This window comes from Bombyx mandarina, chromosome 07, assembly GCF_030267445.1.
Source record: "Bombyx mandarina strain Sakado chromosome 07, ASM3026744v2".
In the NCBI taxonomy this organism is placed as follows: domain Eukaryota; kingdom Metazoa; phylum Arthropoda; class Insecta; order Lepidoptera; family Bombycidae; genus Bombyx; species Bombyx mandarina.
This window is the reverse complement of record NC_143214.1, coordinates 2801106-2873194: the sequence shown is the minus strand read 5'-3', so window position 1 is coordinate 2873194 and position 72089 is coordinate 2801106. Positions and strand designations below refer to the sequence as shown.

At 38.2% G+C, this 72089-nt stretch overlaps 1 long non-coding RNA gene and 4 other non-coding genes across 5 annotated transcripts; 4 read left to right on the top strand and 1 right to left on the bottom strand.

Annotated features, from left to right (window-relative positions):
• The first annotated feature begins 38070 nt into the window (after nt 1-38070).
• Nucleotides 38071-38177, top strand: LOC114241273 (U6 spliceosomal RNA). The gene has a single exon (XR_003624575.1). It is a non-coding gene; the product is annotated as a U6 spliceosomal RNA (small nuclear RNA).
• An 8893-nt stretch (nt 38178-47070) lies between these two features.
• On the top strand, nt 47071-48117 carry LOC149502602 (uncharacterized). Its single transcript, XR_016323295.1, has 2 exons — nt 47071-47297; nt 47396-48117. It is a non-coding gene; the product is annotated as an uncharacterized LOC149502602 (long non-coding RNA).
• Nucleotides 48118-52645: 4528 nt separating this feature from the next.
• On the top strand, nt 52646-52764 carry LOC114241269 (5S ribosomal RNA). Its single transcript, XR_003624572.2, has one exon. It is a non-coding gene; the product is annotated as a 5S ribosomal RNA (ribosomal RNA).
• A 9356-nt stretch (nt 52765-62120) lies between these two features.
• LOC149502601 (5S ribosomal RNA) lies at nt 62121-62239 on the top strand. Its single transcript, XR_016323361.1, has one exon. It is a non-coding gene; the product is annotated as a 5S ribosomal RNA (ribosomal RNA).
• A 7241-nt stretch (nt 62240-69480) lies between these two features.
• Nucleotides 69481-69575, bottom strand: TRNAY-GUA (transfer RNA tyrosine (anticodon GUA)). Its single transcript has 2 exons — nt 69539-69575; nt 69481-69516 (listed from the first exon to the last, which is right to left on the bottom strand). It is a non-coding gene; the product is annotated as a tRNA-Tyr (tRNA).
• Nucleotides 69576-72089: the final 2514 nt, after the last annotated feature.

The following is a 72089-nucleotide window of genomic DNA, read 5'->3' as shown; positions in this document are numbered from 1 at the left end:
GCTTTATTCATATTTAATTATTTATACAGTAATTTGTGTTTTTAAACATGAATATAAACATTAAACATATTCTGAACATCTTAAGATCAAAACAGTGTCTGCTAATTATTAAATATGGTAGAATAACAATTTCATCTTGCTAATAATAAATAAACAATAACATAGAACTAGAGGTCCCGCAGTAGTCGAAATTCGACTATAATTAATTAGCATTGTAAGTTTGTACACTATTATGATTGTATTTTATACTTCTATAATCACAAATTTCGCCAAGACTACACTATAAAAAATATTAACAAAGGCAAACAATATTTAATTTATTCTCAATTTGACAACAGACGTCAAGAACAAAAGTTTGACGATAAATAGTTTGCATGCGTGTGTGCGTCAAATACATGGTATGTAGTGTGTGTAATGCTTTCTTTATTAATTTAATGTAACTTTTATGCATTATTTTAAAAAAATATTTGCATTTTGCACTTCTTCTCTATATTCTCTATAAGTGTGGAAAATTTCATACTCCTCCGTCCACGCAATTTTCGTAAAAAGGGATACAAAGTTTTTGCTTCACGTATTAATATATAGATAAACTAAACTATATATGATTATGTTAATTATTGCCAATAGTGGCGTTTGCGCCCATATATACGAAGTAAGATAAGATTGATCTTCGAGAAACCAATAAACCGAAAATAAATTGCGTCAACTTTCATAATCCGAAATTGGCTTCGAAATGTCAAATTTTTAAAAGGGAATCTATGATTGAATCAACACGCGATAAATCGCAATATACCAGGGGTCGCCATTGTGTGAGCGCTGTTACAAAGATAAATATATTCTAGAAACGATTTAACTTGTAATTCGCGTGTCCTGAGTAGGTGCTATGTGTCAATTTCTGCCTGGAATCGATCCTGCGTTTCAGTTTTCAAGGTATGATAGCTGTTGCATCTATTACGAACTTGAGGTTCCAATTTTACGTGCCTCGGTAACCTAACCACAAAATTAACGTCACATTCGCGCTGTCGTGAATAGGTACCACAAGCACCGGTCACCATCCTCGTCGAACCCGTCGAGACACAGCCCACTGAGTTTCTCGCCGGATCGTCTCAGTGGGTCGCGTTTCCGATCCGGTGGTAGATTCTGCGAAGCACTGCTCTTGCTAGGACCAGTGTTAGCAACACTCCGGTTTGAGCCCCGTGAGCTCACCTACACGTTAGGGCGAAGCTGATATAGCCTCTCAAGGCTATCAGCATAGGTAGGAAAAAAAAGACAGAAAGTCTAAAATTAACTGAGAAGTTAGAGACTTATTCTAAAGTTTATAATATAGACGAACTTATCAATTGTTGTACTCTATATTGTATTCTAAGGTTTTCCAATCATCGATATCTATACGATCCAATTTATAATTTAAAAACACGATTTAATAGCAAGTCTTTGAAGTGTATTATGTATGTAACATGAAGTGCGTTCATTAATGCTCTTCAAAATCTCTCTCTAATCTATTAAGTTGTTTGTCGTTTGTGAGTTCCTTTAACAAAATAAAACAAATTTCTGTAATTGAATTATAAGAGAAAAAAAAATCAATATGAAATTTTAAATTTTATTTAAATCACATCTAGAAACTCTATGTCTCATTCTGATCAAAGTATTATGGAGTGTGAATGCAAGGGCGACTGTAAAGATGTCGGCCCTACAACGTCTAAGGGACAGTGATACATCAGTGTCGTTCCACATCCGTTTCTTAGTTGAATGATGTAGGATGTGTTTCTAATCGTTAATGCGTTTTTAAGAGAATATTTTCGGTTATAAATGGCTATTTGTTATATATTTGACGCAATTCAAAGGTCTTAATAATTAATTTGTACTTTCCGTTTGAGGTATAAAGTCAACAAAAGCAGCGGTGGCTTCATAAGTACGTTGTCATTACTCGATTAGATATATTTACTAGTCCACGTATATACAAGCTTCTTTACATTATTACCGCTACCGGAGCAAATTTCATCCATACTATCTGGAAACGCTGCGTTCATACGCAACAGTGCGATCCCAGATGTATTTTTGCCACCAACCATTTAGCTTTGCTTCCCGAGAGCTCTTCAAGCGGGGCCTGGGGGGCTGTGACCCCGCGCGGAGATCAGAGGTCGGGTGAGAGAGTACAAGGGGAAGATGTTTTTAGGATCCTACCCTCCAAAAGCCGTTTGACCCGTTCTTTGGGTTCGCAGTCAACTCCCAACATCTGCGGACCGTCAATACACTCCTACCACATAAGTGTGGAAACCTCGAATTAATATAAACCTAATATCCGAAAAAAAAATCTACAAAAAACAAGATTTTTCTTTCGATGAATGTATTTAGTTAACTGGCTCTACGTAAACAAAACTAGTTTTGTTTAAATCATAAATAAATTTGCTAATAGCAAATTTTCAATCAAAAGGCTAACCAGTAAACAACTTAATTACAATTTCTAGACGTCGAGACGAATGGTTTGTCGCTTTGAACTCCTTCGGATCCCGGAATACAATTTTGTTATTGTTCACGGGAAACAGTGGGTCTCCGTCGACCGCGGTCCGTGATTCGAACTTAATTCATTCCGCTGTATTGTTTGCGGCAGACAGACGGATTCGAGGTACTTAAGAATTCAGTCAGTATCCCAAACCAAAGACTAATTACTGATAGATGGGCACTACGAATAACAGAATATGCCTTTGCATATTCGAGGAGGAGGTTTTATTGATTGTAAATTTGAAATATCGAATCAGAAAAACAAATTCTGGACCATCTCGAATTCTTTTTACGAATATGTAGGCTGATGGTAAGTAGTTGCCATCTCTCATGGAGAGCAGCGTTGACAGGGGTATAGCCAAGCCACCGTCTACTGCAAAATCTGATGTGACATCTTTAGTGGACTACTAGGTATGTTTCTATTAAATAAATGAAAAAGATTCGGTACCTAACCTTGGTTCCTTAGGAATGTGGATCTCCACGACGACCTGGAGCTCGACTCTTTTAGTAAGTATCTACAGTCGGCATCGCTGCGCCATTTTGAGAAGGCGGCACGACATGAGAACCCTCTCATCGTAGCCGCTGGAAATTACATACCCGACCCAGTAGACCGAATGGTAAACCGTCGACGTCGCCCAAAGCACGTCATTACGGATCCTCCTGATCCATTAACGGTGCTTTTAGGCACCACAAGCACCGGTCACCGTCCTCGTCGAACCCGTCGCTTGCGACGAAGGGCTCGACGAGCGAACTAACCCATAGACGCAGCCCACTGAGTTTCTCGCCGGATCTTCAGTGGGTCGCGTTTCCGATCCGGTGGTAGATTCTGCGAAGCACTGCTCTTGCTAGGGTCAGTGTTAGCAACTCTCCGGTTGAGCCCCGCGAGCTCACCTACTAACGTTAGGGTGAAGCTGAAATAGCCTCTCAAGGATATCAGCATAGGTGGGGAGAAAAAAAAAAAAAAAAAAAAAAAAAAAAAAAAAAAAAAAAAAAAAAAAAAAAAAAAAAAAACAGTACCTAAGATTGCAAAATCAGATGTGAAAGAGCAAAAGAGCATTCTGAGTACTTATTATACATTATACTGTTATCGCTCACAGATAGAGTACATTGTAAACCAATACTTAAAGTAATAATGTTATGACCAATTTGTAAAAAATCTTTATGTATGAGCAGCATAATTTTTCATACCACACTTTATTTGGCGCATCTGTTTCATTGTGCAAAAGGAATCATCAAATTTAGATCAAGACGCAAACAATTACTTAACAAACATTACCCTGTACTTCAAGAGACGAACTATTCAACATTAGTAGCAGTAATCTAAGGACATTAACATTTCCGCAACGCAGTTGAACAACAAGACGAACTGACAAACTCGAATCCTATAGTATTAATAGCATCGACAACTTGGCTTTTACTAAAGCGTACCCCTGTCGAGGACCCGGCAGCGGGATGGTTAATAATTAATTTCACTAATGGGATAGTTTGTAGCGTTTTGATATTTGTCACGGAGGTCTGGATTTGGTTATTCGTTTTGGCTGTTCGGAACTTGACTTTGTGGTTGAGCACAATTTCCTTTAAGGACGTTTCTTTAAAAATAAAATGTGTGGTGTCGTAGGACACCGGATAGGAACGAAGTTCCTTATTATAAAAATATTAATTTTAAGTTCAATTCGAGGTATAAAGGAAATAAAACTGGAGGTTTCGCAACAACCCACGGTCATTCGGTAACGTGCGAACTTATTGTGGTACACTTCATTCACGGTTGTTTGCATAAGAGTTAGTGTACAGCGCAAACGAACGCTCTGAGATCGTGGTCAATGAATGATAAAAAAATATGTTATTTTTGTATGTTATTACAATGTTAAGTCGTACACTGTGTGCATTACCAATAAAAATCTTAAGTTACGGACGTTTTTTCCCGGTTAGGGTACCACTCCGCATCGTCCCATAAGAAACTTCGTTCCATAATCTCAATATTCTTTAACAACGCGATACATTTGGTTGGTTGTAAAGCGTAATAACAACGTCGTGTTTAGCGACAAATAAAATCGACGGCTCGTTCTAAAATCGCTTCAATAAATCGACCCGACACTCATTGACGTACAAACGGCCTGTTTTGAATCTTACATTTGCAATCGAGATCCGAAGCACTTAGACATGGTTCGCTACTCTTGAAATATACCGTAATGAAAACGTCACAACAAGTTCAATGATCATATTCGCCGTTTGGATTAACAAAAATGGGATCACATTTGGAACGTTATTCATTAACAGTAGGTACTTTGATACGGTAAATTTTAATATCTATCGATCTAACACTTAGTGTGACCCGACTTTACCAATTAGTCTTCCATTTAAACTCCAAACTGATTACACAAAAGCATGCTTAGTTTTACACTAGTATCATGTAGGAATAACTTCGTGTAATAAAAATGAAAACCGCAAAATTATAATTTGCGTAATTACTGGTGGTAGGACCTCTTGTGAGTCCACGCGGGTAGGTACCACCGCCCTGCCTATTTCTGCCGTGAAGCAGTAATGCGTTTCGGTTTGAAGGGTAGGGCAGCCGTTGTAACTATACTGAGAACTTAGAACTTATATCTCAAGGTGTGTGGCGCATTTACGTTGTAGATGTCTATGGGCTCCAGTAACCACTTAACACCAGGTGGGCTGTGAGCTCGTCCACCCATCTAAGCAACAAAAAAAAATTCACAACTCCGTAATTACTATACTTTTAATAAGTAAAGTCGCGCTTGACGTGATTACCTCCCGTATATACGCTAAATCTTAAACTATTGCCAAACATCTTTGGCCGTTCCACCATAACAATAAACTGGAGCGGGCTTTCACTACATTTACATACACATTGCCAGTTGGCAGACATCTTAAATGTTTGACAGTTACAAAATAGATGTCGCATTGTTAAGTAGGGTGTTCATAGTTTCGACGGCTTTGTCTTATTGATAAAATCAAACTGTATATTGTGATGCTTAAGCAAATACCGTTCTATGTTAATGGTAACTGTTAAGGATGTTTTAATAACAACTGTTGCGTGCCTTTTTTTTGGCTTATAGCTTGGCTTTTGGCTTTTTTTTTATTGCTTAGATGGGTGGACGAGCTCACAGCCCACCTGGTGTTAAGTGGTTACTGGAGCCCATAGACATCCACAACGTAAATGCGCCACCCACCTTGAGAATAAGTTCTAAGGTCTCAAGTATAGTTATAGGTTATATCTTTTTGGCTTATATACAATTCGGTAGGACACCGGATAGGAACGAAGTTCCATATAAAAATATTAATTTTAAGTTCTATTCGAGGTCTAAAGAAAATAAAACTGGAAGTTTCACAACAACCCACGGTCATTCGGTAACGTGTGAACTTATTATGGTACACTTCATTCACGTTTGTTTGCATATGAATTAGTGTATTGCACAAACGAACGCTCTGAGATCGTGGTCAATGAATGATAAAAAAAATATATACATATATTTATTTTTTTTTGCTTATAGGTGTAGATGAACTCACAGCCACAGAACAATTATGACGTATTTTATTGAAGATAATTATTTCTCGAAGCCGCTAAATCGTAGTTCTATGAGTTTTGACCACATTCATGCATCTTTAGAAAAATAGAATTCATCTCACATTCATCACGAGCATCATACGGAGACGATCGCTCACATCAAGACACGTGCCCGTCATTGTAAAATGCATTGTCGAATTATAATTTAATATTATGTAAGCTTATGGAAGATATAGTTATTGAAGACATTTTTCTTTTTTCTTTTGTTACAGGGGAAAATCATCGCGGTTGAGGTATGTGGGAGTTGAATTTCACCAAAAATCCTGTCAATCACAGCCGTCATCCGACCCCAGACCGAGCTGGAGCCCAGTCGGGCCATTGAGACAGCGAAAACGGGTCGACGCAGAGCATATTACATCCATGCGGCCACCGCTGACTCGATTACCTGTTCTATCCGGGATCCCGCCTTGATGGCGCCGCGTTGCAACTTCCCCCGGAGCGGTCGGGGGAACGCGACCTACCATCACCTGATTTCCTATTTCAGTCGAACGTGCCGATCACGCCGCCCCACGCCTGGGTCCCGCCCCGCACAAAGCGGGTGAAGCTCTAAGCTCTTAGGTGGCCGGTTCACGGATGCTAGGCGGCGGCGGATTTCTGCGTAGTGAAGAGAGCTTTGCCTCACTCGCCCCGCCACTTCATGTTTAGACGTCACTCATACGTCTCAAGATGAGCAGCGCAATTCGCTTGTGTCTATGGGCTACTGTAGCATGTTAACATGAAGAAGCTACTGATGAGCTATGGGAATAGCGACAAACTGCATTAATATTTAAAAAAAACTACCTTAATTATCATTAATTAATACTTCACCGTAGTATACTCATGTATTGAATATGTGCTTAAGCTTAATCTCGTCAACGTGTCGTAAGGAAGCTTAGTAAATTTGAATCGTTAAAGAGTAATTTTTCTGTTGTCATTGTGGGCACACGAGTATAAAGACAACCCGATGCAGAGAAATCACTGTTACACACGGACATCAGCATGTCAGACGCAGAGCCCAGCTCTGTTTACCACTGGGCACACTCCTCAACCACCGCGAGGGGAAGTTCATTCCAGAGCCGCATTGTAAGTGGCAAAAAGATCTCTGAAAACGCACTGTGGATAAACGCATCGGTTCTAAGTAGTATTTTTTTTTGGTCATGAGGGAATCGCCGGACTTCCGCCCTCCACTAGGGATAAAGGGCGGGGCATGTCGGAATCGAACTGACTAAAACCTCCTGTCGCACAACAACCCACGTCCAAACCTCGCATGACACAGAAGTCATGAAAAGGCAAAGGGGGGAAAGGGAAGTGTTTATTGTGAAGCACATCTCTCCCATCACCCTCCCCCTTTCTAAGTAGTATAGATGAACTCTGCGCCAGTGGCGGGAGTTACAAAGAAAACGCTTCCGAATGCGTAGCTTAAAAAAATGTCACTCGCCCCAATAGACTCACAATACTACCAACCACCAAATTAATATTGGAATTACGAGACGGCGTAGAAGAAATTGGGCAGGAAAAATAAATTAATCGTCCTACTTCGACGTTGAGGGAGTTGACAATTCGAACTTTGAAACGCTGATTGCCTCAAGAGACCTTCAAAGATGAAGAACAGGACTAAAACTATTAATAATAAGCTGACACGTATAACCTACATTCAATCGATACAGTTAAGCTACATAAAACCTCTATAACAACGAAATTGGTTTGTCCTCAACCCTTATCTCGACACCCTTCGCGAGCGCTTACATCCTAAACTATTTGTCCACTCAGAAACAATTCGCCGGATAAAAGGAAAAACAGCCGATTCACTTCGACGTCACGTACTCTGTGTCCGGTTTTAAGTACAACAAGGGACCGTATTTGGAAATTAAATAGGGGGGATTTTGGTATTTAGAGATGGCAGTCATTTTCATGTTTTTTTCTCTGTTTTTTGTATTGCTTAGATGGGTGGACGAGCTCACAGCCAACCTGGTGCCAAATGGTTACTGGAGCCCATAGACATCTACAACGTAAATGCGCCACCCACCTTGAGATATAAGTTCTAAGGTCTCAGTATACTTACAACGCCTGCCTTACCCTTCAAACCGAAACGCATTACTGCTTCACGGCAGAAATAGGCAGGGCGGAGGTACCTACCCGTGCGGACTCACAAGAGGTCCTACCACCAGTAAGTCATGTCGTAATTTTTTGCCACAGCTTTTTTACTACTTATATTTCTTACCGTTTATCATAGAGAAATTTTCGTATGGTTTGTCAAAAAACTACCACTACTGTTTGTTTGGACATGCGATGGGTGGACCAGCTCATGGCCCACCTCGTGTTAAGTAGTTACCGGAGCCCATAGACATCTACAACGCAAATGCCGCCACCCACGTTGAAACATGAGTTCTAAGGTAATTTTTAATGTTAATGCTAAAGAATATAATAATATATATTATCACAAGTGTAAGTCTGAGTACTTCTCAGTCCAATTTGACTTACCGTTAGTCGAAGAATTAGTGGCGACGTTGATCGATGCGCGATTCGTTCAGAATGTCCGCCTAATAGTGCACGTCTTGAGATAAAGTTTTTGTACACAATTTATTTGGCTTTCAGGAAATTGGTTTTACTCGGTCACTTGTTAATAAATAATACAAATTAGTTCGGTTGTGTTTGCTCTTAAAAAAAACGATCTCTTTATCTGTTTGAATGTAGCTGAGCTTAATAGAAGTCCATGGAGTACCTATACCACGTTGTATACCACAGAGTACCGACAAAGCAATGTTAAAAGATCACTCATATGTAGGAGAGTCGTTGGAAATCAAACAGCTTCATGGGTCAAAGGCATTTGCTTTTTTTTCTTCCTTCCTATTCTAGTAACGAGGGGTTATACTAGATTCGCCGGACAAGTAGGTGAGCTCACGGGGCTCAAACCGGATGACATTGCTAACACTAATCCTAACAAGAGCAATGCTTCGCAGAATCTAGCACCGGATCGGAAACGCGGCCCAGTGAGAAGATCCGGCGAGAAACTCAGTGGGCTGTGTCGGTCTATGTGAAAAAGAAATTATAATGATGATGATGTAATTCTCTTACATTATTTTTAAACACTTACGATTTGACAAATTCGTTGTAAATAAAATATTAAATATTAAAATAATATTATTTTCATCGAAAATTTCTACAATTCGTTTCTACAAAATCCATACGTTTTCAGGGTAGGGTTGCTACAATGTGCTACAAATATTATTAATATAATAATTAATTCTCTATTATTGCACACAAACATTTTTCCGCAGATATGGCGTACAGGGCGCAAGCGACCATTGTAATAGCTACCGCTATGCCATTCAACTTATATGACGAAAAAAATACACGTCCCCATTTACGCGCAATCGTCAATATAAACTGTAATTGTATCTATAAAACAAAAACGACTATCTCTTATCGACCGTAATTACGTAATCAAGACTAATCACAACCCTTTCTATGCGAAATGTAATGACAGCAATCAACCTTATCTCCGTAATCCTCGTTCGACGTGTAGCGCGCGATCGCACCGAATCGTATCGCAATTAGTGTAAACGCGTCGAGTTACAGTCGGTACAAAGCTAGCTTGATCCGCGTTTCGGCTTTGCGACAGCCAAATCTGATGGAATTACCCCGACTTAAAGTTGCTGGATGTGATTTAGAGGCTAAGACTGCTTTGGTAGCATAATAAAGTAGGGTACGGTAAGTCACAATTTTGAAGGTCGAAAATTATCATTTTGGTCATTAATGAAGTAAGGTAAAACATTATTAATATAAATTTTACACAATTTACTGGTGGTAGGACCTCTTGTGAGTCCGCACCGGTAGGTGCCACCACCCCGCCTATTTATGCTGTGAAGTAGTGGTGCGTTTCGGTTTGAAGGGTGGGGTAGCTGTTGTAACTATACTGACACCTCAGAAGTTATCTCACAAGATGGGTGGCGCATTTAAAAAAAAAAAACGCCTTACCGATAGTAAGATGTGTTGTGAGTCCGTACGGTTAGGTACGACTACACTGCCTATTTCTGCTGTAAAGCAGTAATGCGTTCCGGTATGAAGGGTGGGGCAGCTGTTGTACTGTAAAAAATACTGAGACATTAAAACTCATGTCTCGAAGTGGGTGGCGACATTTACGTTATAGATGTCTATGGGCTCCGGTAACCACTAAACATCAGGTGGGCCGTGACTTCGTTCACCCAACTAAGCAATAAAAACATAAAATAACACTATGAATTTTTCAAATATTTAAAACTGATTCGCTTTTCTCTCTTCACTTGATGTTTTTTTTTGTGAAAGACTTACATGCCACATCCAGCTAACGAATGCTCCGTGACAGTTATTTTGTAATTGCACTGTGTTCTCTCGTGCATCTATCAAAATTAAATTTCATAGGATTCTAGGTTTTAAATCGGCAACGTAAAGGATTGTTTTGTTTGTTCATATGTCAGGACGGTTTAAATTTAACGTCATTTATCCGAATGGACAGTCCAGTTTTTGTGAGTCACCGGTTATAAATGAAATACTGAATAGTTTTGGGCGGATCGTGATTGTAAATTCAAATCTGGCGTTCATATTGTACGAGTAAATATATTATTGCATTTGTTCACGTATTAACAATCGAAAGTTTACGTAAAATATCACGTAATAACTTGATGTACATTGTGAATATTTACATCACTACATAGTATAAAACAAAGTCGCTTTCTCTGTCCCTATATCTGTCCCTATGTATGATTAAATCTTTAAAACTACGCAACGGATTTTGATGCGGTTTTTTTTAATAGATAGAGTTATTGAAGAGGAAGGTTAATATGTATAATAACATCCATTAAGTAGTGGAGAAATCAATAATAAATTACAGTTTCCGAAGCGAAGTGAGGGTGGGTCGCTAGTTATGAAATATATCGACAGTTGAAAGGCTAACTAGCCTGCTTTAAGCGATATTTTTGCATCTTTACAGGAGAGCCATATGAAGCTTAAAATTTGGAACAGAAATCACAACAAAAAAACTTCTTCAGCTATTCGCTATGAGTAAATTTAATTGAAGTTCAATTAGTAACATAAAACTGTTGATGTTAATACCAAATAAAACGCACCTTTAATTAAAAAGATAAATGTCGCGTATTAAGCCTTTCACCTTTCGATAAGGTATCTCATTATGTGATATTGGAAAACTAATCACATAACAACATAACACATTCGTTTTCTTTAGCGATTTTTTTTATTAACCTTTTTCGTTCCAGTGGGTAGCTATAGATACACCCACCCTTTTTTTATGCATGAAGGTTTACTGGTGGCCCGGAGGCCTTTCCAGTTTCACCAGGACAGGTGGGCGAGCAAAGGCTCAGCCAGACGGGATGAGATTTGCTAACAGCTGCCCGAGCGCCTCCGTAGGAGACCTAACAACTCAAGAGCAACTGCTTCGCGAATGAATCTACTACCGGATCGGAATCGCAACCTGCTGAAAAGATCCGGCGAAAAACTCAGCGGGCTGATGCATGGGTTAGGTTGCACGTCGACCTATTTGTCGAGTTCGACGAGTACGGTTACCGGGGTTCCTCAGCCTGCTCCTAGTGTTAGAGCTGAAGGTATCTAATGCAAGAGTTATTGGATCTGATAGAACCATAAGGACGTGTACACCCACCCGTTGAACGGTGTATGGACTGTGGAAGCGCGAGCCTCAAATATCTTTGGTCCGGATCTTTAACATCTTCGGCCACTTGATAATATACTAGCGACCCGCCCTCGCTTCGCTTCGGAAACATTAAAATACACATGAAACCAAAAAAAAAAAACACAATGTCGGCTTCTAATGGAAAAAGAATTTTTCAAATCGGTCCAGTAGTTTCGGAGCCTATTCGAAACAAACAAACAAACAAATCTTTCCTCTTTATAATATTAGTATAGATAGTAATCTGTATAAATAATGTATGAATATAATATATTTATACTTACTATACTACTATTATACTAAGTACTACTCAATACTCAATAATGTACAATGTATAATAAATATATCCAGAGTTGCGATCGGCTCGAAAAAAAAAAAAAGTGGTAATAGGAAATTGAAAAAAATCTAAGACGATCTTTTAATTTTTCATCAAGCGCTTTTTTTATTTTATTCTTAGGTGGGTGGACGAGCTCACGGCCCACCTGATGTGAAGTGGTTACCGGTGCCCATAGACATCTGCAACTTAAATGCCGCCAACCACCTTGAGACGAAAGTTGTAAGAGTCTTTGACCTTTAACAGTAAAATAACTGCCCCGCCCTTCAAACCTGCTTCACGGCAGAGAAAGGCAGGATGATGGTACCTACCCGCCTAGACTCACAAGTCGTCCTACCACCACTACAAGACGTCCTACCACAATTTACAGTTTGAAACGATTGTAACGTTGTAATTAAATAAAGGACATTTCACACGCCTCTTAAATAAAATAAATTGAACTTTAACTAGCGCACACGAGTGCGAACATAATTTTTATGTTTATCGTTCAGTTGAACGAGTACTCAATAGTGTGTTAAGGAAATAATTGTGTACTTAACAGACCAGTTGACTTATGAGCAAAGTTATGGATTTTTTTTGTGTCGATCGATAGCTGAGCTTACGGTCAAGCCGGTTATAAGTGATCGTAAATATACATTTAACCTCTCAATTGTTTTAACGCATCGACACGCGTAGTATTTTTTAGCTAGTAACAAAATGCTACTTGCTTAAGAGGAATTTTTTATTTATTTATTTATGTACACACAGAAAACAAGACATAGTACAGAGTAATAGGAAAAATATGTACAAAGGCACTGCTTATTTCTTTAAGAAATCTCTTCCAGCAGACCTGCGAGAGGATTATGAGAATAATAATAAAAAGTGATGAGTGTGTGTAGAACAAATAACACATAACTAAAATAACAAATACAACATGAGAATTATAGTAATGCGCATACACATAGCAAATATTATAAGTAACACAGTAACACTCGTATATACGAAGAGTATAGAACCATTATCATTCGGTTGGTGAGAGATAAAATTGTTTGACCTTGTATTTAAAAACAGAAACAGACTTGCAAACTCGGATGTCAGGAATGTGTATATGGAGAAAATATTTTAACAATAAAACATAATTAAATACAAGTGTCATCAATATGGTCTAAGTCAATCATTCATTATTATGGATAATTCAAAAACTACTGATAACAGAAATCGATGATATTTAAATGGAAACCCGTAAGAAGCACCATTTTTGTAATAAATAAAAAATCATCAAAATCAGTTCACCTAGAAAAAGTTCTAAGGTTCACACACATAAAAAATCGCCGGAATTGAGAGCTTCGCCTTTTTATCCATTCGGTAAAAACTATTATATAAAAATGACAGTGATGCGATGAAGATTGCGCTAATTATTGCTCCCATGGCCATGGCTCCATAAACACAAAAAAAACATTTAATGATTAAAATTACTCAGTCCCGATTTTTTGTACCCGTCACAAAACATGTACCTACATTAAAGATTTGAAAGATGAAATTTTTCAATCAAAATTTACAATGTTACGCCATTTTAATATTTGGATTTGTTATTAAGCGCAGCGAGAGCTTCTATGTCAAATTTCCTTGCCAAACAAATTAAAACTCTAAATGCCACACATGACAGTTTAAAAACCAACAATATACATACGTTTGATTCAATTTTAACTGCCAGTTATACACGCGTCTTCACACATGACTGGATTATGAACGTTTATCTTATTTAAAAATATTTTTAAACATGTAATTATCGGCTAATGTAAGGGGCGTGATTCTCGTGAGAAAATCTCGTGATGATTTTGGCCGCTGGCCTCGTGATTTATGGCTTTTAAAATAATCACTACACAGTAATATGATGCAAACAAAAACTTTAACTTATTTTAGCAACTACACAGAATTATACTTACTAGAGGTCCCGCAGTAGTCGAAATTCGATTATAATGAATTGGAATTGTAAGTTTGAACACTATTACGATTGTATATTATACTTCTATAATCACAAATTTCGCCAAGACTTAAATATTAACAAAGACAAACAATATTTAATCTATTCTCAATTTAACGCCAAGAACAAAAGTTTGACAATAAATAGTATGCATGCGTGTGTGCGTCAAATACATGGTATGTAGTGTGTGTAATGTTTTCTTTATTGATTTAATGTATATTTTATGTATTATTTAAAAAAAATATTAGCATTGTGCACTTCTTCTCTATATTTTCTATAAGTGTGGAAAATTTCATACTCCTCCGTCCGCGCAATTTTCGTAAAAAGGGATACAAAGTTTTTGCTTCACGTATTAATATATAGATAGTTAGTATAGATAACGTGAAATGAATGAAAAAAGTTTTTTTTAAATACGGACTTACCGCCTACGGCTGACGAATGTACCTACATCTGTCTTTTTCTTAATTTTTGGAATACTTTGCACAAAAAGCGGCAACGTTTGGTGCTAGTGTCGCGGTTACCAGGTAATTTGGCGGGAGATTTCAAAATTCAAAGCCTAAAATCGATGAGGCCGGTTGTTCGTCTGTTTTCGTTTTATAATTTCGCGTAATCACTCGTGTTAGGACGTATTATATTCCCGTACGTATCTTTGCCACGAAGCGGTCATGCGTTCCCGTTATAAAAATAACACTGTTGCTATAGAATCCAAATAAACTCCAACCACATGGTGGTTTAAAAACTATAAAAATTGGACGCCTACGATGGGCAGGACATGTAGTTCCAATGGAGGAGACCAGAATGCCAAGATAACTACTATATGGCAAATTAGAGGGCCGCAGAAGTCGTGGCAGGACCAAACTCCGATGGTTAGTTGGCGTAGAGCATGACCTCAAAGTTATCGGTGTCAGGAACTGGAAGGAGAAAGCCCTGAACAGAGCAGTCTGTAGAGACATACTGGACCAGGCTAAGGCCTACTCTGGGCTGTAAGATGATGATGATAACATGGTGGACTCAAAGTGGATGGCTGCATTGACTATTTGATGATTTTTAGGGCCTTTGTCGTTGTGATTTTGTTACTTATGGACGACAGCAATTCCAGGGTCACAGCCAACTCGATACCTATTTTTTTTTAAATTTTATTCAAAAAGAGGCAATAAAACAATTATTATGTAATTAAAAAATTTCGAAAATTTCTGTCTAATTCAGCCTACTCGATAATTTTCAGTTTGCTCAATTACACTCTGTACTCCTGTACAAAATCAATTTATACTATTCATACCATATCCCTGGGCGTAGACATTTCGCCCGGGGCGCTACAGGATTGTCCACGGCGTGCTAGGGTCAATGTACTTTGTCACTCACAGGACTAATACCAATTGTCGTCTAATTAATTCGCCGGGAGGTCTTGCCTTTGATGTTAAAGGTATCTCTTTGACGCATTCAGCTTCTGTTATGCATAATGCCAAGTAAATTACGTATACTAATTATATTATACATAATGATAATTATATTCAATATCTGCTATTGCCTATTTTTTGATTCCCGTCAAAAGTCTGAATGTGTCCAATTGATGTTTTTTTTTTATTGCCCTTGTAGGCAGACGAGCATACGGCCCACCTGATGGTGAGTGGTTACCGTCGCCCATTGACTTCAGCAATGCCAGGGGCATAGCCAAGCCGCTGCCTACCGCTAAATACTCTCCACAAGCCTCTTTTGAAGAGGGACATGTCATAGCGCTCGGGAAACACCCACTTTAGAACTCACACACCAACTTTAGAACTTTAAACAGCAACTTTAGAATCAAATGGGATAAATAAAATTTCGAACAACAGAAGTAGTGCTTTTACTGTTCACTGATCCAGGAGTTCTTTTTAAAAACTAAATCATAATTAGCACTCAGTTTATTGAAATAAAAAAGTTTAATAGAACCGATACATATTATACGTGTTTTCACTACTAAAACCAAATCGGCACAAAATCTAAATAATAAATTGCTATAGTCTGCATTTTTATTTATAATTTCGTTAATATTAAAAAGCACGCCTAAGAGTACGCTGTTCCTTATTAGTGCAGAGATAGGCATTTGATACAACAATTTCTGTATATTTTTATTCAGTGAAGACGAGCTCACTATATAGGTATAGCCGGTGTTCGATCATAGTGTGGCAGTAAGACCTGAAGTTTTAGTGGACATCTAAATTTTCACGACATTGCTACTACGTATTCTGAGATGCGTAGCTAAAGTCGCAAATATTACGCTGCAATAAGACTGCCCACATTTCAAATTCAAACATAACTATAGCGTAACAGAAATAGTGGGTCGAAAAACTCTCGAGTTGCGACCGCATACCGGACGAAAGACGTAGCGTGGGTAGGCCTCCCATAAAGTGGACTAATAACCTATTGAGATTCACGGGAATCTGCTGGCAGCTGCAAGCAGCGCTGGACCGGTCGTTGTGGCGAGGCTTGGGGGAGGTCTATGTCCAGCAGTGGACGTCTGTGGGCTGATAGATAGATAACAGAAAATAGATAGGATTGTGATACCCCAATACTTGTACTAGTAAATGCGATCACAGTTAGCTGATACAGCAGTTGGAGATCACTGATTCTTCAGCTAATATCTTAGACGCCTTTCACGACACTCAAGGGAATATATTATAGATACTAATTTAATGATTTTAAGGCTAACATATTATATGAAAGCACATTGAGCTAAGTGTACTGAATGAATTGAAAAAGGTTATTAACGATTAATCTCACTATGCTTTTTTTTTCAAAGCGAAAACTCGTAAAGCACACAAACAAAATTCAAATTTAATTTTCAGACAACACAACAACAGATGACCCCACCGAAATAATGGACACACAGAATCCTTGACCAACGATTTATCAGAGCTAAATTTACATACATCTACAGAGATTAATGATACACGAATCTGCCCACAGCTATGAATGCTGAATAAATTTTTTAACAGAGCAGAGGTGCAAGCGTTGCGTTTGGTTAAAAAAAGTTTCAGAAACGAAAAAAAGGAAATTATTGAAAAGGAAAAATGTATTATTTTTTCATTACGTTATTAACTAAAAATCAGTTGAAATTGTTATCAGTTGTTGTTTATCAGTTGTTTCATATTCTTAAAAATTTAATAGGAAAAATCGATTTGCTGTCCAACAATTCCAAAAGCAGACAGTGCTTTTGAACTGAGTTGGATAGCTTATTGAAGTTTTAGTTTAGAAGTAAAGTTCAAGTCATTTGATGTTAACAAGTGGTCATGAACCGCATTTGCAAACTGAATATGCTAACGCCCGCCCTGTACAACTATCTCTTATAATTTGGCATTGTATTTTAATTATACTACTTTACACAACAAATATTTTTTGAAGTGAATACTTCTTTAGAATCGTTGTGATTTCAAACCGGATGCAACGGAAAAAACGACAGGTAAGAGACACAAATACAAAAATGTGTAGGATGAAGCCAGCAAAGAATGAGACAGAAATATACATACTATTTAATACAGCACCATCTGTGAGATTTTTTAATACTAACGTGTGTATGAAAGCTCTTGTAGTGAATTTTAATTTAGGATTATACGTGAAATTAAAATATCAATTCAAAGAGGGCGCTACCTTACAATTATTTACTAATGACAAAATTTTACATATACTTAAGACGTTTAGGATAATTGTATTTTAATTTTGGAAGGTTTCACTTCTACCACGTGTGAATTGCACAAATTTTGTTTTTTGTTAACGTTTTCCGAGTTTATAGAGCCCTCGATGGAAGGACCTGTTTCACCGAACAGATTCAATGTTGCATGACTCGAATGTTGTTAATAGCTTTTAAGACAGTTATGCAAGCTAACATGAAAATTTCGAAGTTTCGAATTAGATTTTTGTCAAGTACCTTTTGTTCTATGGCAATTATCACTACAACAGATCTCTATATAGATCCACGCAATGCAATATTCAGCAGATCATCATTAAAGTTTTCCGTCTAAGCCATACATGTTCGTGTAAAGTTGGTCTCTGTTAAAGTTCGTCACTCACGTGTCTAAGCTGGTAGTGGACAAGCAGGACAAGTACAGACGAGAAGGGTTTTTTGAATAAACTTCTGTATATCATCAATCAACATGTCAATGTTTCGAGTTTTATTTGCGAAAGGTTTTGATAGATTATTATTGTACTCTTTTATGTAATGCCCGTTTCTAAATGGTTACAGTATCTACATTACATGAAATAATCAATGATGAAGGTGGAATTTAGCTTCGACTAAGTTTAATTTATTACGTCTATTAATATATCAATATCGGATGAATCGGGTTGACTTCGGGTGAGATATTCCAAGGGCGGGTGATTGGTGGGTAGGCTGCTATTAACATATGCAGACTTGGAACATCTCGAACTTGATGTTTCACATACCCCGCTTACCCCCTACGCGCGAACACCTCATAGAAGGCTCGAACCCAGTCCAAATAAAACAAAGTCTGTCCGATTGTTTCTTCAACTATTTACCAGCCTAACTCGTAACTCATTAATCTCTAGCTCTCACCTTCAATAGTCGACAGGCTCTGTTTCAGTCGCAAGTACTTACCTGCATATTTCTGCTCCGTGGCAGCCCTTTCTATACAATTGATACTTTCATCGGGCGGCTCATGATATGCATACGGAACTCATTTACTACATAGCATTAGTCTCCTGAGCACGCAGGTCGCTGGGGCCAAGAGCACCGGCAGTAGCAATACCATTCAGGTGCTCAACACAAAATACTTTATCAAGACTCATTTGATGGAAGCCGTGTATGTCGTAGGCTGGAACCGCGCTGAACCATACTTCAGTAGCGATTAGATTGATAGTAAAAATAAAATGAATGTACCATTACCATTAGCTCTTCGTAGCTATCAGTTACTGTAAATTGCTATTTATTGATGCTGTGTTGTATGAAGAAGTGTATTTAGAGAGAAAAAAAATTAACAATAAATTTCAAATTGAAGAAGAAGTTTTGATTATTTTAATAATTACCAAATAATAAAAGTGCTTAATCAACTTTGGCCATCGAATGAATACGCATATTTCCTTCAGTTTAACGCGAGATATTTTCTCATGCCTCAAACAACCCCAACACAAAAAAGTCTCGAAAACCGCGTCTAGATCACGCCGATAAAACTCGTTCCAACAGATTGCTCCAACGCTATTATTTTGCCGTAAATCGTACGATTTAAAAGGATCTGACCAAAGTCCGATTCGCAATTCCGCAAAACGCTCGGCGGCGCTGATAGATGCAGCGCAAGCTTGATGAAAATTTTAACACTGAATTCCAATCTCTATCGTCCTTGGATTTAGATTCTGTTTTATGTGTACATGTTTAGTATCTCGGTGTTTTCAGACACGGCTATGTCAAAATGTAATCGGAAAGAAAAGTTAAAAAACGAGTGCAATTACGTCAGCCTTATCAGGATTTGTTGGAGTGACGTTTTTCCTGTTTAGAATTGCTAAAAACATCGCGTCAGATGTCAGGCTAATCTGCCAATTAAAATGAAATCCCATGCTCATTAAAATTCAAAGCCTTATTGGCTTCCAAAAACATGATCGTTAATTTGTTGGATATTACAAAATGGGTGTTTTGTTTTGTTTTTTACTGTGATTTTTGTTTCAAATGTAGTATATTGCTTTTGTCTTTGTACGCATTGATTGCAATGGCTTTCAAAATACTTTACATCTATTATCTTACAAACGTTGGGTTACTTTGAAACATAAGTGTTGCAGTGAGAGATTTTCACGGGATATTCTGAATTCAATACTTTTTACTTTTTACTTTTTTTTATCGCTTAGATTGGTGGACGAGCTCACAGCCCATCTGGTGTTAAGTGATTACTGGAGCCCATAGACAGCCACCCACCTTGAGATATAAGTTCTAAGGTCTCAAATATAGTTACAACGGCTGCCCCGCCCTTCAAATCGAAACGCATTACTGCTTCACGGCCCTTTTTACTTCACAATAAAATTCGATAAATTCTTTTTTTTTTAAACTTCTACCAAAATATCATTTCGTACCAATAACAGTCGACAAGTAGACTCCTGAGTAGTAAATAACGATAATTAAAACCATCGACCCATAAAATATTTAGGATGATCCACATGTATCAGAACATAATTCAGTGTAAATTATGTACGTTAGCACTTTCGAAGCAATTACCAGGTTTCCATTACATAACTCAACGATGACTGCTCAATCGGGATACGCTAAGTTAACGTGGAGAAGGATAATGCTACAAACATTTAATGTTACTAAAAAAGATTTATTAAAATAACAGGAAGCCGTGATCAGCGCCGTATTATGGGATAAACTTTATTCATTCATGTAATCTCTAACATCGCTACGTATTATGTGTAGGTACGTTTAGTTTTTTAGGATATTTTTGCATTTAATGAATAGTCACCATTTTTGATAATTTTTTTACTAATTGATTTGACTTCAATATAAAATAGACAAAAGCCGTAAAAAATAAATTAAATTAATATTTTTATACTTTTTTAGGTTAACGGGCGCATTGTAAACCAACATTAGCGAGTACCATAGATTGGTCTGTCACAGTCCGGATTGGAGATTTGAACAGCCGTTCCAAAAATTCCTTATTATTATGTGGAAACTAAAACCAAGTGTAGTCCCATTCCACAGTAAGCAAACACCCCAGTAGTCTCTTGTCCACTCTCTAATAGCGGTCTACTGAATAATAATCAGACTCACATAAAATTTCAATAATGGCTCCGTTAACTGCCTTCGAATGCAAATATTGGGATCCTACGGGAGATGTTCAGCCTCAATGCTAGTTTAATTGTTATGCTTAAATTCTATAATACATTCCGAACAAATAGTATTATTTCGTTCATGAATATACTTTTCTTTATTTCAAAAGCTATCTACCTTTATATTAATGTTATCTATATATTAATACGTGAAGTAAAAACTTTGTACCCCTTTTTAGGAAAATTGCGCGGACCGAGGAGTATGAAATTTCCCACACTTATAGAGAATATAGAGAAGGAGGGCAAAATGCTAATTTTTTTAACAAATTATACATTAATAATACATTAAATAAATAAAAAAGCATTACACACACTACCATGACGTGTTTGACACACACACTTAGATATACTCTTTGTTTACTGTCAAACTTTTGTTATTGCATAAAGTCTGTGGTCAAATTGACAATAGGTTATTATTGGACTTTTTGGCGGGAACGCGAGGAGTGAAGTTGTATGATTTATTTTATTTTGTCTATTTAGTGTTTCTTCAGGTTTAAATGTGTAGTAACGGTGATTTATTAACTGTTTATATCTGTGAAAGTGCACAAATGTGGAAAAATGAAACAAACGCTGGACGTAACTTCTCGGGATCCTCTAAAAAGTCCACTGAAAAATCTCAGTAAATGACCACCATTTTACTGAGATTATATTTCATCCCATATCATCTCATCTCATTTCATTTAATTTCATCCCAGTTTATCAATGTCTCAAATTAATCATCTTCATTTCATTTCACTCCATAATAACATTTTTCATAAAATTAAGAATATACATTAAAATAAGACATGACCTAAAGGTCTTAGTTACCAGGTCATAAAATCCCTTCAATAGGTTATTATTGTTTATCTTTAATATTATTTGTCTTTAACGTAGTCTTGGCGAAATCTGTGATTTTACAAGTATAATTAGTCTTTGACAACAGAAGCAATATAATATTCAAACTTATAATTTCAATTAATTAAAGTCGAATTTCGACTACTGCGGGACCACTAGTTCATATAAATTTATCGAGAAATTACGATAATAATAAATGAAACGTACAAATTTGTATTAACAGCGCGAATTCCGTGCGATGCTAATTAAATTCAGTTCGCAAACCACCACAAACACACAAAGACATACCCGCGTACGTACGTTTCAATGCAGATTTCGCTAATCCGTGCGTCTCTAATAAAGCTGCTTTAGCTGTCCGTTCGTATGAAACAAAGACGGCCTTTAATGGCCTTTGGCCTTTCTGAAATGCGACGGTGACCATTGTCCATTCAGCTCCGGGCGACAAAATTTAACCACGTCAACTGAAGCTGTAACGCTTCGAGTATTAGGCGAAATAGGAGCTCATTTTGTATTGGTCTATAACCAGTTCGAACCAGATGTAAGGGGAATCAGCCGGAATATTATAGCCGGAATAGGAGCAGAATGCGGTTTCCGTATACTACGGTGACACTCGATAGGTAGGCATATTGGTTTTGTTGTAGGGCTGCAACCTACCAAATTAACTTTTAATCTATTATTATGATTTTCTCGAATTAGATTATTATTTAAGTTTTCAATAATACGAGCTTTATACAAATGGTGCATGAATCATACAGCACTATATTATAGCGGTTAAGGTTTATGCTATATGGTTTAAGTCATATTAATGCCAAATATGATTGAATCAGAAACTCACCAAACAGTTGGGAAAATGTATTAAATCCACTAATTACAACCAATTCAACGATTACTATAAAAAAAATTAGAAGGGATAGAACTTTAAAGGATAAATTAGACTAGAAAAGAGGCAAAAGCTAGATTGATAAATGTGCCTTTAAATTTAAGGTAGTAAAGATTAATTTCAAATTTACTATTTAGTTCAACCTTAAATTTATATCTTAAAGTATCAATCGCATTAAAAACTGAACTTTGTTTCTCGAATACGCATGTTTTATTATTATTGTTACTTGTTATTTTTATTACAAAACTAGGTGAAAGATTTGAAACGAGTCAACGAACGACCTTATTAATTGGTTATTGGAGTGCATTTATATGACAATGTCAATGCTGTTATCAACCTTGAAGCATTAGATCGTAATTTGCAGAAATAGGCAGATTGGTGGCACTCTAGCTAGATGGCTAGCTGCAACAGTAAAACAGCTACTTATCAATTTATATGACAATGTGAATGCTGTCATCAACATTGAAGCATTAGATCGTAATTTGCAGAAATAGGCAGATTGGTGGCACTAGCTAGATGGCTAGCTGCAACAGTAAAACAGCTACTTATCAATTTATATGACAATGTGAATGCTGTCATCAACATTGAAGCATTAGATCGTAATTTGCAGAAATAGGCAGATTGGTGGTACTAGCTAGATGGCTAGCTGCAACAGTAAAACAGCTACTTATCAATTTATATGACAATGTGAATGCTGTCATCAACATTGAAGCATTAGATCGTAATTTGCAGAAATAGGCAGATTGGTGGCACTAGCTAGATGGCTAGCTGCAACAGTAAAACAGCTACTTATCAATGTTTACTTCTTCATTTACTGCCACAATGTATTCTATATTTGAATTCCTATTCGAAAACCAAACGCGTTCCATTGCACGCCCTTTAGCAACTAAATTGACAAGATATATGGGCATCCACATATCAATCGTGTGTAGGCACGTCGCCACAGGCAATTGGTCTTATTAAATGCCTAAACTCAGCTCCTATGTAGTTCTGTTATTGTCAGTTGCAACAGTCGCGCAAGATAATAGTAGCTGCGGAATTGTTGAAACTATGAGATAATTGATTTGAAGTTTTTAAGTATATGCAACGTTTTGCTTCTTTCTTCTTTCTTTTCTATTACCCTCTTCTGTAACTGGGGTGTAAGGCTTGAATCAATCTTGTCATTTACATAGGTCTTGGGCAGTCTGTTCTAGCTTCTTTTTATTTTATTTTTTATTGCATAAATGGTTGGACAAGCTCATAGCCTACCTGGTGTTTAGAGGTTACCGGAGCCCATACACATCCACAACGTAAATGCCGCCACCCATCTTGAGATATGATTTCTAAGGTCTCAGTATAGTTACAACGGCTGCCCCACCCTTCAAACCGAAACGCATTACTGCTTCACGGTAGAAATAAGCAGCGTTGTGGTACCTACCCGCGCGGCCTCACAAGAGGTCCTACCACCAGTAGGTAAATCTTTTGCCATCTTCCATCTATAATTTAATCTTGTGGCTACTCACATAAGCCTCACGACGTTCAGGCTCATTCAGGATTCAGGGTTTTTGTTAAGCATATAAAATATGTTTCGTACGTATTCTTGGCAACCGTAAGAATACATAAAATCCTAGATTGAGTCTTTAGAGCTGATTCCAGAAGGATTCATTATTATTCATTATTAATAATTTATACAGTATTAAAACGAATATATTAATAAATTCACTTAACAAATAACTTCATCTTAATAAATTCATGACGATTCCGCTAACTTTTCCAACAGTATTCGCCGAACCTTTAACTTGAACGCGCGCCGGTTAGTAATAGTACTGTGTGCTTAGTGTGAGTTTTTCATTCCGATTTGAGCAACCGACGCGCGTGGACGTGCTCATTGTTTTGTCGGAAGTGACTACCGGTGATAATAGATCATTGTTCGTGGCACATCTGTGGCCCAAGTGTTTCTCGGAATTTGTACCTGCGCCTAATTGCAAGGCATTGCCGCCCGGGAACTGTGCAGTGGTTCTATTCACTCTAATTCTATTCTATTTATTCTATTCACTAAAATTTCTAAAATTCCTAGAATCGCTTCGGCCAATTTAGTGTTACCGACGCAGGGGCCTCGCCGCAAGGCGAGCGCGTGTTTAAGTCCCGGGGCCGCCCCCCCCGGGCGAAAATCACGTAAAGATGGAGGAAAAACTTTTCATCGACTTCATTCGGGAAAAATATCCGTCAATCGCGCCCGAATTCGAAGCCTATAGGGCCTCATTTGGTAAATATTCTCCCCCCGCATCTCTCGCCGCCGTCACCAAACATGCCTCGCAGGCATGCCTCGAGTGCCCCGCCGCCGGTCCGTGTTCAAGCGCACGTACGCACGCCGCCGCCGTAGCGTCTAACGCCCCCGCCCCCGCTACCCCCGCGCCCGCGTCAATCACGTCAGCTTCGTCCGTCGCGACCTCAATAGCGTCTAGTTCAGGCTCCGATACCGAATCGGAGATGGACTTCGAGTCCGCGACTAGCCCTCAACCCGGAACCTCGGATGGGTTCCAAACTGTAACGCGCGGTAAAAAGCGTACTCGCGTCGTGGAGTCCCGGAGCTCCGTGACGAAGCAAACCAAGTCCGCGACCGCCTCCCGACCACAGGTAGTCGTGACGCCGGAGTCGGACTCCGCCCGCCGCGTAACCCCACCGCCGCGCCCAAAAACCGCGCCCGCGCCTAAAACAGTTGTCCCGCCCCCGCTGATACTCCAGGAGAAGTCAGCGTGGAATCGCGTATCCCAGGCCCTTCAGGCCAACAAAATTAATTATACCCATGCGCGTAACGTCGCGCATGGGATTCAGATTAAGGTCGCAACGCCGGGCGACCATAGGGCCCTCTCTGCTTACCTCCGAAAGGAGAACATAGGTTATCACACCTATGCTCTTCAGGAGGACCGCGAACTCCGCGTAGTGATACGCGGAGTCCCCAAAGAACTCGACATAGACTACGTAAAGGAGGATCTGATCGGTCAGTCCCTCCCAATAGTTAGTGTGCACCGGATGCACAGCGGACGCGGCAGACAGCCGTACAATATGATTCTCGTCGCGCTAGAATCAACCCCGGAGGCAAAGAAAAGAATCTCATGTCTCAAAACGATATGCGGCCTCTCCGGGGTCACCATCGAAGCCCCCCATAAACGTGGTACTCCCGGGCAGTGCCACAGGTGCCAGCTCTATGGCCACTCAGCGCGTAATTGCCACGCGCGCCCCCGCTGCGTGAAATGCCTCGGCGATCACGCAACTACAGAATGTTCGCGTGTTAGGGAAACCGCGACGGAACCCCCAAGCTGTGTCCTATGCCTTAAGCAAGGGCACCCGGCAAACTACCGCGGATGTCCTAGGGCTCCGCGTAAACGCCTGAACCACCCAGCCCCCCGAACCGTCGACCCAAAGACTTCGGCGCCTTCAGTGCCGAAACCAGCCTTCGTACCGGCTGCGGTTCCCACCGTCTCGGCGTGGAAAAAACCGCTGCCGTATACGAAGGAGGGAACACAAAACGTACCCCAGCCCCCGCCTGCGACACGTCCCGCGCCTCAGCCCCTGCTCGCACCTCGCCCCGCGCCCGCGTACCGCCCCCCGCAACCCTCTGCCGTCAACGACTTCGCGCTCGTGCGCGACTTCGTCACCGCGGTAAACTTTGACCGTCTGCGATCGTTCGCAGATGCTATCCGTAGGTCGGTAACCCCCGAACAGCGGCTTGCGGCCGCTTTCGATCACATGGACGTCTATGAGTCCGTATCCCGTACGCTTTAAATCTTTACCGGTTATCAATGGCGCGAAACGGTAGAGAAAAACTTTATTCCCTTAAGTTGGCATTCTACAATGCTAACGGACTCGTGCGGCAACGCGATCAAATATACGAATTCCTCCGCGACAACCTAATAGATATTCTGTTAGTGCAGGAGACCTGCCTGAAGCCCTCGCGTCGTGACCCGAAAGTCGCGAATTACGTCATGGTTAGGAATGACAGACTCACCGCCTCCAAAGGCGGGACTGCCATTTACTATAGGCGGGCCCTGCACGTTGTCCCTCTCGATACTCCCTCGCTCTCACATATCGAGGCGTCAGTGTGCCGTATCTCGCTGACGGGACACCAGCCGATCGTCATCGCATCCGTTTATCTCCCCCCGGACAAGCCCCTCCTGAGCAGTGACATCGAGTCACTGTTCGGCATGGGAGACTCTGTCATCCTGGCAGGCGATTTAAATTGCCACCACACTAGGTGGAACTGCCATCGTACTAACGTCAACGGTAGGCGTCTCGACGCGTTTATAGACGACCTCACCTTCGAAGTAGTCGGCCCCCCAACTCCAACATGTTATCCGTATAACATCGCGCTCCGTCCGAGCACTATAGACCTGGCATTGCTTAGGAACGTAACTCTGCGCTTGCATTCCATCGAAGCACTGTCAGAGCTCGACTCAGACCACCGACCTGTCGTTATGCAGCTCGGTCGCCCTCACAACCCAGTTACTGTTACGAGGACCATGGTGGATTGGAATAAGCTGGGCACGTGCTTAGCCGAAGCCGCTCCGCCAATCCTCCCTTACGGCCCGGATTCGAATCTATCCCCCGAGGACACCGTCGAATCCATAAACATCATTACCGATCACATCTCTTCCGCGATCATTAGATCTTCTAAAGAAGTCGATGTGGAGGATAGCTTCCACCGCATTAGACTTTCCCCCGAACTTAGGAATCTCTTAAGAGTTAGGAACGCGGCAATCCGGGCCTACGATCGTCTTCCCACGCATTCAAACCGGATTCGGATGCGTCGTCTACAACGCGAAGTCCACTCCCGCCTAAGCGACGCCCGTAACGAAAATTGGCATAGTTATTTAGAACAACTCGCGCCCTCCCACCAAGCATACTGGCGACTAGCTAGGACTCTCAAATCCGAAACTACCGCTACTATGCCTCCCCTCGTACGCCCTTCAGGCCAACCACCGGCTTTCGATGACGATGACAAGGCTGAGCTGCTGGCCGATGCACTGCAAGAGCAGTGCACCACCAGCACTCAATACGCGGACCCCGAACACACCGAGTTAGTCGACAGGGAGGTCGAGCGCAGAGCTTCCCTACCGCCCTCGGACGCGTTACCCCCCATTACCACTGACGAAGTTAGAGAAGCGATCCACAACCTCCAACCTAAGAAGGCACCCGGCTCCGACGGCATCCGTAACCGCGCGCTTAAACTCTTACCAGTCCAACTGATAGCAATGTTGGCTACCATTTTAAATGCCGCTATGACGCACTGCATCTTTCCCGCGGTGTGGAAAGAAGCGGACGTTATCGGTATACATAAGCCGGGCAAACCGAAAAACGAAACCGCTAGTTACCGTCCGATTAGTCTCCTCCCGACGATAGGCAAAATTTACGAACGGCTCCTTCGGAAACGCCTCTGGGACTTCGTTACCGCGAATAAAATTCTAATAGACGAGCAGTTTGGATTCCGCGCTAAGCACTCGTGCGTACAACAAGTGCACCGCCTCACGGAGCACATCTTAATAGGGCTAAATAGGCGTAAACAAATCCCGACCGGCGCCCTCTTCTTCGATATCGCGAAGGCGTTCGACAAAGTCTGGCACAACGGTTTGATCTACAAACTGTACAACATGGGAGTGCCAGACAGACTCGTGCTCATCATACGAGACTTCTTGTCGAACCGTTTGTTTCGATATCGAGTAGAGGGAACTCGCTCTCGCCCCCGTCATCTGACTGCCGGAGTCCCGCAAGGCTCCGCGCTCTCCCCGTTATTATTTAGTTTGTATATCAATGATATACCCCGGTCTCCGGAGACCCATCTAGCGCTCTTCGCCGATGACACGGCTATCTACTACTCGTGTAGGAAGATGTCGTTGCTACATCGGCAACTCCAGATCGCAGTAGCCACCATGGGACAGTGGTTCCGGAAGTGGCGCATCGACATCAACCCCACGAAAAGCACAGCGGTGCTCTTCAAAAGGGGTCGCCCTCCGAATACCACTTCGAGCATCCCACTCCCTAATAGGCGCGCAAACACCTCCGCCGTTAGCCCCGTTACTCTCTTTGGCCAGCCCATACCGTGGGCCTCGCAGGTCAAATACCTAGGCGTCACCCTCGACAGAGGGATGACATTCCGTCCCCATATTAAAACGGTACGCGACCGTGCCGCCTTCATATTAGGACGTCTCTACCCTATGCTTTGCAAGCGAAGCAAACTGTCCCTCCGTAATAAGGTAACTCTCTACAAAACTTGCATACGCCCCGTTATGACGTATGCAAGCGTAGTGTTCGCTCACGCAGCCCGCACCAACTTGAAGCCCCTTCAGGTTATTCAATCCCGATTCTGCAGGATAGCCGTCGGAGCACCATGGTTCCTGAGGAACGTGGATCTCCACGATGACCTGGAGCTCGACTCTGTCAGTAAGTATCTACAGTCGGCATCATTGCGCCATTTCGAGAAGGCGGCACGACATGAGAACCCTGTTGTCGTGGCCGCTGGAAACTACATACCCGATCCTGTAGATCGAATGGTAAACAGTCGACGTCGCCCAAAGCACGTCATTACGGATCCTCCCGATCCATTAACGGTGCTTTTAGGCACCACAAGCACCGGTCACCGTCCTCGTCGAACCCGTCGCTTGCGACGAAGGGTTCGACGAGCGAATTAACCCCTAGACACAGCCCACTGAGTTTCTCGCCGGATCTTCTCAGTGGGTCGCGTTTCCGATCCGGTGGTAGATTCTGCGAAGCACTGCTCTTGCTAGGGTCAGTGTTAGCAACTCTCCAGTTTGAGCCCCGTGAGCTCACCTACACACGTTAGGGTGAAGCTGAAATAGCCTCTCAAGGCTATCAGCATAGGTAGAAAAAAAAAAAAAAAAAAAAAAAAAAAGTGAGTTTTTTAACGTTCTCGATAGCGTAAAAGTTAACTCCAATTTGTATGGAGTTGGAACGTTTGCCTATGTTTGCCGCTAGGGGCGCTGTTCCAAATGCATCCAAATTTGAGTTAACTTTTACGCGATCGAGAACGTTAAAAACTCGCACTCACTGATCTCGAAAGGACGCGCGTTTCATAGCAGAACAGACTGCAAGACGAATTTAAGACTTAAAAAAAAAAAGTTACGACTACAACTCACTCACCTTTTTGTACAATACTTAAACAATACAATCGTAATGATAAAATCCATTATATCAATTCGATGTAACTACAATCTCAAAACAGACTGCCGAAATCCCACTATCCCATAATCCCGGCATTAAATCACTCTTAAGAAGTCCAGGGCAGTTTGTCTTCACACGATGACAGTTTTATGGCGCGCTACACCATGGTCCGTTGGTGTTGCAACGTAAAATATTAATACACAATTTGTTCGCGCCAATGTCTGTTAATCTACTTTTATAGGAAGGAGGCTTTCGGGGATTAATTATGTGAGCATCGAATTATGTTACTGCGCTTCCAATGTTGGTATTTGTTACAAAGAGGATTTTATGAGAATATTTTCGGTTTTTTTTTTTTGCTTAGATGGGTGGACGAGCTCACAGCCCACCTGGTGTTAAGTGGTTACTGGAGCCCATAGACATCTGCAAACGTAAATGCGCTACCCGCCTTGAGATATCAGTTCTAAGGCCTCAGTAGGGTCAGTAGTTGTAACTATACTATATAACTCAAGTCAATAATCAGTATCAGCTTAATAATACAATTAAGAATTATCTAGCTTCGGTAATAATTTAACACCCCAAGTGGAACGTGTGTTTGTCCGTTTCAAAATCCATTCTTCCAAATCCAAACTTCACCTCCTAGGAGGAGACGAAAACCGGCCTTGCTTTTAAGACGGAATTTGCCAGACGACAGATTTATTCGTCAGGTATCAGAATTTATAATATGGTAAATGTATCTCTGCAGATAGATGGCTTAAATAGGTGTGAAGTTAAATAGGTATTACGTACGTACTACATTCTTACAGATCGCTCTTCCTGGTTAAGTTACTTTACCTGGTGACCTAGCACTGAACCACTGACTTTTGTAACACAGGTTTTCCTAGCATAAAAGTCAGGGAATATTGTTATTGTGTACCTCATAAAAAAGCCATGTATACTATTATACTAGTGTTATGAATTCTTGTACGTGCTTGTATTTTAAGAGGCTTGAATAAATATTATTATTATTTTTGTATTGTGTTTCTCGAAATACTTAAGATATTTCGGTATAATGAAGATCACGGGCCAAGTGAGCTTCATTTTCTACTTGCAGAATATTTAAGTCTTCCTGCAAGAATTGACGGACTAAACGGCATGTGTTTAATATTGCGGCTTTTTGCATGGTCATGTACGTGTTCTCTGCTATGTGTAATATTTTTAAAGATTGGAGTAGGTGTTTAGGTATAACGCCTGTACTGGATAGTACCAGTGGTATTATTATTATTATTTAAAACCTACTGTGGAAACCTATCGATCGTATGTAGGGCGTTAATAAGTACATCCATAATCACTACAGATATAAAGCTATATTCTGTAAATAAATCACTCTGAAGTGAACTAATTAAATACATTAGGCCGTCCGGCGTTCAATTTGATCGGAATGTGACGGCACGGCGCTCGTAATTAGTGACGCGCGTGACGCCCATCGGTGACGTCACGACATGTGTTATAATTGTTTTGATAAATTCCGTGTCGTATGTTATTCTTGTTTTGAAGCTGACTAAGCTACTGAGCTACGCTAAGCTACTGAGCTAAGTCAAAATTATGCTATATTATTATTATTTTCTTTTTTTATTGTTACGTAGCGATCTGTTTCAATTCACAATGATCACGATCTGTTTCAATTCCTTTGGCTGATTTTCATGTTATGAACAAACTCAGATGTTCATCTTTTATTGTAAGATTTAATGTCTATCTCTAAGGTAGGCCAAGTTCTTCCCTTTTTTTTAACGCTAGGGATACCCGGTCAAGGGGGGTAACAGACCGGGCTATGTCCTCCTCGACCTCCAACACCTCTTTTTTTAATTATCCTACCTATGCTGATAGCCTTGAGAGGCTATTTCAGCTTCACCCAAGCGTGTAGGTGAACTCTCGGCGCTCAAACCGGAAGTGTTGCTAACATTGGGCTTAGCAAGAGCAGTGCTTCGCAGAATCTACCACTGGATCGGAAACGCGATCCACTGAGAAGATCCAACGAGAAACTCAGTTGACTGTGTCTATGGGTTAATTTACTCATTGAGCCTTTCGTCGCAAGCGACGGGTTCGGCGAGGACGGTGACCGGTGCTTGTGCTACCTAAAAGCACCGTTAATGGATCGGGAGGATCCGTAATGACGTGTTTAGGGCGACATCGAATGTTTAGCATTCCGTTCACAGTATCGGGTATGTAATTTCAGGCGGCCACGACAAGAGGGTTTTCGTATCGTGCCACTTTCTCAAAGTGGGGCAATGATGCTGACTGTATATACTTATGGACTGAGTCAGCCTTCAGGTCATCATAGAGATCCACATTCCTTAGGAAGCATGGTGCTCCAACGGCTATCCTGCAAAAACGAGTTTGAATGACTTGAAGGAATTCCTATCAGGCGACTCCGCCTTGAAAAGGCGCGCGAGACACTCACCATGCAGAAGCAATTACCACTAAAGCTCGTCGAGCTATACCTCACCAACTAGTCGAAAACCTACGGAATCCCATAGTGCGCGCCGAAGCTATATTCTTCCCTAGTCCTAATTGGTGATGTCTGTATGTGCCACGCTCCGCTGACGTCAGAAAGACGTAATTATATAAGAAGAGTAATTGTTTTGTCAGTTGTTTACCTGAGGATTTTTGTCGCTGACATCCGAGAGGGGGACATGTAATTAAATCGGGATCAAGTTGTATTTGGGTGTGTGTGTGTGTTTTTTGATTTATGTAGATTGGTAAACAATGTCATGGATGCTTAACGGTTACCGGAGAACCATAAAAATGTCGTTAAAAATTTTGATACTTGAAGTCGGCTCTTCGAAAAACTAAGTTTTAAGTGTGAAAGCAAAGAAGATGTCCTATAAAATAGATGTCCGTAATCGGACGAAGATAATATCAAAACAGAATGGTTTTGCGTTTTCATAGCACTCGGCTCCATTTCTAGCACCTGGGGTTTCGTCAGAGTCTAACAGCAATGACAAAATTCCGCTGTCACTGTTTGTCCACGCTCGATAGTCTATCGCGCCTTCAAGTATAATAATATTAACTCATCGACTGTGCGCTTGTATAGACTGGCATCACCCGTCTTTTCTCGTGGTCATCGTATAAAGCCACTAAAGTCCTCATCGGAGAATAGATGTTAGGGTTGTCTGAGCGTACCAACACACTGCGATCATCAACTGGCATTTTCTGGTCGTAGGGCGAATTATGCCTAAAGTGCCTGCAGAATAGATCCACGGAGCAATTATGCATTCCAGTTTTAGGGCGTGACACTATATACAATGCAGTACTGTGTGAAGTCGTGGTATATCGCATCTACGGTTAGACAATCGAGAGGATGGAGAGCCTATCGAGATTACACTAACCGTCATTTTTATGTTCGAGCTAGTAGGCCACGATATAGACCAGCATATCGCCCCGACCAAAATTCTGGGTTCCATAATGTGGTAGGCAGTGGCTTGGCTCTGCATCTGGCATTTCTGAAGTCCATGGGCGACTGTAGCAACTCACCGCAGGTGGACCGTATTCTCGTCTGTCTAAAAGAGCAATAAAGGCAATAGACAATAAAAAAACTAATTCGTAAGAGAACCCCCACTACCCCTACAGATTAGAGATCGTATGCCATTAGAAATTATCAAAGTTTTTGTTAATCGACCCTCAACGAAAACATCGCCAAAATTTTCAGCAAACAAATTTCATGTAAAAGTGAATATCAATTAATAAACTGGCCGCGAATAATTACGAACGTGTCATATTAAAATTATTTTCGTTCGACGAATAATCTAATTGTGTGCTTGGCGTTACCGGAGCCTAATTGGTGTTATCTAGTTGAGTTAAACATTCAGAAACTCAATTCGAAATTAGAGCTCAATATTCGAAATCCTAAATACCTGACCATTAATTAGTCTGATTGCTTCGGTAATTACACTTTCGATTACACAATGATGTTCAAATTCGAATGTGGGGCAGCCGTTGTAACTATACTGAGATCTTAGAGCTTATTTATCTCAAGGTGGGTTGCGCATTTACGTTGTAGATGTCTATGGGCTCCGGTACCACTTAATATCAGGTGGGCTGTGAGCTCGTCCTCCCATCTAAGCAATAAAATATAGCTTTTTCTTACAGAGATTTTGGATGGACCTTCGAAAGGAGAATAGGTATTGAGAGACTACAATATAAGCTGGGCAGAGACGTTTTATCTTTAGGTCACAATAACGACTACAGTGAGACGATTCCACGAACCACCTGATGTTGGCGAATGATGCACCTGCAGAAATAAGGTTGCATTAATCTCATTGGCACCACGAAGCTGTCGTTCTCACACTGCCGTTCTTCAAGTTCATACAAATAATTGCTTCGCGGCCAAGGCAAACGACAGACATGCTTTGACGCCTTAACTCAATACAATAAGTTAGGAACTTAACAGGAACATCAAGGCATCTGAACTGAAAATAGCTAGTAATAGCATTAAAAAAGAAGATGTATTAATACTCTTTTATTAACTTCAGACGTATATATGTAATGGAATCTTTAAATATGATTATAAATATCATTATAAATATTTTATGAACAGATATGAGTAGAAGGGTTATTTTGATAATATCCTGAAAAACACCCCACGCTTTTTGTACAATAAAATCATTTTTTCCTACACTATTTTTAATTCAAATTTATTAAAATTTATTTACTATTTTTTAGTTGGATTTTCTATAAAAGCGTATTTCGTTAGTTTTTTTAAAATATTATTTATTTTTATAAATTAACCACTGCTTTATGCTTACACTGTGACGCCTACAGCGAGCGTTTCTCAGTCGACTGCACCGAATATTTACTGCGTTCGGCCGTCGAGGCGTGTGCGATAAATACATTATCACTTACGCGATTAAAATCGCAACAGCTAGTGTTGGTTGGTACATATTATTCGAATAAATTTATTTGACGGCGACAAGCAACTATAAAATTATTGTCATGTCACATGCACTTCGAAAATAATTATTATTATACATAGAATAGTACACAGTACATAATTATGGAAATACTACAAATAAAAATATATCATATAAACGTATGTGACTCATCACTAATCCTTCGAAGTACTCATACTCGGAAATAACTATTCTGGCTATTAGCTCTTACGCGTGACTCCGCCCGAGTATTAAGGAGCTTTTCCGATTTGAAATTTTATTTTGATTGAGACTGATTGAGTATTATTCTCATAATTTGTGTACGGCCTCTCAATACTCTCTCAATACAATACTCTCAACGGCGGTCTGGTGTAGTGGTAAGTGACATGGTCACTACACAAGGGGGTCGCGGGTTCGAATCCCGCCAAGGTAAGATATTTGTATGATAAATATAAAATGTCTTTTCCAGGGTTATGGATGTATATTAAATGTATGTGTATAATAAAAATCTTATATTTATATATCTATGTTGTATATCTATGTTGTCCACATCGTAGACACAGCCCACTGAGTTTCTGTGGCACTGCTCTTGCTGAGGCCAGTGTTAGCAATACTCCCGGTTTGAGCCCCGTGAGCTTACATACTAGCTCGGTGAATCTAGAATAACCCTGGAGGCTACTAGAATATGTAGGAAAAAAAAGCGAAGGGAAGAATTTATTGAAATATAGATCTGCATACAACATTCTAAGAACTATTTATTATTTTGAGCTAGTACGTGTAAGTTTGGGCACTTGATACTCTCAAACAGCCAACAAACAGATGGCCATGTGAAAAGAATGAAGTGTCCACATGAATTCTTGCCATTTTCAGCGTTAGGTCCTGAAATTTATAATATTCTATGTACGTTTTTATCTTCTAAGAATATTTATCTTTAAAGCTAACATATATTTGTTGGTGCTGTTCTTAAAATCATAGATTCGCGTATGGAAAGACTGATCAAATTTATTTGTATTTGGTAAATTTATTTCTCTCTAAGCACCTAGCCGATGCTTAGATTTAATAAGAAAACATACACTTAAGTAATTCTTAGGTATTCCCACAACGAACGTTTGGGAAGCATACAGCGGTATGATCGTGAAATTTATAACGCTTTTAGTCTTACAACACTGGTTTTTCACGCGCGATGCTATTTTGAGTAACATTAATTATAGTAAGTTACAGTTATCTAGATGTGGCATATTTTTATTTCTGTCTAATGTCATCGTCTCATTGGTCAAGTGGTTAGTGCAATTTCTGATAAACTCTGAAGCTTAAAGAATTAGGTTCTCAGAGGAGAAAATCGTCTCTGCCTATTTATAAACGTTACATATTTGCGTGGCCTATTTCTGCCGGGGAGCAACCAGACCATCCAGCTGGAAAGTATATGCAGTTGCTGCAATCCAATCAAGACTTTAATTTAATATCTCAAGGTGGAAATTGGCGAATAAGGTCTTTATTTTATTTGCCTAAAAGAAACAAACAGGGTAGGTAATTTACGGAACTATCTGCGGAACGATATGTCCCACATACTCCGCAAACCTAGGCACGGGGACCTCATAAGAAGTACGGCTCCGGCCCAGAAAAATAAATTGAATTTACGGAAAATCCCAACAAAAAAAAAGTGTGTGTGTCCGCTCCGACGCACGACTGGAGTTTACTGGATATAAAAAATTAAACGAAACAATACGAGAAATAGTTCTATATTACGACAACACGATACACAACAGATTATTAACAAATTAACGAGACACAAAACAAACGACTAACAAATATATGAAAATACAATAATGAGAGAAACGCGCGATCAGTACGAGGCTTTGTGGCGGACTGCCGGCGCAGCAGCCCGGCGTCACCTGCGATAACGCGGCCGCGCGTTGGCTCCTGATTGGCGCGCGCACGCATCACGCAATCAGGAGCCAATCAGGCGCATAACGCATTTCGTGTGACATGCTAGGCGCATAACGCATTTCGTGTGACATGCTAGTACGATTTTGGTCCCCATAATTTTCATACCCCGGGCCTATATATGTAAATCGATTCTAAAGGAGTAAACTCCAATAAAAACGAGGTCACACTGTAACTACATTTAACAGTGAGTAGTCGAATTTTTCATTTATAAGCTCCGCGTATCGATAAAGCCCTTTCAATAGACCAATGTAATAGTGCTTGCTGTCAGACTTTGTCGCGTTAAATTATTCCAAAAAACGAGAACGTTTTAACTCATTTAACATGTAATCGAATTAAAGTGAAAAGGTCACTTAGTCGGCGAGTAATTAAATTTAGTCTTAAATTAGAGTTGTAGGCTGTGATCGTGGCTTTGCTGATGTCCATGAGCGACGGTAACCACTCACCATCAGGTGGGCCGTATGCTCGTCTGCCTGCAATGGATTTTAAAAAAAAAAGTGATTACTAACAAAAATATGAAATGCTATTGAATTTTAGATTTACAAAAGATTTACTCCTGATTTAATAATTATAGCAAATATTTACCGCTTACCGCACGAGGATTCCGGGCTACAGGAGTTCTCGTGTACTTAATAAAACTAGTGTGGTCCCACAGTAGTCGAAATTCGACTATAATTAATTGAAACTATAAGTTTGAACATTATTATGGTTCTATTGTCAAAGACTGTACTTCTATAATCACAGATTTCGCCAAGATTACACTAGAGACAAATAGACAATATTAACCAATTCTCAATTAGACCTCAGACTAACAGAGCAACAAAAGTTTGACAATAAACATAGAGTATACATATGTGTGTGTGTCAAATACATGGTAGTGTGTGTAATGTTTTTTTTTAATTGTTTTAATGTATTATTAAGGCATAATTTAAAAAATAATTACTGTTCCTTTTTCCTGAGACACCAAGTCTCCTAAAGTCATGATGATTGACCTAAAAGAATCAATACAGTTTAATAAATTTATAAGTATTAGGTTATGTAGTACACATTGTTGTAAATCACTGAATTGTTTTAGATGATTTTAACAATTAGTACTTATTAATATTAATTAAGTACATACTTTGAGAATTTAAATATCGTCAACTATAAGCCGATAGCCATACGAATTTAAGCTTGGTACTTGGCTTATAGATAAGGACAGAATAAGAATTGTTAACGTGTAAGACAAGGTCAGATAGTCATAGTGATTTTATCAAAGTAACAACAGATGGCGCTGTACAAACCATAACTGTTTTCATTTGTTTTTTTGGATTTTATTACAAATACTAAAGGTTTTATTGTTATTATTTAATTTCGTTTTAATTATATTATATATTTTTAAGAGAATATGTTAAAAGTTTTTGCTCTTTTTGAATAATCTTTGTAAAGTCGAATATTGTTGTAAATCACGCTATCAATATTTTAGTTTTTTTAGGTATATATACAAAATATCGTGCTCTATGAGCGTACTTGCTTCGGCAGTACATATACTAAAATTGGAACGATACAGAGAAGATTAGCATGGCCCCTGCGCAAGGATGACACGCAAAATCGTGAAGCGTTCCACATTTTTTGTACAATTTTACTTACATACATTGGATTTTTTAATTAATTTAAAAAAATATTTGATTCGTTATCAAATGTTAACTTAAATATTAAGACTAGATAAACAGTTTATGTATAAAAATTTGTTATTTTTTTTATAAAAAAACAAACATTATCCTATTTTTGGTTAAGCTTTTGCTTTTGGCTAAATCGATAAAGATCTTTCATCCAGCTGATGAAATTACGGGATAGAATGACCTAACTTGTATTTGTGTATCTTGAAAATGTCTTTTTTTTTCCTTCCTAAGCTGATAGCCTTGAGAGGCTATATCAGCGTAACCTTAACTAGTAGGTGAGCTCATGGGGCTCAAACCGAAAGTGTTGCTAACGCTGGCCCTAGCAAGAGCAGTGTTTCGCAGAATCTACCACCGGATCGGAAACGCGACCCACTGAGAAGATCCAGCGAGAAACTGAGAGGGCTGTGTCTGTGGGTTACTTTACTCGTCGAGCCCTTCGTCCAGTTCACAGATAGCGGCATAGCTATGGCCCTTCAGCATTAAGCGAGCTATTAGCTACACTGTCTGCGAATTCAAAAATATTATTTCAATATTTGTATGTATATGCACAGACGCGTGTAAGAATTTAACGATCCGCTTATAACCAAACGAGTCCTGAGCTCATTTGTTACCAATAAAAAACAACAAAATGCACCGCTATAGTTTATTTTTCAATATTCTAAAGCAACGGACACTTTATTAAATTCTATTTAGAATTTTTCATTTCATTCAATTTAAACTGTTTTGCTTCTCACCTTCCTTCTGCAAGACAATCATCCAGAATCACTTGATCTATGTTTTCAGTTGAAAACACGAATATAATAGATCCGTTTAACGTGGCTGTCTTTCACAAACCTTCCAAAACAACTTGACCTAACTTTTCAATTGACGAACCTTGTAACCGGAGGTCCATTTAAATTGGTATTGTTTCCATAAAATAGGGGAAATTACAGCAGCATATTCTAAAGGAAATCTCGAATATCACTTAAGCAGAGACGTATAATAACAATAAATTCACGATAACGCATTTGAATATGGATCTTTGGGCCGGAGAGGGTGATTTGAAACGGGTCGCTTAACATCCCTGGAGTGAGGACTGCGGAGTTTTCCTCTTAACACGTACAATTTAGAATGTTCCCTTTTCGTTAAGAGGCAGTCTTCCTACGACTGGTAATTGAAGACGGTACACTTGAAAAAATACCCTAAAAATATTACTGGTAGCCTGAAGCACGTTTGTTGAGCAAGCATACCTTAAAAGTTGGCTCAGTAGTTAGTAAGATAATTTCTACTGATGATACCAAGTTTGAATTTTAATTATAAACAAGAATTTACGACACATACTAATTGTTTGATATTAGTATAACGCACCTTTAGAAATAAAGTGGTTTAACTAAAAAAATTAAGAAAATGAATTTTTGTACTTTGAACGACTTTACAAAAATAGCTTTTAATTTAAAAAAAATAATTAAAATTTTAGTTACGAAACAACAAAATACACTTTCCATCTCTTTTAAAATAAGCGCATACTTTAAACTTTAAGGTGTGTACTTTAAAGCTTAAGTATTAAAATCAAAACTGAAAAATTACAATACCTAGATAATATTTTTGATGTTCACCAAAAAACAAGAATTTTGGATTAGGCCACTTCAATTCTAAAGGTGAGTTCAATTTTAAGTATTTATTATAATATTATTGGTACAAATATTGGTAATATTCAACTGGTGAATATCACATTTAAGCAAAGTTGTTTTTAATCCGCCTTAACTTTTCGATAATACTATATAAATAATTTCCATTAAACATATTTATGTTTTGGTTTCAAACGAACGAATTCAACCTCTTGAAAAGATTTGTCGACGTGCGTCCTTAGTCATAATATTTTAAAATTTAATTAGAAATTGAATAAAAATGTCGTCACATTCAAATCCACTTATCTCTGAAATAAAATCTAACTTAGTTCTTTGTTTTTTTAAACACCCTGATAAAGTATCACAATCATCTACCAAAATATAAAAATAGAATAATTCAATAGTTACTATCATCAATCATTCGACTTATCATTCCTTGACGCGTTCTCGAACGATATATACGTATACGTACCTACATCCGTCGATATTCATTCGGACCGCAGCCGGAAACGGCTCGGATTTGTCAACGTCAGATTTGAATTCGAGAAAAACGGATGCGGGAACAAACTGTGTCGTCATCTGTTTTAGGGTTTTGTATTATTATATATGCGTGATTTCTTTGTTTTGTGATGAACTATTTTTTTATTTATTTCTTAGATGGGTGGACGAACTCACGACCCACCTGGTGTTAAATGGTTACCGGAGCCCATCGACATCTACAACGTAAATGCCGCCAGCCATCTTGAGACATGAGTTCTAAAGTCACACACTTTTAACAGTACAACGGCTGCCCCGCCCTTGAAACCGAAACGCATTACTGCTTCACGGCAGAAATAGGTACGAAGGTGGTACCTACACGTACGAATTCTCAATACGTTATGCCATCAGACGTGTTACTAACGATTTAGCCGGTGTCTTCCATTAGTTGGCGGCGCCATCTAGGTAGGTGGTTTGGTTTACCGACGGAAAGACTCGATGTTGATAGTGCCGAAGAGCGCCGGTCCTACACAACGCCTGACTTTACCAAAGAAGGCGAACGGAAATTAGGTGTTTTTTAAAACCCCAATCTCTAACTGTTCGTAAAATGCATCAAAAAAATTCGCGTATCACGCTGCGGTCTCATATAGAGAATTAACAGAAACCAACCAAACACATCTCACACATTTAGATGATCGCGTTCGCGTTGTCGAACGCTAGCCGAGATAAGCCCCCTTAAATAACGGATGAGTCTCTGTGAAAAAACCTGCAGGAATTATAAAGACGTCCCATTACTCATTCTAACTTTGTAACACAGCATTCGGGAAAGGTTTGTTATGAATGTATTGGCAATGAAGAGATGGGAATTGAAGGAATAGGCTTACAACGGTTAGTTATGTCCAACGGGCTCAAGTGATCATTTAAAATCAGATAAGTTCGTTCACCTATACAAGAACATCGGCTTTAGAGGAATATTCGCAAATATTCTGAGAATCTTATTCAACTTTTTCTAGATTCTTCTTCAAGATATGTTATCACTCACATACACAAATATTTACAAGCATCTGAAATGTCGTCGTTTTTTTTTTGATCAGCCTCTTAACTCTAATCTAGTGTATTTTTTTGGAATATATTTTCCAGAACCCATTTTTATTGGCGAATACGTAACCCGTTCACCCGACGTTCCAGAATGTTCTCTGCTAACAAAACTAAACATACAAACAGTAATCTACATTAAGCGGAGAGTAGCGCACGTATTCGCATTAATCATGCGTCGGATTTTATGTAAATTCGTCTAAGTGCCGCTGATAAATGAATGGTCAAGCTCGGCCACTGTGAGTTTGGACTAAAGCGAAATTGTGTTCGAATTATTAAGGGTTTTAATTCACAAAGTCGCAATTGTTATCTATCGCTAGACATCAAGCCTGTTTGTTAATGATAGCAATCGAATTGGTAAACAAAGAAGTATGGCAGCTTTTTTTTAAATTATATTTTCCTACCGATGCTGATAGCCTTGTGAGGTTATTTCAGCTTCGCCTTCATGTGTAGGTGAGCTCACGGGCCTCAAACTGGAAGTATTGCTAACACTAGGTCTAGCAAGAGCAGTGCTTCACAGAATCTACTACCGGATCGGAAACGCGACCCACTGAGATGATGCGGCGAGAAACTCAGTGGGCTGTGTCTATGGGGTAATTTACTCGTCGAGCCCTTCGTCGCAAGCGACGAGTTCGGCGAGGACGGCGTCCGGTGCTTGAGGTGCCTAAAAGGACCGTTAATGGATCAGTAAGATCCTTAATGACGTGCTTTAGGCGACGCGACGTTGACTGCTTACCATTCACAGAATGAGGTATGGTATGGCATCGGGGTCCGATCTAAAGTATAGTGAGGGAGGACGCCGTAAAGATAGGGTGGTAGTTTCCAGAACTAGGCAAATCACATATCGTCATCTTCCAATTCACAACTGAAAAAGGGAGATCAGGTTAGATCATCTGGCCAACGGTATGCGTACTAAAATTCAACTATAAAGTGAAAAACATATCAGAATAGACCGTACACTGCTTTAGGCAGAGAGTATTAAAGAAATTCTCTGTAGACACGGACCATCTATACTAATATTATAAAGAGGAAAGATTTGTTTCTTTGTTTGTATTGAATAGGCTCCGAAATTACTGAACCGATTTGAAAAATTCTTTCACTGTTTGGAAGCTACACTATTCCCGAGTGACATAGGCTATAATCTTTTTTGAAAAAAATTAGGGATCCTTACTAAAACTTAAATAATGTAACCCAAGGTGTAAAAAAATTACCTAAAATATTCTTTACATCGCGTGCCCTGCGAAAACTATTATTTAAAAAAATAAAACAACGTCAAATATTGTTGAAATTTTTGTTAAAGACCCGAGCGGAGCCATAGCGGGCCGCTTGTAATTAATATATTAGTCTGTGGCACAGACATAATTATCACAACAATAAACTGATATTATCCTCAGCGATCCAAATAAATAAATAAAAAAAATCTTACAAAAAATAAATGTCCAAGTTCCGAAGCTTAGTGCTCTAACCGCCGAAGTGTCCACTTGATTTCATTTTTCATACTTAATATCTACCGTTTTGTTCGTCTACTGTATCGGAAGCGAGTTTGTTTTTGTACTGAACCCTTTTCATACTCGAGGTTCATTAACAAGACGAGTATTACACGGGTCTGACGGGCGAGGGTAGCTGAAAAACCGGGTGGGTACCTTGCATTTTTGAGGTCATCAGGGCTGACGCGTTTTTTTTCTCACTAAGCTTTCTTAGGGCATGAGAAGAGTCAATCACCAATGCCGATCCCTTCGGAGTACTTCTAAGCAATGATTTACACTAGTTTTTTTTTGTTAATAATAAATTAGTTTTTCAGCCATCATTGGATGTTAAATATGGAACACTCTACAATTTTTATGCCGTGGTGCATCTTAGGACATGGAAGTCATATCAAGGGCTCATAAAACCTCCACCGTCGATTTAGGGTTGGTGATTGGCTTTTTGACAGAATTATGCAGAAAAAGCAATCAACGTGTTATGGGTCACCAGTTATTTAACTATGGGTTCAATTAGCAAATAACATAGGATTATTGTGATGAGCATTGCTGAAATTAATGAAGGAATTCTTTGTCCAACAGCGTGAATACATTTCTTCAGATTTTTTGATAAAATCACTTTATTTTAATAATAATTTTTATTAGTATAATAATAATAGTTGTTTGCTGATCGCTTTGCATCGCATCTGATCTAATATTGTCAATATAAATACATCTCTTAAAAAACACTTTAATAACTGTTATTTAATCGACGGTTTGATTCTGAGATTACATTTCCAGTCATTGAGTACATAGATATTAACAACACTTCATCTTTAAGAATTGAGTAGCTAATCAAAGAAATGAGTTTTGGGATGCTTGTATAACTATATTAAATGTGATTTGTTATCGCGAAACTAATAGTTGTCTGTTTCGCAACGACAATACAAATCGCCTGGGTTATAGTTCGGATTTCATACATTTATCTAACTGGACGATTCTCAATCATAACGCAAGCGTAGATCGATGTCAATTTGTCATTTTTACTACGCTGTACGACAATAAACCTTATCGTGTAGGCTTAAGAGATACAATTGCTCGAACGAATTGTCGGTACCGAATTTTAATTTTCAAGGGTCATTTAGGGGGCTTGATTGAAAGGGTTTCAGTGAAGATTAAAATTATAAAGTTTTGAATATTAGACGGATGATGTTTTCATGTTCATTTTTGCATTTAATAAATCAAATTATGAGCTAAATAGGATTTTACCCAGCTCGTGCATCATCTTATGCTACATCAAACACTATTATTTAAGAAATTCTTACTACGATTTTGATATATCATGATTTCCTGATATTTCGACGTAATGTAAGCGCCACGACCAAGGGTAGACGTGAAAAAAATAATTCTACGTCACATATATATTCATCACATAGATTATAGATATCACAACATTTATGACCGAATAAAAGGTATTTTTTTAATACATTTAAAAAAAATACATCTGCATTAATTTTGTAATACGTAATTTCACTGCAACATTCAATGATAATAACTCTCGCTCTAGTCGGCTCTTAGGACCCCCTAAATATTATGACATATTTTAATTACAAGAACGCAAGCCGCCATTTTAATTTTCATCTCTGATCCGCTTACGATGCTGCTAATACTGATTTTAAATTATAAAATAGGGATCCCCCCTAAACTATGTACATATCGATAAAAGAATAGTCACAAAATCACTAGTATTTTTTGCTTCAAACGTTAGGCACGTAGGTAAGTATATTAGATTACACACTATTATTTCTATGATAGCGTGGCAGTCTTCCCGAACTCCCAAATTTGACTTCTATTCGAAGTGCAGTGACGAACGAATCACCTCAAGAAAGCGAAGAAGTGAATTGTGATAGTGAATTCTAACTTAATTGTCACAATAACTTTTTTTTATTGCTTAGACGGATGGACGAGCTCACAGCCCACCTGGTTTTAAATAGTTACTGGAGCCCACATACATCTACAACGTAAATGCGCCACCTACCTTGAGATATAAGTTCTAAGGTCTCAGTATAGTTACAACAGTTGCCCCACCCTTCAAAACGAAACGCATTAATGCTTCACGGTAGAAATAGGCGGGGGTGGTGGTACCTACCCGTGCGGACTCACAAGAAGTCCTGCTACCAGTAATTACGCAAATTATAATTTTGCGACTTTCATTTTTATTACACGATGTTATTTCTTCACCGTGGAAGTCAATCGTGAACATATGTTATGTACGTATTTCATTAGACAAAATTGGTACCTGCCTGCGGGATTCAAATACCGTTGCATCGCTAGATACGAATGCGCTGGTCGTCCTATCCTTTAGGCCACGACGACTTCAATAGTGAAGTCTAACTTAATTGTCACAATAACTAAATTCAACTTCTATTATTATTTCGGTAAAGAGTTTTATTTCTCTTCAACCCCAGCTCGTAACAATAATAAGCTATCGATACATACATCGATAAAATCACTTCCCATCACTACGAACCCGCGGCGACAATACCAACAGTAATTAACTCCTGTTAATACCGCGACAGGTTTCTTATTAACGCCATTTGTCAACGCCTCGGCCGGGATTAGTGAAGTTATCAACCAAATCTTTTGGGGTGTTCCTGAATATTCTGAGATTAGAAAACCTGATGTCAGATTATTGTTGATGAGGTCGCGAGATTAAAAACTTGAGGTTTTTTTTTTAATGATCAGAGTATTGGAATTACTAGAATCCGCTTGGTTGAAAAACATCTAAAACCACGCGAGGGCGTTAGATTTGCACAAGCCAAGCCAATAGTGTCGCGTGATAGTAGGCCACGAGTGATGGGTTAAATACAAATTAGTTCAAGTGTTTAAAAGTTATGGGTGAAGTAAAACTTATACACACAATATGAGTATGAGGGAGATTACATTTCATATAAAAATGACTTAAGAAGAATCCGCATTTTATGCTAAACCTCAGATCCTGAATGAGGATGATATAAAGGAATTCATTTATTAACTTAGAAATACACAAGTAAGCTTAATGCGTGATGAGATACCATAAGATTCAAGGAATAAAGGGAAATCTACGTTTACTGTAACACCGACAAAAAGCATCTAGACGTTAGATAAAAATTTATACAGTTGGTGGTAGGACCTCTTGTAACACTGGTGATAAGATCTCTTATGAGTGGGCACGGGTAAGTACAACCATACTATACCCTGCCTATTTCTGCCATGAAGCAGTAATGCGTTTCGGTATGAAGGGTGGAGCAGTCGTTGTAACTATACTGAGACTCATATCTCATGACTATGGACTGCGGTAACCACTTAACACCAGGTTGGTTGTGAGCTCGTCCACCCATCTATGTAATAAATAAGGTGGTATTTAATCCACAATAAAAATCCTTTGCATAAAAGAAAATTACACAAGACACATCGAAGTACAACAATAGTGTAGTGGGACCCGACCCTAATTCAATAGGACTCACCCTATTTAACACTCACAAAAGCCACTCGAAATATGTCATCGATTAATCACAAAATACTTGCAAAGAATCCCGTTACAGACTCTATTAAATTCTGGACACTATCTTTTGCGAATTTTGACAATAGTAATAAGAATTGTTAATGGCCGTCATTTATAACAGTCTTTATGTACGGTTTTGTTATCTAAATTTCGTATTGGATTTTTTTTCTTACATGGACAGGAATAAGTAAAAAGTCACGTTTTCGATATTTTCAGATTTCGAAATTAGCTGCCCGTAAAAGTGTGTGTGTTTTTTTTATATTCCATTTATTTCAAAATCAGAATTCGGATCTGAGTTTTTTTATTTATTGCCTAGATGTGTGGACAAGCTCACAGGCCACCTGGTGTTAAGTGGTTACTGGAATCCATAGACATCTACAACGTAAATGCGCCACACACCTTGAGATATAAGTTCTAAGGTCTCAGTATAGTTACAACGGCTGCCCCACCCTTCAAACCGAAACGCATTACTGCTTCACGGCAGAAATAGGCGGGGCGGTGGTACCTACCCGTGCGGACTCACAAGTGGTCCAACCACCAGTAATTACGCAAATTATAATTTTCCGGTTTTGATTTTTATTACACTTTGTTATTCCTTCACCGTGGAAGTCAATCATGAACATTTGAGAAGTACGTATTTCATTAGAAAAATTGGTACCCACGGAATAGATAAATAAGGTTGGAATGGTAATGTAGGCGGGGCAAGCGTGCCACAGTTATGATTGTACAAACATAACTCGACCGATTCTTTCATTCACCGCGTTTAGTGCGCTTCGGACTACTTGGGCGAACAGATCTCCGCTTTATAGTGCCGTGTTGTGCAATTATAACTTGTAAAACAAAAAATCAGACCTCAAGTATAGAGCGAGGAGGTATATCTTTCGATCGGTAAGTCGAAATTACCATTTAATTACAATATTATTTGGCTAAAACATAATAATATACTGAGCATTATGAAATTCCAAACATTAACAATATTATTGCAGCAAGTTATAAATAGCATACATTGCGCGATGTGTACTCGCCCAATGAACGCAATGACCAAGTCAGCTTCCAATGTACTACATGCATTGCGTTCTCTACACTTCAATCTTTGAAATTTCGGCCTTTGCCCTGATTGGCCGTGGTGCAGTTTGTCGATAGTGAGGTGACCATGTGGTGAAATAAAATCATCGACAGAATTCTCGACTATATTTACATTTGACATGGATAATTTTTGCATTATTTTATATTTAATTAATGATACCTAGTATATTCTTAGTGAGACGTATTTTGAGTAAAATAAATATGTATTATTATTATTGAATTATTATCATTGAATTAATGTGAAGGTATAATATAAAGGGACATGTAGACCTCTCATTTACGGGTATTTACTATATTGTCTAAGACGTATTAAAATCTAAGTAAAATGCTATTTGACTTATGCAGTAAATTAAAAATTTTAGGTTTCCTAAAGAACCTAACGCCAGGGAACAATGGATTGACGTGACAAGTAGAGGAAACTGGAGACAAAGACGAGTACTATTTGCTCTAAACATTTTACTGAAAATGATTTTACCATAAAAAAATCAGAATACACTTAGTTTTGAAATATTCATTCGCAATTAATAGCAAGCGCCAACTGCTTAACAAATACGTTTTATTCCAGGGACAGTGACTATTTGTAATTAATAAAAGTAAAATAGTTTTCTTTTTCAATATTTATTTCATGTTTCATTTTCTCCATTCATTCATCAGATAATTTATCGATAAAGAATATCGATTTTATCAAGCACTAGCGTGTATGAACATTTTTATTGCTTTTTGCGTGTGTGAGTGTGTATGCCTACGGGTGTTTTGTGCTAGTTTGCGAACGAATATCTGTCCTGAGATTTATGTGTGGGTGTTTTTGTTGTGTGCGAAATACTTGTAATCACAGTATGTGTATGTGTAGAAATTAAAATAGTGGGGATGAAGCGGCGACACTGGTTCTAATACAAAATTAGAGCAAAGCCCTTTCCAACCTTATTTATCTATTCCGTGTTGGTACCCACCTGCGGGATTCGAACACCGTTGCATCGCTATATACGAATGCACCGGACGTCTTATCCTTTAGGCCACGACAACTTACAATTGAGTAATTGCTTGAAATGATGCCACATTATCTTTTGTCATCGCGTCTGTAACATCTTATTACCTGGGACCACTGACCTCTACAGCTTACATTCCAGATATCTATCTCTTTTGCCACGTACAATCCGGCTTTAGGATGAGCTCCTTTCCACGATTCTACGCGCCTCCTCTGACATGTTCTTCTTCAATCGACGCTTAAAGATACTCAGCGTAAGGCGGTGGCTTATGTCAATGAATATATAACAACACCTTCTTGTGTGCTTAGGGCGAGCTTTTTAACGTTCTCGATAGCGTAGCAGTTAACTCAAATGACGTGTACGCCTTTGGAACAGCACCCCTAGCGGCAAACGTAGGCAAATGTTCCAACTGCATACAAATTTGAGTTAACTTTTTTTACGCTATCGAGGATGCTAAACAAACTTGCACTAAGCACACTGGTAGGGCGCGTTGAAAGCCCGCACTGGTACCACCATCCTATCAATATCTGCCTCAAAAAAGTCTCTGCGTTACGGTTAGATGGGCAAATACGATTCAGAGTCAAACCCAATCTGAAGCTAGCTGCTTAACACGAAATGCTTTTCTTAATAAGTCTTTTCGTAAATCTGGTTAGCTACACACACGACAGCTAATTTTCAATAACAGAATCCCAATTTCGTTCGACTCGACATTAAAAATGTAATTCCCAAAAGAAAATAAAACTATATAGTATCTTCATATCGCAGTGTAGATATAGCTAGTCCTCTTAATAGTTCGTAATCCGCGTCCCCCACAAGAGAATCGCAGACAAACCGAGGAAGCCCTCGTTAATGTAGCCAGATATTAAGATACGGCTAATCCTCGCATAACTTAGGATTAAGATCGTTTCACAACGAACCGTTGACCATTGTCCTGCGTTTAATTTAAACGGTAAATTGTGTTGGCGACTGTACTAAGCCGGATATTCACGATGCGGATTGAATTGATTTGAAATTCGGACATTTCGGTGTTCGGTGACAAATAATTGCGTAAGTGTTTCTACATTGTTAGACTTTAATGTAAAATGAAAAGGTATTTCTTTCTGAAAATTACTTGAATATTGTCTTATTGATTAATACATCTAATAGATCTCTGGACCTATTAATAAATAAAAGCAAAAGTGTAAAACATAGATGTAATCGTAAATTTTTCTAAAAATCAATTTTTAATACATTAGTAAAATAGGATAGTTAGAATAATATTGATCTTTACGAACGAAATTGCCATTTAGTATACAGAAAGTTAGAGACAGACAAACAGCGACCCTGTGTTTTTTAGGTTAAGTTAGAATAGAATGGAATTAAATTTCATATTTATTAAATAAAATTAATTTTAATTTAAAATTTATTACCTAGCAGCTACATATAAATTACGTTTCAAATGGCCAGTATTGTAAAACGGAAACTTCTTGTAATGCCATAATATGATCATATTATAATATTGCGACAAATAAATTGTTTATGAATATCCTAGCTTTATTTAATTCAAAACCTGTAAACAATAATGATTTTGTCGAAACCACATTCCCGCTACATTTCATTGCACCAATCCCGTTCCTATTCCCACTGCGTGAGGATCAAAATTTAAAACCGGCGCTACTAAATTCAAATTCGGTAAGGTTATTGTGTCATTAGATTTTATGCATGTTACGCTTTATGCAAACAGTTCCTTTGGGTGAGTTTAAAGGTATACAGTTAATAGAAGACCCGTCAGTTAAGGGCACAATGATTTCTATGGTCAAAACGTAATAGGTTTTACGATATTGCGTTAGTTAGAAAATTATTAATGATTTGTTCTGTCGTTCTGGCATCGTGCATATCTCTTCCAATTGGTTACTTTGAAAAGTCGACCGCTGAGGCTAGCGTGGATCTCGCTTTTCCATTTCTTTCTTTTTTCCTACCTAAGCTGGTAGCCTTAGAGGGCTAACCGAACGAGATCTATTCCTAGAGATGGCTGGCTATTCTTCAGTGGTTACCACGATCCTTAACCTTCACGATATAAATGCCACTGTCGACTTTAATGAATTAACTAACGATTAGGTCGCAACAATGACATGTTGCCCAGTAGTTGGACAACCCAAATTTTGTTAGTCGGATCTCGGATGCGGGATTTTGAAATCACTATTAAAGAGATTCAAGGATATTGAGATTTATAAATAGGGTATAGAGTAAACATAAAAATAAAGAGAAATTGGTAAATCGAGCAGCCCACTCAGTTTCTCGCCGGATCTTCTCAGTGGGTCGCGTTTCCGATTCAGTGGTAGATGCATCGAAGCAACGCTCTTGCTAGGGCTAGTGTTAGCAACTTTGGCAGGTTAGAGCCCCATGAGCTCATCTACTTGCTCGATGAAGCTGGCATAACTCCTTGAGATTACCAGCATAGGTAGGACAAAAAACAAGTCATGACAGAAAAAGTAATAATATAATTTGTGTGACCTGGCTTTGTAATCTGACTGTGCTCGCTGCCAAAACAATGTAATTTTGGTAAAATGAGTGTTCGAAAAATAACATAGTCAACCATTCACGTTGAAGGTATGTTATTACCATTTCGAACTGAATAAAACAACGGGGCCGACATAAACGGTCTCTCCCCAATTAATCCTCATAATATAAACACGAAAACCCAAAATAACGAAATCCCTGAATAATAGATACGAAGCAATCACACATGACAGACCAATGCTTTCGTTCGCTTACTATCAAAACAGTTCCCCATTACGTGACACGTGGCTCTGACAAATTACCGATTTAGGAAATCTTTATAATCATTACAATTCGTATGTTCGTACAGAGTTATTTCATGAGGACTAAGTCACTGATTTACTATGTACGTAAACTTTTCTGCTATATAAAAAATCTTTGCCGACGCAGTCAATCTTGAAATTGTGCTATTGCTTTATGAAATGTAATTGAGATTTCGACATTATGTGTCATTTTAACAAATTTAATCCCGTTACTCTCTTAAAGAACCAGAACGATTTTTGTAAATACATTCTGACCTACTTTTTAGGCTTTGAAATCGTCTATTATCTCTTCATCTAGTCCTCTTCTTTTCTACTTATTCGCTTTTAGCCGAGGGGTCTATTCCAGCTACGCCCAGACGGAGAATTTGCTAGCACTAGCCATAGCAAGAGCAGTGCTTCGCAGAATCTACCACAGGATAGGAAATGCGTTCCGCAATCCTCTTTGTAACACAATGGCTTAGTTACATAATTACGGTGACATTAACATTACTGAAGTTACCCTTGTTGAACACGTCAATTTTACTATTGTTACCGTAATACTACGAGTAATAAGTCGATTAAAGGGAAGTTTCGTGCTTCAAACATAATTAGATGATTGTTCGTCGTCATTTTGTTTATACATAATCAAACACTGAATGCCTTATTTTGGATTGAATTTTTCTACTACACAACAACCTACATATTATGTTGTTGTGTATTTTTATATAGATGGTTGTAAAAAAAGCATGCTGAAATGGATTTCTTATCGAGTTTTGCCGAGGGCTTAAAACGCCTGTAAAAATAATCATCCTGTGCAACTTGACACAAAATTAAATGGATCCATTTTTCTGTCAAAAGTGGCCATAACTCATGTAAAAAAGTGAGTCAGACCTACTCAGTAGTGAGCGAGTAATAGTGACGAAAGTAAAGGTAATAAAGGTTAATAAAGGTAATTTACAACTACAATAGTATTCATTGTTATTAAAATTTTTAATGGCCACTTGCCGCTGTAAGAATTCTGCGGTATTATTCAAATATTGAAATCCTATTACTGATAAACATAAACACACCTACTGTTAATCTTAACATCACTCTTAATGACAATGTTGTTTTTATCCTCTGAAAGCATTATGTAGCGTACTTGATCGTAAGTGGTGACCGATGCCCATAGACATCAGCAATGCCAGGAGCATGGCTAAGCCGGTTGCGTGCCGGTTGGAGGCATAGTGTACAGCAAAAAGGATTGATTGGAAGTGACAAAGCTTCATGACTCTGGTAATCGCCATATTATTATCAACAAGGCTAATAATTTAATAAATTAGTTTAGTGATTAACGTAAATTTGTACATAAATACATATTATAAAATGTTTCACAAACACGTTCGTCAACGTCCATACCATGTTGAAAACACCGGTTCTTGTCCGATCACCGAATTTAAGCAACATCGGGCGTGGTCAGTACTTGGATGGGTGACCGCCTGAGAACACCACGTGATGTTGACTTTTTGCCTTTTTTTTCGGTTTGAATATATTTAACTTCGATCGATAATAGTAATTATTGATCGAAGCCTGATCCTTAATCTAGTACTATTATTGATGAATTAATCAATATTAGGTTTAACGGTAGTTTAACCGAATAAGAATTATAATAGTCAAATCGACTCGGGCTCTCCCACAAGCCTCATGATGCAATGAGATAAATAAAACTTTTACAGCTTTCATAATTCAAGTCAACAAAGTGATTCCTCAACAGACATAGGTATTTTTTTGTTTTTGTTCAATACATATAGCTCCGACTACCATTGTAGGTATGTGTCGCGAATATTTATTCAGATCCATAGAAAACACAGCATGACTGCTATCAGCCAAAGTTTCACTAGGTATCTATGACTTTGGGAATACAAAACCGAATATTCTCTGTACACATAAAACAACACCTTTATGTTATAGTTCACAAGACTTAATTTCTAAAAACAGTTCTAATTTTCGTAGTAAATAAAACTTTGTATTCGTATAATGCTCCCATTTATAACGTATTGTGTTTTGATTGCAAGCGTCAGGGTAGTTTGAGGACGGATCGAGTCTGTATGGCAGAAGGAAATGGTTATGTTCGCTGAAGTTGGACGATTTGTGAGACGTTGAATGGCAGGCCTTATGCGTCGTTTGGTTTATTGTCTATAGCGAGATTGGCGGGAAGTCAAGCGTGAACACTGAATTGTGTTTTATTGTTATTCTAGTTATTTATCTATTAAAAATAACTTGAGACAGTATTAGAACGATTTTTAATTCACAATACCACATATTTAATTTTCCTTTTCCTTTGTCGTATCACTCTTGTCAGAACTTATAATTAACTCTACTTATAATTTTCGTAATTACTGGTGGTAGGACCTCTTGTGGGTCCGCGCGGTTAGGCACCATCACGCTGCCTGTTTCTGCCGTGAAAAAGTAATGCGTTTCGGCTCGAAGGGTGGGACAGCCGTTGTAACTATACTTGAAACCTTAGAACTTATCTCAAGGTGGGTGGCGCATTTACGTCGTAGATGTCTATGGGCTCCAGTAACCACTTAACACCAGGTGGGCTGTGAGCTCGTCCATCCACCAAAGCAATAAAAAAAAAACAGACCACAATATGAAAATTTTGTTTAACCCTTATCTCGAGGGCACGTATTTAGAGGCTTTCTGAGAATGATTTTTTACCGACGAACACCTTTTTTTGTGAACAGTATAGGCTACCGAATTGAAACGAGTTAATTTCAAGATTAACTTAGATGGTACTTCCTACCGCCCCGGTTCAGCTGCAGTTTCAGCAGAAAATACAAAAAACGGGAGTATTCGGGTTTGGGGTCTTCTTATTCTTTTTTGCCTTTCGCGGTTGAGACGATGGGCCCTTGGGGCCCTGAAGCAAAGAAATTTTTAACAGAAATCTCCAAACGCTTGAAGGAGGTTACACATGATGGTAAGGCTGGCTGGTACTTTGCACAGAGAGTGAGTCTGGATGTCCAACGAGGCAACGTAGCCAGTATCTTGGGAACTGTGCCTCCTTCAAGCGCATTGGAAGATCTGTTCTACTGTGTGAGTTGATTTATGTTAAATTATTTTGATTTGACTTTTTGTTAAGATTAACTTTTGAAAAAATTATCTTTTATTAATCATTTTTTCTTACACTATTTTTAATTCACATTTATTAAAATTTATTTTCTATTTTTTAGTTGGATTTTCTATAAAAGCGTACTTTTTTAGTTTTTTTAATCTATTATTTATTTGCGACTGAATTTCATCGACTACTTAAAAGACGAGCAACTTAGTGAAGCCCTTGTTTAAGTCCCTGTCCACCCTCCAACTGCATTCCGTACGAAGTATCATTTTAGATCAAACACGTGATAATGGCTATAAGAGCGCCCCTATTATTTGATACAATAAAACTCAAGTGCCGACATATTCCGAATACAACTGCAGCTGTTTAAAAAAAAATCACAAGTAACAGCATACATACAGAAAGATACGCTTTTTAATATCTGAGTAGTAAAGAATAAATTCGTGTGCAATTGAATGGTGTTTACTTCATTTTGTACTGGCACGATCACTGATACATAGCGCGCGAAATGCACTCGGTTCGCAGATACGCGACTAATGGTGATTGAGAAAAATATGGCGTACAGTACAATAAGTTGTGGTTATGTCTTCATGAATATTGAAGATAGAGTGACAGTATAGCTGATGGCTGCGTTAATGGCGATCCGGAGTTCAGGATTTTATTCATACGAAGTTTTATGGCGGAGATTAGATACGTGAGATTCAGTCCTCCTTGTCACTTTCATTGCGTACTCTTGAAGAAATAATAATCCCTACCTATCTGTGTTCCTTCTGCATACAAATATAAGGTACCTAGGTACCATATTTCCTTATTTATGAATTTTTTTTTTATTGCTTGGGTGTGTGAACGAGCTCACAGCCCACCTGGTGTTAAGTGGTTACTGGAGCCCAAAGACATCTACAACGTAAATGCGCCACCCACCTTGAGATATAAGTTCTAAGGTCTCAGTATAGTGACAACGGCTGCTCCACCCTTTAAACCGAAACGCATTACTGCTTCACGGCAGAAATAGGTGGGACGATGGTACCTACCCGTGCGGACTCACAAGAGGTCCCACCACCAGTAATTACCACCAGTAATTATTAGTTCTAGAGATATAGAATTGTTGTAAGCGCATGACTAGATATTTTTTTTTAAATGTTTGCTTATGTCTGTCTTTATCTATTAATTGTTTCTAAACGATTAATCCGATTGTAATGAGACTTGCCGAATTTGCTGTTGGCATTCCAGTGGAGGTATCTGTCATAGTACCACGAACTAGCGATAGATGGCGCGCCAGTAGTTTAAGAATTCGTTGTTTTATCTACACTCACTCATTCCTTAAAATATGGCTGTTTGTTGGAAAAAAAATTAAAAAACCACTTCCTTACATTTTATCATAAATATCTAAAATTATAATTAGCAGGATTAATATTGATTTAAAATTATTTCCTTGAAGATAAAATAAATGTAATGATTTTTCTCTAAAAAAAACACAATTCCTATTTTACTGGCGGCTAGCTTTTTTGATATAATTAAATACTACTAGAGGTCCCGCAGTAGTCGAAATTCGACTATAATTAATTGGAATTGTAAGTTTGTACACTATTATGATTGTATTTTATACTTCTATAATCACAAATTTCGCCAAGACTACACTATAAAAAATATTAACAAAGACAAACAATATTTAATGTATTCTCAATTTGACAACAGACGTCAAGAACAAAAGTTTGACAATAAATAGTATGCATGCGTGTGTGCGTCAAATACATGGTATGTAGTGTGTGTAATGTTTTCTTTATTGATTTAATGTATCTTTTATGCATTATTTTAAAAGATATTAGCATTGTGCACTTCTTCTCTATATTCTCTATAAGTGTGGAAAATTTCATACTCCTCTGTCCGCGCAATTTTCGTAAAAAGGGATACAAAGTTTTTGCTTCACGTATTAATATATAGATTTTACAATTTAATCTCGTTATTTTTAATGACCATTTAATTTACATTAAAGCGGTATTAATGTTGTATGCACATATTTTATGTTACCGGGCTCTGAAGTATCAGATAATTTTGGAAAAGCGAACCTCTTGCTCAAAAAAGTTTGGGAATCACTGTTCTATATCAATAAAAATCCAGAGTGAGATATTGTTTCTGAAGTTCTCGGTATTTTATAGTCTCGAGATAAATCTAATTCGAGTTATGCGCAATGCTCAAAGTCACGAAGACGCATTAAGGTAATTACTGGTGGTAGGACCCCTTGTGAGTCCGCGCGGGTAGGTACCACCACCCTGCCTATTTCTGCCGTGAAGCAGTAATGCGTTTCGGTTTGAAGGGTGGGGCAGCCGTTGTAACTATAGTGAGACCTTAGAACATATATCTCAAGGTGGGTAGCGCATTTACGTTGTGGATGTCTATGGGCTCCAGTAACCACTTAACACCAGGTGGGCTGTGAACTCGTCCACCCATCTAAGCAATAAATAATAATAATAATTATTATTATTATCGCGTTTTTCGCGGGTCACCGATCGCAGAGTTAGTATTATGACGCACAATACATGCCCTATTCACCCCCTTCCTTTAGATACGTATTCGACTGATTATTAATACTGTGAGGGTAATCTTCAGAGATTAATTTTACTGTTACTTATGCACGTTATTATTTTGTGACAGGGTGTTGTAATTAAAATTAGTTTTACGGTTTAATGTTGCGTTTTTTTAAATGTTATTTTACTCAAATGTTATCGATGTTTCGAAAACTATAAAGATCTCGTAGTCATCACGGACGACTGAAGTGTGTTATTCGTCGATATTTGAACACTTTTTTTTCCTACCTAAGCTGATGGTCTAGCGAGACCATATCAGCGTCAGTAGGTGAGGTCACGGGGCTGAAACCTGACGATGTTGCTAACACGAACCCTAGCATGAGCCTTGCTTCGCAGAATCTACCACCGGATCGGAAACGCGACCCACTGAGAAGATCCGGCGAGAAACTCTGTGGGTTGTATCTGTGGGTTAATTTACTCGCCGAGCCCTTTGTCCCTAGCCACGGATTCGACGAGAACGATGACCGGTGCTTCGGGTACCTAAAAGCACCGTTAGTGGGTCGAGAGGATCCGAGATGGCGTGTTTGAACACTGTGTGCTGACTATTTTTTCTTCTTCTTCATTTCGCGAAAACCGCAGAAAATACTAGTGCACTATATTAGTTTAGACGAGAAATTGAATAGGCTTTCTCTGCGTAGAAATTCCACTTTTTTTTGTATCATGGGTAAACTGATCTACAGCATAAATTCCACCACTTTTAGAACATCATTAAAGTTTGATTCTTAGTTTTATAGACACCCCTTTGCCACCCTTCCAAACTAGAACACATTATTGCTTCGCGGCAGAAATAGGGAAATGGCGGTTACAGTATTAAGGTGGTCGTATGTATAGCAATTTGCTGAGCTAATATCATAGCCTGTTTAATTTTTAATATTATTTAATAAAAATAAATAGTTTTTAATTTCGGAAATTATTATATTGTGTAATTCCATTAGACAACAAATTCTATTGTTCGAATCCCACTTTATTAGGGATGACAACATTCGAATTGGAAACAGTGATCTAATGTATTCACCCTAATTCACCCCTTATATGACTGTGCTGATATGTAGGACCATACAGTAAAATATGTACCACCAGTACTTAGTTACAATTTATTTTGTCTACTAAGATTTTTACTAGACGATAAATTAGAAGATGTTTATTTATTTATTTGATAGGATAACTAGTGTATTGGGATATTGGAAGCTAAGCCAGCTTAAATATTTAATTAGGTACCGTTGGAATTATCAAATTATGTGCCTGAAATAATTGATGCCAGTTTTAACGGCTAAAGTACGAAGGATTGCTCAGAGATCCGATTCAGGCGCTTCAATAAATGGGGCAATTGCTTTTTCTAATTTTTCTCTACTAATATAGTGTCTGAGAGGACGTATCTAAGTTCGAATATCGCCAATCAACTCGTGATCATTAAGCGAGCAGAGTCATTAAGCAAGCAGGGCTTAGTATGTACTGTTACGATTAGATATGTATCTCCACTATATTGTTATATGATCAGGCAGCGCGGGTTACAGGTTTAATTAAATGATAATTGAGACTAATTTACGTCAAAACGCATCAGCGCAATTACATGATTACATGACAGCTTAATTAATACTCGTCGCACTAATTGGGATTGACCATTGAAAAATCAATTTCAATATATATAGAACGATCTCACAAAATCAACTTTTTATCAAATTACCCATTTATTAGCCAATGTTTTTAACGAAACTGGTAATGTTTGATCTTTGTTTTCGTCAAACTGCCCACTACATCATTGTTTTTTTTTCGAACATAATGTTTAGTCTATGTTTTTGTGTAGTACTCTGTGTAATGACAGTTTTGTTAAGATTTTACTATTGATACCCATAGACCTATATAGTAGGGACACGACATATTGTTCTATACGTACAATTGCTTATATAAATAGCACCCATTTTGAAGGCACATACATAAACATATATCTATCTCGTTCTTACTCAGCACTTTAACTCGCATGAAAACAATATAACAGTATTTCAGTGCGTACATAAAATGAAACATGAATATACGTAAATGTCTCCGTCTCCGTCTAATGAGGCCGAAAATCCGCCATGTTTAGCGCGTCAAATGTCATTGTCACGTCAGTTCGGCCGTCTGTTTTGGGTTGTACATTATTTATTGACTTTGATATCGATTTAATATGATTGCTTATATAAAATTTCTTATTTTATCATGCTTAAAACATATAAAAATAATAATTAAAACATATTTTATAGGATCTCAAGAAAGTCGTCGGAACTATTTAAATAAAATAGTTTTATAACACTATTGTCAACCCGTTAAATATTTAATAATTAAGGGATTTTAGAGAGGAAGTCACAAGGAATGACGTTTGTAATTTTATTAACGAATAAATGTTCTGTAGGTGTTTTTTTTTTATCAGGCGGTTCCTTGATAAGTTTTAAATTTGAATCACTTTCAAGTGAGAGTGATTCAAATGGTGCGGTGTACCTTCCTTGAGGTGCGCTGCGGTAGTGTGTTACGGACTTTAGAGTCAGCAAAACAATTAAAATAGATTGTAATAGTCTAAGAAAAACACGTACTCAAAATACGATAACATTCAGCATGCTAGAAATGGGCAGATGGCACTGTACTACGCCATATCTTTATGTTTTGCGGCAAACGACAACTTTATAAAATCAGTGTAGCAAATTTTAAAAATCGTCATATCGTTTACTTGGCAAATTTGAAGCACGAACTCATCTTAGATTTCACATAATATCTAAATCACATCATCTTTGCACATAACAATATACTTACTTCCTATGAAAGTATAAATTCTACAAATACATTCACTCAACAATATTTAAAATAAAATGAGCCAAGAACGTTTATCGATAAAACCTACTAACATTAAAATCTTCTGGGTAGCACTAAAATCGCCATGTTTTGTGGCCAGATGACGTCACAGTGGCACGAATTTTTTGTTGACGTTTCATTTCCATAGGTTTCCTACTTCAGTGTTGATACCTCAACTCAAAATGTGAAATTCGTTTTATTTTTTTCCTACCTACGCTGATAGCCTTGAGAGTATATAACAGCGTTACCGAATGAATATGTGAGCTCACGGGGCTCAAACCTGGCGAAGTTGCCAAGAAGAGCAGTGCTTAGTGGTTACTGGAGACCATAGACATCTACGACGTAAATGCGCCACCCACCTCGAGATATAAGTTCTAAGGTCTCAAGTATAGTTACAACGGCTGCGCCACCCTTCAAACCGAAACGCATTACTGCTTCACGGCAGAAATAGGCAGAGATATATAAATTCGAACTGAATTAATATGTATTGCGTTTATAATGTGTTTTTTATTAAATAATGTGTTGCTGATATAATGATGTGTTTTCTATGCCCCTTGTTTTAGTGGTAGCGTATGACGCTAGTGATTTAATAGAAAGTGAACAAGTTCCAAAAATTACATTTTGTATCTTCGCGCTACAAAGAAATATCACTCGCTCATTGGAAGCTCTTGCCGTTTTTAGTTTTGGCGTAAAATAAATTATTAAAATTTCAGCAGATATCGGGGCTCGTGAAACGAAAATGATAAATACGAGATTAAACCGTAATTTTTTTTTAATTATCTGTAGTTTTAATTATTATTACAACATTGACTGTGATTACCCATCCGAGTACCAGAACCAATGTGAAGTGAATGTGAATTTCCGAATTGACGACAAGTCATTATTACTTAATATAGGTACCGATTTCAAATTGATTACACACCCAACTTGATAATGTAATTCATAAAGATAATGTTATTTTGAAAGTTGTACAATAACTCGAACGGCTTCGATAATAGATATTTCGTTTATGCTTCAATCTAACAATTTTATTCATCTACTAGCTGACCCGGCAAACGTTGTGTTGCCTTAAATAAGATTTCTAGGGAAATTCTACTGTAGAAATAAAAACCTCATTTAACCTCATTATAAACAAAAAAGTATATCCAAAAAATTAAAATAAAAAATAAATGTTTGGGGTGGACAACCCTTTTCACTTAGGGGTATGAAAAATAGATAGTAGCCGATTCTCAGACCTACTGAACATACTATTGATACACAAATAAAACCAACAAAACATGGCTGAAAAATGTATAGTATTGTATAGATCTCAAATATATTAAGTGTATAATCTATGATGTATAATGAGTAAGTAAGACAGGAGACCGACTTCGTCCCCATCCCTACTATGTGATGTTTGCTGGATCAGTGGTGACACCTGGTGGGGATAGCTGATCGATTGATAGTTGATCAGTAGTCGACCGGCGAGGGCGGGAGATCAAATTCAATTTAAAAAAAAATCATAATTAAAGGAACTTGAAATTATAAACTCTGAATAAGAATTTATCGTACTACAATTATAATATTTGATTGCCATCTTGCAACCTTATTGCGGATGGAAAAATAGGGGTTGATCGTATAAGAGTGAAAATTTAGAGTAATATGATTTTTTTTTATTTTAAGTCATGATAAAACTAAATAAAAAACTTGCCAAAAAAATTAAAGTTTATAATTAACAAAAAATAGGAGTTGATCATAGAGGGATGAAAAATTGAGAGTAACATCAGATTTTTTATTTTAATTCATGACAAAATAAAAATAAACATGAAAATCTTGCCAAAAAAATTAAAGTTTATAATTAACAAATAAAAAATAGGGGTTGATCGTAGAGGGGTGAAAATTTCAGAGTAATATGATTTTTTTTATTCTACGTCATGACAAAATAAAAACAAAATTCTCGCAAAAAAATTTAAAGTTTTTAATTAGCAAATAAAAAATAAGGGTTGATCGTAGAAGGGTGAAAATTGAGGATTGTATGTATTTTTGTATGTTGTATCATAAAAAAATAGAAATTAAAAATTTTGTCTAAAAAATAAAAAATAAAATTTAGGGGTGGACTACCCCTAACATTTAGGGGGATGAAAAATAGATGTTGGCCGATTCTCATAGATACCGGATAAGCACAAAAAATTTCATCAAAATCGGTCAAGCCGTTTCGGAGGAGTATGGCAACGAAAACTGTGACACGAGAATTTTATATATTAGATATTTATTTACTTTATTAATAGAAATTTGAATTCGGACAATCGATATAAATTCAAATAGAAAAAAGGCAAAAAAGCTATATTAAGATCAATTAATTCCATATAAGCGTCGTCAACGTCCATACCATGTTGAAAACACCGGTTCTCGTCCGATCACCGAAGTTAAGCAACATCGGGCGTGGTCAATACTTGGATGGGTGACCGCCTGGGAACACCACGTGATGTTGGCTTTTTGTCCTTCCTTATTTTGCTTTTTTTAATAATGACGAGGATTTTGTCTAGGAATTGTAAAAGGTTCATGCAGAATTAAAAAAAAAACACGATTCAATTAAAATTATATGGCTGGATGAAATTGTATTTTATAATTTTCAATTTATAGTTATTTATGAGATTTTTTATGTTATCAAAACAACTTGGCTACATACTTTTTCTATCTTTACTTATTTTTTCGACAGCTTAGGCCGCATTAACTGCCAATGATGTCAAAGTAAATATGTTATGTTATTTATCTTAATTGTCTACATATCTGCCACTAGCCTCGAGAAGCTATCATGGCGATATTATTATCATAGCTTCACCTTGACTGCTGGACGAGGTCACGGGGCTCTGTTTTAAAGAGCTTTCTAACATCTGTCCTAGCAAGAGCAGTCCTCCGCTGAATCTACCACCGGATCCGAAGAGCCACAGCGAAGATCCTGCGAGAAACTGGCTTGTGTCTATGGGTTAAATTACACATCCAACAATGACCAGTGCTCGAAATACCTAAAAGCACCAAGAGTATTTCTGAAAGGATAATAATATAGACAGTTATCCCCTTCTAAAACATTGCAAATTCAAAAGCACTTTTTTTTTTATTATTGCTTAGATGGGTGGACGAGCTCACAGCCCACCTGGTGTTAAGTGGTAACTGGAGCCCATAGACATCCACAACGTAAATGCGCCACCCACCTTGAGATATAAGTTCTAAGGTCTCAGTATAGTTACAACGGCTGCCCCACCCTTCAAACCGAAACGCATTACTGCTTCACGACAGAAACATGCGGGGTGGTGGTACCTACCTGTACGGAGGCACAAGAGGTCCTACCACCAGTAAAAGTCCCTACGCCAGGTAAGAATGACTGGTGCTCGAAATCCCTAAAAGCACCAAGAGTATTTCTGAAAGGCTAATAATATAGTCGATGGCCTCAATTGTCCGTTATCCCCTTCTAAAAAATTGCAAATTCAAAAGCACTTCAATCAAACATTAAGGTACCTATATCTTAATTATTAATTTAAAAATAATTTTGGACGTAAATCCAAACATGCGGGTGTGCTATGCGTAATATTACGCAATCGATCAACTTCAGTCTAATTTAGCTCATCTGCGTAATAATTTCCTCAACTTGTCCGATTAATGAAGAAGCAAGGGGTTTAATATGTATATTTGATGTCCGCATATTCCTTGGTACAGTTATGTTCTAAAATATATCTCATTTTTGATTTGACTTCTAGTGAGTTCGATGTTTGCACGTGAAATTTAAAATTGTCTTATTGTTCCGGGATAAATATTACATTGAACTTCAAAATAGTTCTTAAATTCAGAATCGAAGTTGCTTATATTATTATAAACTAGCTGACCCGGCAGACTTCGTAGTGCCTCAAACGATAAATGAAAGACCTAAGCTTTTCATCACATGGTCACATCAAAGGAAAAACAAAATTGTTATTTTTATTTAATTCCGAGCATTTTCATATTTATCTTCCTTTTAAACCTTCTCTGGACTTCCACAAATAATTTAAGACCAAAATTAGCCAAATCGGTCCAGCCGTTCTCGAGTTTTAGCGAGACTAACGAACAGCAATTCATTTTTATATATATAGATAATAGATAATATTTTGTTAAATTGTGTCGTTGAAAGTTTTGATTGTATTTTATTTCAAAATCGCCATTCCATATACAGTAACGGTGCAGCAATACCAAAAAAAAAACACTTCTAGATCTCAGTCTGACTTCTAAACAAAATATGTTGTGACAATGTAGGTATACGACATAGGGAAGATCTTCCATCGAGCGAGTGATATTACTCGGTAGACCGACGGTCCGAATGTTGTTGTTCGGAACGTGTATATTCGCAAGCTTATCTTGAAAATGTCGTAAGTGAGATTCAGGCATCTGTCAAATATGTAGCGTTTGTGTGACGGCTACCCATCAGAGGTAATAAAACAACCAAATGGGTTACCTTAGCCCATAGATATCAACAACGTAGATGCGGCCACGCATCTTGAGACATGAGTTCTAAATCTTAGTTTTATAGTACAACTAGCTGTACCCGTCGGCTTCGCTGGCCATTTAAAATTAACATTATTATTTCTCACCCCCACAAAACTTCTCATCATTAACGCCCCCGCAACTGGTGTAGGGAGTCCAACGCTCATATAAATATTTGCCTATCCATTAAGTACATGTATTTTCTACATGGATACCAACTTTCAAGTAAATCGGATGCATGGTTCAGTAGTTATAACGGAGCATCCGGAAAAAACAATTTAGATTTATATATTAGTATAGATTACCCCGCCTTTCAAAAAACCGGCGTTACTGCTTCACTGCAGGAATAGGCAGGGTGGAGATACCTACCCATGCGGTCTCCCAGGACGCCTTAAAAGCCGTAAAAAGTAGTATTTCACAGTTAAGGGCGAAACATTTTCCATTCAACTGTACCTCTAGTCTAAACACGTGAGGTGGCTAATCGGTAGAAACATTTCATTAAGCCATGCGGGCTATTTGTTATCTACACTAAAACATTACTCGGTCAAGTTACGCTCGTGCGAATAGTGTCGATTTGTTTATTAATTTTTTTGAATCGACAATGCGTTTCCAAATAACTTTTTTGCTACGTACCATCAGGATTTGGAATGGACTCCCCTGCATGGTGCTTTCCGAGCGCTATGACATGTCCTTCTTCAAACGAGGCTTGCGGAGAGTACTTAATGGTAGACAGCGGCTTGACGCTGCCCCTGGCATTGCTGACGTCCATGAGCGACGGTGACCACTTACCATCAGGTGGGCCGTATAATCGTCTGCCTATAAAGGCAAAAAAAAAAAAAAAAGAGCGTCGAACTGTTTTTTTTTACTATTTACAACAGTTGGATTTCTTTATCACATTTTAAAAGAACGCGGTCAGTTTTTCTTAGATGAACCTAATCATCTGGGAAAAGGGATTTTTGTTTAAAGAGGTAAGGTATTCTTTTCACGATTTCAGAACGCAGCCACTAGGTACTTACTTATCTATGTTCTGGTATATTCTAGAAGTTCGGCAGTATGCTTTCTCATTGCACAATTTTATCCTTACCTATTCGCTGGTAGCCTAAGGGACCTATACTAGACAGACGAGCTCACCTGATAATTGTCACTGTCAAGGACATCGGCATTGTCAGGTACCCACACAAGCAAGCGACTACCTTAAGACCAGTATGGTACAAAAATACCAGTGAGAGAGTGAGTATTAATAAAAAATCTATTTACAAAAACAAATTTGTCACTGACTATAATAAACAATGGAATGGCAGAACAATTTCAAAAGCCCTCTAATTACATCACACCCAGCCCGACACATCAGCATTAGTTCCTCGCAGATCAACGTGATCAGTCAAAAAGGCCCGCACCATCCGAAATAAAATATGCATAGAAGGGTTGAGTCCTGGTCAGATTGGCCACGCTTTCAGTATTAATATCTTGATCCATCAGCCGTTGACGGTTTAAGATGAATCAGTGCCAGTCATGGAAGGGTTAGGGCACAGTTACAACTAAGTGGCCCTCAAAGTTTCTAAAGATATTGTTTTGTGATTTAATATTTTATTTATGTTATTCTATTTTATTTATTTATTTACATCTTACCCGAATGTGTTACAGAGCCCGGTGATATCTATAATCTTTCGAGAATAATACAATAAAACCTAATCGAAGTCTTTTTGGCTTCTCCGCGTCGTAACGTTGCATGGATGCAACTATTTCAGTGTTCAAATAACGCAGTCAAGTGTCAATTTATCTGATAGAAATACGTAGTAAATGCGATGAAAGAACACAGCACTGTGTAATAAACGTGCTATTTTCAGTGGGTCGCGATTCCGATCCGGTAGTAGATTCTGCGAAGCACTGCTCTTGCTAGGGCTCTTGTTAGCAAATTCTCTTAGGTTGAGCCTGTGAGCTCACCTACCAGTTAAGGCGTAGTTGGAATAACCTCTTAGGTTTCCAGCAAATAGGTAAGAGAAAAACAAAAGTAATTAAAATGATACCTTAATAAATTTGCGTAACTACATATAATATATAAAACACTTTAATTACATTCAGAAACATACTACGTTTATTTTTTACTAGCGACCCGCCCTCGCTTCGCTTCGGAAACATTAAAACACACAAGAAACAAAAAAATAATAATAAAAAATAAAAATAAAAAAGTAGCCTATGTTCATCAGGGACAATGTCGGCTTCTAATGGAAAAATAATTTTTCAAATCGGTCCAGTAGTTTCGGAGCCTATTCGAAACAAACAAACAAACAAACAAATCTTTCCTCTTTATAATATTATAAGTAAGTATAGATTTTATAACCCCTAAATTTAATAAATATTGAAACTGCTTAAAAGTTTGGAAGCCACAACGCCGCGTGATTTATTCCGCGTCACAGACAAAGGGTTAAGTTACCATTAATTAACGATACTCGTACCAGCATTGGCAAAATAAAGAAATTTTAATTGTAATCCGTGTTCAGAAAAAAAATATCTAATTAAATGCTACTGTTTCTCCGAAAGAAAATCTCTCTAGTTATGAATGATCATCGTAACATATAGGTATAAATGTCCCAACCCGAATTCCGCCCCCACCTTCAGGAATGAAGTCAAAATAACTCAATTAGTTCAATGATCATTCAATGGAGATGTTTGTAATTTTGAGAAACGCTGATTAAATGCATTGATAATTTATTTGTCCTCAGAATCTTACTGTATACGTATTACGTAACGTGACCTTTTTTCGTGTCAAAACGGGACGCCTACGGAATCTCGTTTTAAATAAATACATATATAGGGTACGTCGGGGTAAGATGGGTAAGTATAAGTATACTGGTGGTAAGACCTCTTGTGAGTCCGCACGGGTAGGTACCACCGCCCCGGCTATTTCTGCCGTGAAGCAGTAATGCGTTTCGGTTTGAAGGGTGGGGCAGCCGTCGTAACTATACTTGAGACCTTAGAACTTATATCTCAAGGAGACCGACCAGACTGCTTCACGGCAGAAATAGGCAGGGTGGTGGTACCCACCCGCGCGGACTCACAAGAGGTCCTACCACAAGTAAGCTATTGAGCACCAGCTATTGAGAACGTCGGTAGGCAGCGGCTTGGCTCTGCCCCTGGCATTGCTGAAGTCCATGGGCGACGGTAACCACTCACCATCAGGTGGGCCGTATGCCCGTCTGCCTACAAAGGCAATAAAAAAAAAAAAAAAAAAAAAACGTTAAAAAACTCGCACTGAGCACACTGTTTATTAATGAAAAAAAATTCTACTGCTTTGTTTAGGATTCAAATCTTCCGTCACAAAAAAAAAATCTATTCGAAAAGGTGAGATCTTCCCCAGCCGATCGATTTGTTCCAACAAAAGTATCAACACAATATGAATCCGAAACCCACCCGCCTAGATTAACGAAGCGCACCCAACAATAGCTAAGCCGTTTTTCACCCGATTCGATTTCACAGCAATTAAAAAGTTCCATTTGACAATGAAAGGGTTAAGGCTCAGTGATTATCGGTCTTTTCGGGAATGTGGTTACGATATTCGATTATTTTACTTTTTTTTGAAGTTATACTTCTTTAGGCGCGTTATGAAAAATTGATGAGAGTGAAATTTCACGATGCGCGCGTACCGTGACACAAAATTAACAGAATGAAGTTGCCCACTAAATCGCACATTACAATACGACGAAAAAAAGTGTTATTAGCATTAATTTTTTAGTAATATAAATGACAAAATTATTATTTAATATAATTCATACTAAATATTATTAAATTATTAACGTTAAATATTTATTATTAATTATTTAATATTAAAAAAAAAAGTAATAAATTTAATAAAAATAAAGTATAACTTCTTACGCGCGTACATAAGTACACGCACCCTTTTTTAATTTTAATAGACAATGATTTTTTTAATTAACCTTGTAGGCAGACGAGCATACGGCCCACCTGATGGTGAATGGTAACCGTCGCCCATGGACGGCAGCAATGCCAGGGGCAGAGCCAAGTCAGTACATAAAAGAGGTCTTCCAAAATTTCAAATTTTTCTTATATTTTTTTACGAAGTAAAGATCTTCAATTTTCCGAGCTCAGTAATTGACTCAATACGGTCTCCTGGACGTTCGTGGTTAAGAGTTAATACATTTTTTGAACTCCCTCGAATTACTTTCGCTGGATGTAATAAGATAATTTAATTAGAACTTCTTGTGTATTTGTCGTTGGGATAAAATGTTGTTTCTAGTAGATTTACGTGTTTTTTTTTTTTCGAGATCATTCTCAATATTTGAGGCATAATAACGGATTGTTCTAAATTTGAATGTTCTCGAACACTCTCACAATGGGATTTCATCATTTTAGCGCTGAACTTATTTTCACATAGGTACCTATTCTGCAGAAATTGCTAAAATAATTTTGAGCCTTATAAAAAACTTTGAACTAAAAAGTCAACGCTAAATTCACAACAAAATAATTTTATAAATGTTATCGATATGTTAACAAATGTTTTATATGCGCGCATTAAAACACGTTCGTACAGGTCGATACCTAATACTTACAATCAAACTGCGTAATAGTCGGTATTCCGACGCTCCGCACTTAAACGCATTAATAGAGAGTCGATCTATCGAGGTTTGGCGCTCAAAAGGGCGCTTAAATAAATAAAAAATTAAAATGAACCTCATTTTACAAATCCGTTTACCTAATTGAGTGTTTGGTAAAAAATGATTCGCTTCCATTGAAATATCCGAAGATACGAGGAGAATAGTTATGCAGAAAGTGATCAGAAAACAGAGTTTACCCTAGACCCTGTACCCTAGACACGACCTTCAAAAATGAAGATAGGTACCGACTCGGAAGGCGAAAAAGCTAAGATTTAATCTGTATAACATTTTTTTAAATTTTTTTATTGCTTAGATGGGTGGACGAGCTCACAGCCCACCTGGTATTAAGTGGTTACTGGAGCCCATGGACATCTACAACGTAAATGCGCCACCCATCTTGAGATATATAACTTCTAAGGTCTCAGGTATAGCTGAAACTTACAACGGCATTACTATCGGTACTTTAATATTCTCGTATTAGTTAAGTACAATTCATAATTTTTTGCTCCAATAAAACAGACAATAATATTTTCTCTTCAAACCTAAAATAATTTATATTGGAAATGTGTATAACAAAAACAAATTTTTGTCGGTCTAAATTCAAAAAAACTCCTTCGAGCCGGATTTGAACCAGCGACCTATGGATGTCCACAACAGAAATTTATACACTACAGTCCACCGCTCTACCAACTGAGCTATCGAAGGTGATAGGGATTACATTGAAATTATACTACACAATCTCAATCACAATTTGTTCATATTTATCAGTAACTATGTATTAATTTTAATTTACAAAATATAATATAATCAAGACTAGTATGTATTTATGCATGCTTACTACGTATTTACATTCAAACAAGAGTTCTAAGATGATCTGAGGTGGTTAATGTAACAACGACTATCATTCTCTTCTTTATCTAATATTATTTATCTAAAAAAAATCTAATATTAAAATAATAATCTAATATTGAAAAAAAAAAGACATGCCCGCTAACTTTCTTGCCAATTCTTCTCAGGATGGAGGCTAGTTCTTGTGAATTGGCGGTAGTTCTTTTGACGTTCAACAAGTATGTACTTTCATTTATGCTGAATAAAAAAAATTTGATTTGATTTGATTTATCGTATACCCCACCTAGTGCTGCCGCAAAGTTCTTGTGCGTTTCGGTTTGATCAATCATTAGGGTCGTGAGTTCGTTTGCCCAAATTATAAATTAAAAAAAAAACCACGTCAATAGCAAACCAAAAGCAAATCAGTTCTCATTAGCCGTTGCGCATTTACTAAACGCATTCCCGTAAAGGAGAACGCAACAAAATGGCGACCATCAAAACAATTGAATCAGCACAATCAGCGTTACGCCGACGAACGACTCACCTCGAATATTTCATCGCGACCGAACCACTAAATTATCTAAATAGGAATCACTCCGCGATCAAGGAGGTTCCGTTTCGTATCGAGATTTAGTGTTTCTGGATGTGGTATACATTTTAATTTTTTATTTATTGCTTAGATGGTTGGACGAGCTCACAGCCCACCTGGTGTTAAGTGGTTACCGGAGCCCATAGACATCTACAACGTAAATGCGCCACCCACCTTGAGATATAAGTACTAAGGTATCAGTATAGTTAGTAACAACGGCTGCTTCACGGCAGAAATAGACGGAGTGGTGGTACCTACCCGTGCGGACTCACAAGAGGTCCTACCACCAGTAAACAGGTTAAGTAAAATAATTAGGTATTTGGGTGATGCGATATTCGTTTATTACCGAAAATATCTAAAATTTATGAACTGCTTGAAATTGTCAAATAAAGTTATGTTTGTTTTGGGGTTTCAAGCTTTGAGTGAGAACGGAGAAGCGATGTTTTGTTTTTCATTAAACTTCAGCTTTTTTTCTCTACATAATGGCTGGTAGCTTATGAGAGTATTCAGGGAAGTACAATCCGCTTAGATTCCGCATTTCAGAACAGGTTTTGTACCTTATAGTTTTACGGAAACATCTTTTTTTTTTTTTTTTTTTTTTTTTTTATCGCTTAGATGTGTGGACGAGCTCACAGCCCACCTGGTGTTAAGTGGTTACTGGAGCCCATAGACATATACAGCGTAAATGCGCCACACACCTTGAGATATAAGTTCTAAGGTCTCAGTTTAGTTACAACGGCTGCCCCACCCTTCCAACCGAAACGCATTACGGCTTCACGGCAGAAATAGGCGGGGTGGTGGTACCTACCCGTGCGGACTCCCAAGAGGTCCTACCACCAGTAAAACCTTGAGAACCTTGTTAAACCTTGTTAAACCTTGAGAAATTTTGTTAAATTTAAAAATTTTACTTCATTTCACTAAACTAGAAATATTTTCTTTGTTGTAGATGATTATTTTTCCTCAGATTTTCATAAGCCAAATCTAGTAAATTTAGTCCATAAACAAAACTAATACACAGAGATACAGACAAAGATGGCGGGCGGAAAACCGTCGCGCCTGCTGTCATTGCAGCCGGAAGTCCTCCGCCATTTTGATAAATAGTTGTTCTTCGAGTTTTTCTCATGCAAATGAGGGGTCCGGATGACGGATGGCGTTTGTCACGATTTCCGTGGATGAATTTAATTTAGGGCCGCGGATTAATCTGCGCTGCTATGGGAATTGAGAGGGCCTAGCGAAGTGTTTTGTTTTTTTTTAATGCTAAAAGTAGGCAAAAGTACTTTATGGATTTTAGGAGTTATACCGCGTCGTGAGATCGATTGAATTCTTTCTTTTTAAATTTCTGTATTTATTTCGTACTTACTCGGATGAGTCACTTTTTTATTGCTTAGTCGGGTGGACGAGCTCACAGTTAACCTGGTTTTAAGTGGTTTCTGGAGCCCGTAGACATCTACAACGTAAATGCGCCACCCACCTTGAGATATGGGCTGTAAGTGGTCACTTTTAACAACACAAGAGCTGCCCCACCCTTCAAACCGAAACGCATCACTGCTTCACGGTAGAAATAGGCGGGGGTGGTGGTACCTACCCGTGCGGACTCACAAGACGTCCTACCATCGGTAATATATGTTACTTATGTATATTATCATACATAGATAATATACATAAGTCAACAGGTCAAGTTAACGAAAGGCACCTTTAAAAGATCACAGTTGAATTGAAATAACAGCTTGAACAGGATATTATAAATTCAAAACCGCTCTTAGTAACGGTATTTCTTTATTTTTTTCACCCGCATAAGACAC